The sequence below is a fragment of the Centroberyx affinis genome, unplaced genomic scaffold, assembly GCF_046629955.1.
Source record: "Centroberyx affinis isolate AG114_WGS23_722 - 3 ecotype Tasmania unplaced genomic scaffold, CSIRO-AGI_Caff_v1 ptg003958l_1, whole genome shotgun sequence".
Classification (NCBI taxonomy): domain Eukaryota; kingdom Metazoa; phylum Chordata; class Actinopteri; order Beryciformes; family Berycidae; genus Centroberyx; species Centroberyx affinis.
The window spans coordinates 114,948-175,895 of NW_027281780.1; the positions used below are offsets into that span (position 1 = coordinate 114,948).

Here is a 60,948-nt window from a genome sequence, read left to right on the forward strand (position 1 = left end):
ATTTGAGTCTGTGTGCATAAATGTGTGTGTGTGTGTGTGTGTATGTGTGTGTGTGTGCACCGCATTAATTTTCAGTTTCTGCCGCTGATAAATGTCAAGGCCACTTGAGCGACGGCAAGCAGCAGTTTATTCCCGCATACGCCCACGTGCAGAGAGAAGAAACACAAAAAAAACCGCACACATGATGCAAAGCCCACCGGGTCGTGAAGCGCCGCACATCTGTGTAGTCGGCGTTGAATAGCTATTGGAAAGCGAATAGCGTTTGACTGTGGGTGATGTAATGCTGAAAACATGTGCTATCAAGTGAGAGAGTATGTGTTTATCCATGAGTGAGCAGCTGAATGTCTAGCATGATCTCAGTCTCAGGTGTAATGGATGCCTGACAGAGAATCTCTCCTCTCTAAATCACATGGCTGCTCTCTTATTTCCTGGATGACTGGACAGTTTCCGCCCTCCTCCAGGTACAGAACAAGCGACCTTAAGAGGGAATATCACCGTCACTCAATGGTGAATCTGTCGCCGTATCATGCCATGCGATATTTAGCTTGAGCAAACCCATTACAGAATAGCACTTCACAATAAAGCTATGTAATGTAATTGTGGTGATACTGAGGCCATAGAGCGCGCTTGTATGGGCTGTAAGGATCTACAATCCCTCACAATGGCAAGTTAACTTGGATAAAGGATAATGAATTCCTGTAAAAACAAAAAGCAGTCGTCTGTGAGAGAATGTGTACATGTGCGTGCATGTGTGTCTGTGTGTGTGTGTGTGTGTGTGTGTGCGCGTGCAGCATTCCAACAACATCAGTGTTACCTTGGTTACTAATCCTATTTACCAAGGATTGGATCCATTATTCAGATTCTTCGTCTCAAAGCTGAATAGTTGTTATCACCGTGTGTCAGGGACGGAGACGCATAGACAAATATTGAATATTCAGTGTTTTCTTCACAATATTCCACAGTGTTTAATGCACTAAGTGTAATCCATTTTGGAATATAAACTATAATGAAAACCTGGAACTCTACACCTATAACAATGAAATGATGTGCTTGCAGATTTTTTTTTATCAATGGGAAAATATGTGAGGATCCTTCTCTACATCTGCCTTTTAAACGACTATCTCAGGAAAAAAAAAAAAAGGTTTAGGAATTAACTATACCACACGGTCTGTTTGCCAATAGTAACACATACACCCTTATCAGAAAGAGAAAGATTATACTCAATTTAAAATTAAACACTCAATTTAAAATTCACAGAAGGATCAGTTATCGTGAAGTAGTAGTGAAGCATCCATCCATCCATCTATCCATCTATCCATCTATCTATCTATCCAATTGATGATATCACTACAATCACATACAAATTACATATGCCAAAACTTGTATTATTCTATCGTACGCCTCTGTCTGCGCCAAACATCATTTCCCTGATCCTGCAGCCAATCATCTTTCACAACAGATAAGATTTAGGGTAGGAAAAGGTCACTTAGAAATGATTGCAGAGGAAGCATACAAAAGCTGAGGCTAATTTACACTGATATCTTGACAACACAAAAAGTCTGAATAAACTGTAACATGAATTACAGCCTACGAATTCTGTGATCAGTGAAATGGCACACAAAGCATTAGGGATGCAACAATATGGCTATTGAGATAGCAAAGCTTCTCCGTCACATGCTGACAGCTACTGTATTTAGTTGCTCACAAAAGCAGAGGAGGCGGCTGCAAAAATTACATAGCTCTCTCCAGTCCTGCCAGTGAGCCATCCAGTGGTAGCATGTCACCCGTGCCAAATTGTGGCTTGGATAAGCCTATGGATGTAATGGCCACTTGACCGTGGCAGATAAGTTAAAACCTCCAAACTTTAATATGCGTCAGTGAAAGCCCAAATGTGTAATCGCATTTTAAATGGATGTTTTTAGACTTACAATCCTATCCCAAAAGCAAACTAAGGTACTAACCCTGTATTTCCTCTAGGAGCAGAATTAGCTGGAGTTGGCCTGGCCAAAGACTCTAAAGCCCTGTACCCACCCACCCCTCCGCCCCCCCACCCACCCCCTCCATCCCTCCCTCCCTCCCTCCCCTCTGTCTGTGTCCCAGGAGGGCAACTGGTGGAGAATGACTGGTAAGACTCAGACCAGCAACGTGACCAACAAGAATGACCCGCGCTCCCTCAACTCCAGAGTCTTTATCGGCAACCTCAACACAGCCATCGTCAAGAAGACCGACATAGAGGTCATCTTCGCCAAGTACGGGAAGATAGTGGGTTGCTCCGTGCACAAGGGTTACGCCTTCGTACAGTACATCAGCGAGAGGAACGCCCGCGCCGCTGTGGCGGGAGAGAACGCACGCGTCATCGCCGGACAGCCTCTAGGTGAGTCTTCCTCTTTCTTTTCTTTCTCTTGTGTTGTGTGAGGCGTTTCAATTACTTGCACTCCAGATGTCATTAAGATCTCATGAGGGGCCAGTGTGGTGCTGTAGCAGAGATACAGTCATACTTTAACCTCTGTACTTCAAAAACTTTCCACTTGAAATATAGAATGTTTTGTTCAAGCCTGTTCTTTGCTAGAGGAATGGATTGTCTCTCTTGGGAACATATCATGCCCTGGGCATCTCTCAGACTTTTAGTTTAGAGCCTCCCTTGGCTCTTAAATGCTGAAGTGTCTGTGTTTGTTGTCATGCTGTTTGGGAAAAATTCCCCGCTGAATCCATTAACTGATCCACTACTGAATGTAAGCACAGTTTGATTTTAACATTTACCAGACAGCAACTTGCTAAAGTATGTCAAAGTTCTTGTAACGCGCTACTCTGTGTAACAGCAAAGCAGAATATGTTAATGGTAGCATGGGATGCGGCTACAGTATGCTGTGCAAGGGCTTATTTTATACTGTGCATTCGCTTTGTAATGGATGTTTTTGTGAATGTTGAATGCGCAATGTGTTCTTCACATTTATTTTTTGCCCATTGCTGGGATGGAAAATATTTATAGACCATCTGGAGATATGATTCACAAGGTACCTGCCTGGATAATTTCAGGAAATTTAGAAAAGTACTGTACAGTTTTCATAAGAATATCTTGAGAAAATCACCTGCTTTTAGGAGGTTTTAGGAGCGGTAGAGCAGAATACAAATCTGCCCTTCCTCTGACCCTTGAATTTTGAATGTACAATTAGTTGTGTTTGTGAATAGCATCATTTTGAGCCTCACCTTGTTAAGACATCGTCACGCCTCCATCGGAAATTGCATCTGTACAGCAGAGATTCACATTCTAACTCGCTATCCTCTAGACATCACTGCTTTAATAAGTAGGTACTTAGCCTTAAAATGATCATGTCTTCATGTTTAATGAAGGCGTACTACTGAGTATAGGCAAGAGGCTTTGATTCAAACCAGGCTTTGAATTTTGTTTGGTGTTTCAGGGCTAAGAAACATGAGTGTGAGCCAGAGAGCGGAGTGTGCAGACATCTCCGGGTTGCAGTATAAAAAAAAATCAATGTGCGATGATCAAAGGGAGTGCTTCATGATGAAAATATTATAATGCGATACTTTATTGATCCCTGTCTTTTAACGCAGGGCCTTTGTACCCAGGTCCTCCAGTTGAAAGACGGTCTGCAAGATGGTCTTTCTAACCATTAGGCCACTCTGCCACTCCATTATGTCTTCAGATGTGTCCAATGGTGAAACAAAGAAAATGTTATATAAGATAATCAATGGGGATGGGACGATACGCTTATCTCACGATACGATTCGATGCGTGGCATGGGGTTCACGGTTCAATACAACTACGATATGATGACAACAAAGTCTGACTGTGCAGAATTTTGTTTATTTCTGAGCCACAAATCCTTCTAGCAATGGCACTGGCTTGCTAGAATGTAAACAACAATTTAGAAATGTCATTACAAAGTACAAATAATATAATTTCCATGGAGAGCTTGTGAAATTGTGATGGGCAAGCCGTCTCATTTGTGATTACTACAGCAGGATAAAATATAGCTAATATCACAATTCATCTTTCTGCCCCACAATACGTATTGTCACATTTTTGTAGTCCGATGTATTGAATTTCGATGTATCATCCTATCCCTAATAATCAACACACTTGCTGTAAATAATCTCAATTTAAAGGCAAATAATATTCTCCACACTGTTAACTCCAATGCTAATGAATTTCAGCTGTGAGTAACATCAGCTGTGTGCAGTATGAAAAAGGAATACTTAATGACAGCAGGTACAGAGCAAAAGAAACGATTTTCCTGTCTCCTCTGCGTCAACAAGGCAGGTTATCTGTGTTCCCTGTTTCTAGACTGCATTTATCACCTGTAACATCAAACCAATAGTCTTACTCGACTGTTCCAACCTCTTCCAAAATCCATCTGGTCCCTGAGTGGCCCGAGTGGTTTCTTCATTTGTTTTCCTGTTGTTCAGCTGATGCTGTGAGTGTTTATGAGGGCCTTTCTGTCTGGACAGGTGTTGAATGTGAGCGCTGCACACAGATAACACAGGACTTTTTCTATTGTAGCTACTGAAACCTGAGATGAAAATTTTGCTGTCCCAGTATTTTAAAAAAGTATGTAGATAGTAATATACACTACCAGTCAAAGGCTGGGACACACCTGATTGAATGTACTATGTTTTTCATTATCTCAAAGTCATTTTGATCTAAAGGCTTATGCTGAAATGCTTAAAATTGTTTTTTTTAGACAAATATAAATAGTGAAGTTGATGTCTATGTATGAATTTCTTTCCAAAGCCTTTGGCTTTCGATTAAGGCAAAGGGCGGCTACTTTAAATAATCTAAAATATAAGATAGTTTTGATTTGTTTAACACTTTTTTTGGTCACTGCATAATTCCTTTTGTGGCATTTCATAGCTTTGATGTATTTACTGTTATTCTAAAATGTGAAAAATAGTAAAAAAAAATAAAGACAAATGTGTGTGTCCAAACTTTTGACTGGCAGTGAATAACAAGCCTATTTTATAATAGTAATGACTAGATGATGTTATTCTAGTACTTGATTTTTGCTCATCACAACTTGCACCTCTATCTTGCGACAAATAGGTCAAGACAGAGAAAGCGTAAAGCAAGCAGTGATGAACTCTAATTGCTGATTAATGATGGTTAAGGTGTTTTAGCGCTTTAAGTCTTCCATTAATATGGTATTCTGCATCATGCATGCTTTAATCAGTGAAAGAGACAAACACACCAGCTGATAAAATCCGGTCAGAACCATGACCATCTCCACTCAGAGCCAACACCATCACCAAGCACTCCACCATATCCATAATGATAGTTATAGTGATTTATTTGCGAGTTCCCTGCAAATCATCCGACGCTCTTCTTGCGCACGCCGTGTGTGATTGCTTGTTTTTGGTTGAGAAAGCAAACATAATCGAAAGTATTTTCATTACTCCAGAGTTCATTTCAAACCAACCTTGCTGCGAGGCAATTCTGTTCTCGCGGTTATCACTCAATCTACAAGTCATGTGGCGGGAGCATTACTGGGAAATACATCCTTAATTGGCAATTAAGGGGCACCCTCTATCTCATCCTCACAAGCTGATATTTTTTTTTTATTTTTTATGAAGATGGTGAAGAAACGATTCAGGCACATAATGATTTGGAGTTGAGGAATGACCTCCACAAAGGATCTGTCTTCCTGTTCTATAAACTTTCATTAAACTGTTATTACCTGCAAGTTGTTTATGCCTCAAGCCCTCAGATGACACCTGTAGGTGAGCTAATACTGCCTTGTTATTGAAGAAATTGCATTCAAATGTGCCAATTCTCCAGCCGCTATTGACCATGTTTGTGGAGATTATCCACCACTCACATAAAGGGAAACAGAAAATGTGGAGAAGCTTTTCCTGATGCCAGTGGACAGTGGAATAATCACATCACACTGCGACTGCACAGACCCACTACTACTCCAACCAACTGGTGATGACTAATCTCTGCACTCGATGATACGTAAAAGTGTCAAAGGTCATAGCCTGTCACCACTGCAGAAGATGAGTCTCTCACTTAGTGTGTGTGTGTGTGTGTGTGTGTGTGTGATGTGCATGCATATGGATGAAATACAGCTGATGAATGAGGGCATAAATACTGTAAAAACACAGCTGGCATGTACACAGAGGCGTCCCACCCTTCTCTGCTGAGTGAAAAATGGATGCTCCATTACTCTATCAAACATGAATAGGAGTTCATGAGATCACATCTAGGATTCGTGAACGGGCGTGCGCCGCCCCGGTTATTAAATAGCGGTACATGCAATGCCATTCTGAATGGGGCAAGAGCTGTATCTCCGCGCAATTCAGAGTTGTGAGCGTGCTCTCAAAGAAAAATTATTCTAAAAGCGCTTCACATGAACACGCCTGTCAAATATTGAGGCTTGCAGAGCAAACATGAAGAATCTTTTCTTTTTTCTCCTTTTTTTTTGGATCTTTTGTGTGCAGAGTACAAGAAGTACAGTTGAAGTTCATTTGAAGTTTATTTGAAGTTTATGTGAAGTTCATTTGAAGTTTATTTGAAGTTTATTTGAAGTCTGCATGATTACTGCTTCAAACACGTCTCTCCTTATCAGCATTTACAAGGCCTTCATTTGTTTCTGATTGAGAAAAATGCATAAAAACTGACCACCCAAGTTTAGTTTTCTAAAAAAAAAAATCACAATAAATCAAATAAATGGCATAGGAGAGTATTATGGCTATCTGAGGTCAGTTACTCTGTGCTGGCAGAAGGTACATTAGGTGCAAATGTCTCACTCATGTCACTGAGTGTTTCCTTCCCTCTGGCTAAGAGCTGACTGGGGAAATTCCCCACTGGTGACATGATGATGGCTGGTGTCCATGACACTCAGATGCATCTGAGCAGTTGCCTTAGCTCACCCACAGAGATCTATCTGCTGCATCTCTATGCTCTCACCCTTCACTGGGCTCAGTGGGCTGCCATGGAGACAAAGAGCAACAGACTTTTTGCCCTGAGCCGTCCCAGCATGCATTGAGCCTCCACATCATGTTGGTGCTAAGATGACGGTCCAAATCCGTTTAGCACACCAAGAGAATAGTTTATGATTGTTTAATAATCAAGCATTTCCTGAATGGTTTGATGTATTTGAACTAGAGGCTTTGTGATACATATTACTCTTGCCCTGCATGTGGTAAGGTGCATATCTATTTTTCTTGTTTTTCTTGTGTTTGTTTCAACTGTGTCCTGATGGGGCTCAGTGTGCTGGTGTGTGTCTGCCTGGAGGCAGGAGACATGTGTGATTGGCAGGTGGCGATTGAAGCTCTGATGGAAAGGCCACTGAAAAAAAAAAATAACACAACATGTTTTTGTTAGAGAGGCCATATATGAAGAAAGCCTCTGTGCTGCTTGAGAGAGACATTGAGAGAAGTGGAGAGGCAGAGAGAGAGAAGTAGGAAGGCAGAGAAAGAGGTTAAGAGAGAGAGAGAGCTAGAGAGAGAGAGAGAAGCAGCAACATCTCTGGAGAGTCCGTCCGGTAGCAAACATGTCTGATAATCTCCCCTCTGTTGACTCCTGTTGTGAGTTACCCGACCCTCCCAGAAGACATCTGCATTGCCTTCCACCTGGAAGTTTCATGGTGAAGGTCCATCACATTACAATATTAATGACCACAGTGAAGGATAATGTGTGATGGATCACCAATCATACTGCCTCCAAATGGCATTGGCAAGAGTTAGGCACATAAATAACAAAGTGATTTAGATGCAAAATCCATCCTAAGCGGATTACAAAGGCAGCGGCACTGCAATCAATCGTCATTTTGGGCCAACATGATGCATAGCAAGCAGCACAGGACACAGAAAATAAACTATACCGTGAAGAAGGAGAGGGATCAAGTAGAGAGGTAGAAACAGAGAGGGAATGGATAGGGGGTGCTACTTATAGTGTGTCCATAATTATACTCATATTCTTAAAGGAAAAATCCACCCTAAAATACTTTAACACTGTTTAAGAAACAGCTATTGGCGATGTACCGTGCATTTATGTGCCCATTTTGTTGTTTGGTGGTGTATTTTTCGCATTTCCGTCAATAACTGGCCAAATGTAGATGATGTCATGTCATGTCGAGATATTTTGAGCGCAGCTACAATGGAGATTAAGAGCAGAAAAATGTATATTGCTCTCCAGCGACATGTATAACCCACAGCTGAATGATAAGAAGTTGACGCCTGTTCTCTGGGGGTTGTTGAAGGGCATTCTGGGAAATGTAGTAAGTCACTAACTGAGGTAGAAGTAGCTGAGGCAGGTTGGGGGAAAGTGAGCACACCAAAAAAAGTAAAAATTACAATTCTTCATCACAAAATATCTCCTGGAACACATTGAACACCACAGATTAACGATATCTAGTGTAATAGAATCTCAGGATGGACTTTCCTTTAATGTCAGCCCAAACCAATTCTCTACCATCTTCCGCCTGGCTGCTGACTTTCTAATTCTCCCTATCATAGTCATCATTAGTATTCAGAGGCTCGTTTTTCACATTTGAATTTGCATAGATAATTCAAGCTATACAATAACTGTAGCTCGGTAACTTTCTTCTGAATGCCAGGTTCATGAGCGTGAAACAACCGTGAGCGAGAGAGGCCTTATGGGTATTGCAGTATGGAACTAGAGGAACTAGATGGGCCAATCCTTCCTGATCCACTGGACTGAGCTTTGCCAGGACTAACCCCATAAGGCCCCCTCTGTGTCTTTCATGTCCCCGTCTTTGGTTCTGAGGCTTTGACACTGCTCAGTGTGTCGGAGCATGTGTGTGTGTGTGTGTGTGTGTGTGTGTGTGTGTGTAAGTGGGGTGTTTGGGTGTGTGTGTGTGCTATGTGTGTTTGCAGATGGCAACGTGTGTATGGGAAGTGTGGAAGCAGGGAGGGGGCGGGGGCGGGGTGAGAAAACATAAAAGAGGAATCAGGGGCTTCTGCTCTGCTCAGAAAAAGAGGATTTTAAAGAGAGTGAAGACACTTCACATGAATGGTAATGTCAAAACAATCTCTCTCTCTCTCACTCTCTCTCTCTCCCCCTCTCTCTCTCTCTCCCCCTCTCCTCTCTGTGTCTCCTTCTCTTTCTCCTCTTCTCCATATCTCTCCTTGTCCTTGTGGGTGATTAGAATGCACCCTGGTTGTCCGTCTCCTCCCTCATTAATCACACTCTGAGAGACTGGGCTGGACGTTGAATGCACAGTTGGCCTGACCCAGCACTCAACAAAAGCATCTGTAACACCAGGTACAGACGCAGCACACAGCCTCACAGTCACACAATAACAGAGAGAATGTATCCAAGACAAGGATTCATCTTGGCTGTAATGTGTATGGGAATATAAGAATGCGTTTCTTTTGTGGAAACAAGAAGCTGCAAGTTTAAAGATTGTGAGTGTGCACTTAATATGACATTAATGAAACCACCCAGGAAAGCAAGGGAAGATCATTTCTCTGTCTCTCTCTCTGTCTCTCTGTCTCCCTCTCTTTCACACACACACACACACACACTCACAAAAGCCTCAGTGGGGCAGGAGCCATAGTGTGGACAAAGTGAGATGGATTACTGTGTGGATTTTGGCAGGGAAAACTGCAGCTAATTCTGTGATTAGAAACCCGGGTTCAGGAGGCAGAGAAACACTGAGCTGTGAATCAGAGTCGGAGCACAGGGCTCAGTGGGCTTCGCCAAGCTGCGTGTGTGTGTGTGTGTGTGACGTAAGTGTGTGTGTGTGGGTGTGTGGACGGATGGGTGGACGTGTGGGTACATATGCCCATGTGTGCAAGACTGAACGCGTGCTCATTTGAGTGCATGCGCATGCAGTGTCTGCGGCTGTGTATACTTGTGTTCAATTATCTCTGTGTCATTATTAATATGACCTATGTAATTCATTCTCATGCAAAGTTTGGTTTTCCATCACCTTCCCCCAAGAGATGAGCAGCCCAGCTAATATATAGTTTATTACAACAATCACAATCATGGTGCATGGTGGGCAGGCTGGAGGGTCACAGGTTTGATCCCAACAACAGCCACTGTGTCAAAACAAAACACTGAAACCCTTCCTGCTCCCTCATTAGAAGTGGCTCCGCAGCACCTGCTACATGCCTAAAATAAAAAATGTAAATGGGTTATCCAGTTGAAAACAGAGTTAACATGTAGTAGGCTGAAAGATTACTATAATGAATCAATCATAAGCAGCGTTGTGGGCTATACTGTGTTGTTTGTAATGCGTTAGAGTAATCAGATTACTTGATGTGGTAACTACTAACTTAATGTATTAGTTTTTCAATCTACTAAAAGACTACTAATGTATTAGTAGTCTTTGTATAAGTAGTTTTTCAATCTGTTATTGGTTTCTTTCATATTGGTTCATTATTATTTGCAAATGTAAACAAAACAGTAGAAAAAAAGTTAAAATCCCACAGAATCTTGTGCAGACAACAAGCTGCTAATTAAAAATGTGATCTAAGTATGCTTGATGTAAATGAGATTGGCCTACTGTTTTAAAAATAGAGTGATAGTCTTACCTTTTTAAGGAGCCCGGGGGTGGCCATTGGGAGAAAAATAATTTATGTCGTGGTCACAATTTACGGTAACGTGCGCACGAGATACAATTCGTTCCTTCGATCTGAGCCCTCGTTTTGGTTTATTTGTGCGCATGAGATACAATTTGTTCCCTCGATTTCCTCTTTACGTGAGCACAAATTGCCAAAACGTGTCCTCGAAATAGTGATATCATGCTCTCGATATATAATACATGCGCTCTTCACAAGCTTATAAAGAGTCAGTGCACATATTGGTGGTTATGTTTAAATGTGGTGCTGTCCTGGGTGTGTTGCAGCCACTTGATTGTGTTTACATGGCCTGAAGGTTAAGTGGCTAAATATGTTGCAATATTTGGGGGATATGCCTATTCAGTGTAAACAGACAATGGATATAAATATACCAAATCCTTACTAGGCCTATCTGCAATAACTAAAAGGTTCCTTTTAAGTTGCATTTTTTCCTAAACTACACAGTTTAACGAAATCGAGGGAACAAATTGTATCTTGTGCGCACAAATGAATTAAAACGTGCACGTTACAGTAAATCATGGACTCAATATAACTTTTTTTCTCTCCCAATAGCCACTCCCGGGCTCTGTACATTTTAAAACAACGATCGACAACACACTTGGCAGCACAAGTCATATTGCTACAGCATGTTTTTGAGGTGGGTAAGTTTCCTAACTTCCCATAACTTTGTAATGAAACTAATTACTCAAGATAAGTAATGAAGTGCTTTTAAAAGGACCTTTCCCCAACACTGGTCATAAGAGGTATTGAAGCATATAACCTCAGTGCTGACATGATTCAGGCCATTATACAGGAAGAATCTTCACGTCTTCCTATCTTCCAGCTGACCAGCCAGCCACCACAAAATCTGAAGCTACAGTTCTTCCCTTCAGCTGGCCGAGGATCTCTAAAGCTCTAGTTCTTTCCTCTAGCTGACAGCAGTAAGTAAACAGAGCGATGGAAGCCCACTCAGAGATGAGCGGTGGCGACAGTGAGAAACACAGGATTAGCTTCAAGCCTAACAAGGCCATCCTGCTTAAGATGTGTTCATTAATATTACATCCATCTGGAGAGAAAGGCAGAGAGAGAGACAGAGACAGAGGGAGAGTGGCCATGGACCACGCAAGAATGGAGCTGCCATAGTTGTTTCCCATACATAATCAAAGATGCGTGTTTACCATTGAGAGCTAGAGTTCACATTTGGGTCACGTTGTTTACATGTTAAATATTAGAGATGGAAACAGGTTTGAATGAATGCAACATTACAGCGGACATATATAATGAATGTCCAGACCCATTTTGTTGAAGTCTTTGTTGGTGTTCGACTCAAAATCTGAACTTTTATAAAAATGTAAAAATACTTACCAGCAGTGGACAGGAATGGAAACTGATACTGTATACTGTGTGTGTATGTTGGTGCAGTGCTTGTTACGAGGAGACAACATACTTGGAACAGGCACATTAACTAAAGAGGCTTGTTTTCCCACTCACTTAAACTGTAGGAGTCTTGGAGATGTGTATCAGGAGTAATGAGCCTTTTCCCTAGGATTAGTGTTCTTACAGATGCTCTACTGTTGGTGCACATACTGAGAGATAATTCTTCAACAGAGAATTGTGTGTGTGTGTGTGTGTGTGTGTGTGTGTGTGTGTGTGTGTGTGTGCGTGCGTGTGTGTGTGTGTGTGTGTGTGTGTGTTTGAGTATGCTTGAAAGAGTGTGTGTGTGCACACTGCAAAAAATTACAAGATGTCCATTGATTTTAACTTGTTTCCAGACCTATCAAGCGCATTTTGTGATAGTTTTAGTCAAATTATCTCACTGCACTGACAGATAATCATGCTGGTTTTCAATACATCTCACTTGATACATGCCAATAATATGACTTCTTTCAAGAAATCATCATAAAATAATGAAGATGAGTAGTTTATATTCTGGTTTTCATGGCAGTCATGTGCCGAATAACTCCCATGTTAAAACTAAGCGGAATATGGCTTTAATATTGTCAGTTTTTCACAGTGCATCCATTGCTTGTGCCAGGCGTGCAGCCGAGCGACAATGGCATAGCAGAGACCCACTGCAGTGTGACCTTTAAACGGAGCATCAGCTAACAGCTGAACAGACAGACCTTCATAACAGACCTGATATAGACCCCTGGAATGGAAAAGCTGCCCTTTAACACTCCATAATAATTGATCCGCCCAGCCGCGTCCGTCGCTTAATCCGCGCCGTAATCGTCGATACGAGCCTCAGACTGTACGACAAAGACGTATCCGGGCGGTAAAGGTGACATATTGTGTGAGTAATGGTTCGTGACTTGTGATTACACATGCAGTGATAATTGCTGTGACCCTGGAGGGTTTCTGTGTACCCGCGCTCAGAGGTTCTCTGCAGCATAACCCCTCTGACTCCCCCGCTTAGTGGCTGAATTAAGAATCACTTTGACAGTCTCTCTGGGGACTTCACCCCCAGAATGAAGATGGACACTATAAACAAAATAACATTAAAAAAAACAGCCCATAAGCTCGCCCCGAGCAATCTCTTGTTCTCTCATGTGTTTACTTTTTCTCTCGCGTTTCCTTATTTGACTTCTCTCTCTCACTCTCTCTCTCTCTCTCTTACACACATGTTTTTTTTTCTCTCCCCTCTGTCTCCTTCCTCTCTCTCACGCTAGTTTGGGCTCTGTATACCCACCCTTCCTCATTCCTCTTACTCATATGGCCTTCCTCGCCAAACACAATTAGTTGTAAAAGCTAAGGGGTTGTGAATCACCGCGTCCAGTTGTTAGCGTTGAATCCTGACTCACATCTGGAGGAACAGCAACCCAGCCTTGGGCTCCACTGTCCAGGGAAAGGTCGCGCGAAGCATGATGGCGGTTAACTACCTCGAGTTTATTGTAGTCAACACTTCACATAAGGCGCAGCCCCCGCGTAACCTCTCTGACACCATCCAGACACAGTTTACAGTCGGGCCCTAACCGTCCCAAGGTACTCTGAGGCTGTTTAGAGCACTGGTGCATGACAAAACTAGCTGCTTGGCCTTGCTAGACCTCGAGCCTGTGGTGTGTTTCCAGTGTATGCATGGTGCGGCAGAGTGGAAGAGTGGTTAAAGGGATCATCCCGTAATTGAGCAGGCACATGTGTGTTGCTAGCAAAGGATTTATCACCAACCATGTGTCTTGTTGAATATACACTGAACAATCAAAACATGGGGTTTCTTCCTGATATTGAGTTGCAGCAACTTTTGCACAATCCACATCTCAATTGTCTCCTTCTGTAGCTCGTCTGCTTCCATTCATCTGCATATCCTTCTTTGTGACTGGTGTAGATATAATGAGGAAAATCAATAAGGGATAATGGTTTTTACATGGAGTCACCTCATCAGTGTACTTCATGAATTATATATAAGTGTAATATAAGTGTCCCTAATATTTTGTACCTTCAGTTTATATTTGACACTTAACTAGCTGCTCACTGACTGAAATTCACTTTGGATAAGAGTCAAAGAGAAATGTTTAAACAAAAGGCACACGCCAAACTGACAGCATGAAAGACCGAAAGTTTATTACAACTGGAAGACGAGAGGAAACAAAACACACAGGTGTCTGCTCAGTGTCTCATAGGGTAAAGTGAGCTGAGACAGCCGAGCTTCATACACACAGGAAGGGGTCGCCCTCAATAGAGAACAGCTGGTTTGAGGCGCCTTCCTAACCTTGGCCACTCCTTGTGGGTTTTTCACACACATCCGCATCAGCCTATAAACCTTGGTTCAAAAGTAAGAAGTGGTAAACAAAAAAACTAATGATTATGGAAGGTAATATAAATAAAGAAAGATCATTGGTACACAAGAATAGCTAAGAATGAATACAAGAAATTTCCATATGCTCACACAAAATGACTAAAATGTAAATGTAATGCATGTGGTGGAGGATGGACAAGTTTGTTTTGGTTGTGGTTGTCATGACGAGCATTAGATTCAATTTGCTGTTCATATTGTTTTGGGTTTTTCATAATACAATATGATTCAAAACAGGGTATTTGTGTACTAATCTAGTCCTTGATATGTAGGCATGCTGCATAGCAATAATACACATGTAATATTAGTACCCTGGAGTTAATACACTGTACGCCGTCTTAGTTTGCAGGTTACAGTATGTGGATACGCCTAAGTGGGCCATTGCAACTGATGAGTACTAGGAACTAGAGTGCTTGAGTTGTAAAGTGTGTCACCGTTTCTCTGCAGCCTACCTGTGTGACAGAATTATTAATGAGCTGTGTCTGTATTTATGCTCCTCATCTAACAGGGGAAGATGGGCTGCCTTTATTACTTTGAGATGTGGGAGCCGCCCTGTCAGATGAAATTTGGGCCTCGGCTCAGACGGGCACTTGTTACAACAAAAGGGGAAATTCATCAAATGTTAATTTGGTTTGAAATGATGGGTCAAGACAGTGTCAGTCACATCTTCTCATATATGGAGTAAATGGGGATCATGAAATCGGAACTGCGTGTCAGAGAGATCCTTCAGTCTGCGGTCACTGAGCTCCCCACTGTGGTGCTTGGTGGTTATTACCGCTTGTGGCTGACATTACCAAAATGCATTAAATTGCAATTATATGTCATGCATTCACGTCGACTCTAACATTGTGCCTGTGTTTCGTGCCTTTCCGTAAAAAACACCATTATTGTCATTTCCAGGTCTTATTGTAATTGATTTCAGTTCCTCAAAAGGCCTGCTGGCTGTTGAGAGGAAAAAAAGACGTGTGAATGTGCTCATGTGTGATCCTCTCAAACCGTGGGCAGGTCTGGATTTTGGTGCAATAGGATTTGACACACATAACAACACACAGGGCTTGGAGCCAGAAGGGGCATAATTGGCATTTTGGGCAAAAAAGAGATCTATACATCAAGTAAAAGCTCTTGGGGTGATATACTGTATATAGTAGTGTAAATATCTCTTTATATGTGCATTTATATGATGTCATTATCATTATCAAAAGATATTTACGGCAGTTGATCGAAGTTAGATCCACTTGAAAAGCTTTCGATGTAGTGTTTCTGTGAGTCGTTCTACCTTCACAATCTCTAAATGTAAAAACTTGTACAGTATGTGTGCATGTGTGTATATGTGTATGGAATGTGTGTATGTACCCATTTGTGTATTTGTATGTGTATATGTATTTCTATGTCTATGTCTGTATCAATGTATGTCTGTGTTCATCTGTGTGTATCTATGCATTTGTGCATGTACATGTGTGTGTGTTTATATAGTAATACTACTAGTACTCCTACTACTAGTAATAACAGCAATACTATATACAAAAGAATAACTAATTTGTATAAATATTTCATTATCTCTTATTATTACAGTATTATTATTGCAACTTTATTAATATAGCACTTTAAAAAAAATAAAAAGTGCTTTAACAATATAAACAAACATAGTCATAACTCACTTCATGTCTATGTATATGTCTATGTCTATGTGTGGGTGTGTTTGCGTGCGTGCGTGCTTGCGTATGTGTGTGTGTGTGTGTGTGTGTGTGTGTGTTTGTATATGCGTATAGGTGCCTAGGATGTGTGTTTAGAGTGTGTTTTGTGGCTGTTCTCATACAGTATTTGCTATTCCTCTAATGTAGGTTTTATGTGAGCCTATTAACTCTGTATATGAACCCATCAAAATGTATTGCACATATACAATAATAATGTCTTAGTACTTAATGAAAAGTTCCCTAATAATCTAATTACAAAGTATAGAAACATCAAATCAGTACTTAGATAACACAGACTTCTGTAGCTGTGATGTCATTATTTTCATAGCTGTGTTGTGTGCAGCTGCAATGTGACTCTCAGTTGGATCCCTATTACTTTAATTCAAATAATAATAGTGGGGATGCGCATGAGAAATGTCAGAAAGATTTTTGAACTAAACCCAGCAGGATGGCAGCTCAGCAGTGAGAGCAGATGTTTTGGCAACAGCGCCACCACTCAATCCCCCGGACTATAACTCACAGTCACAGAACCAGAGCATCTCTTAGACGACTCTCCATTTTTAATCTGCCAGTCGGAGCCTCAGTAGTATCCCTTGTCTTATCTAGTCCTTCATTTACAAATGAAGCTGACAATCTGCCATTTATCATCCTCGGTGCATTAATCACACACTGGTACACTGCAAAAAATCTCCATCTTACAGTAACAAGCCATTTGGTCTACTATTGAGTCCTAAAATCTGCCAGTGGGGTTTGATCATCTCACTTGTTTCCAATGCAAATCAAGATGTTTCAAGAATTTTGTAGCATCATTTTCTTGATACCAGTGCAGGGGTCTGTCTTATTCTGATTTGTTTCAAGATACTGACACTCATTTCTGGAAAATTCCTGAAACAAGTGAAGCTGCATTGGAAACAAGTGGAGTTATCTCACCTCACTGGCAGAATTTTTCTCTTGGTTTAACAAACATAAGATTTGAAGGCCGAATATGAGACTGAATGACTCGTTAAGATGGATGTTTTTGTTTTTTTTGCAGTGTAACTAATTCTTTGAGAATGCCACTTTCCAGCAAATGGCAGCCTTGTTATCCTTAGATACAGTGGAGAAGATGAATGGAAGTTTGATCACGTTTCATAGGGGAAACAGAGTTAGAAATGAAGTGAAATGTATCGCCCTTGCCTCTTTTTTCGCTCAGTTAAAATCGTTTCATGGGTGATGCCTCGGCCATTTGTGGCTCCATTACATCCAGGAGACATTATGGTGTGTATCAGGTTTTTCTAACCCCTGCTGCCCTGTGTGGTTTGTATTATCTCTGCTGGCTGGATGAATGACTGTGGCACTGATGGCGTCTGAGCCGAGATTCGACAGTCTTTAATGCCCGTATGAATAGCAATTGTGAATATTTCGACATTTGAATATTTCTTAATGTGATTCTTTGCACTCTACTGACCCGACAGATGGAGAGAGAGGAGGAAGAGAGTGAAAGAGACACAGACAAAGGAGAGAGAGAGAGATTTGTAGTGAGAAAAAGAGGAGAGACTAAGTGAGTAGGAGAGGAGAAGAGAGAGAGAGAGAGAGAAAAGGAAATGAAGGGAAAGGCGGGAAGCAAGAGAGAGGGATTAAAATAAATTAAAATAAATAAACTTGAGTGAAAGTAGGCTGGATAAATGTAAATCATGTGTACTGTATGAACAGATTAATCTATGTACGATTAAATGAACGTACATTAGAAGATGGGTGAAAAGTCTTTTGTTGCAGGGACTGGGGAATAATCCCTCAAGTTAGTAAAACAGATGAAGTAAAACGAAGTGTGCGTGTGTGTGTGTGGTGCATGCGTGTGTGTGTGTGTGTGTGTGCGTGCGTGTATTTGTTTGTTTGTTTGTTTGATGGGGATTTGTTGAGCTAGAGGGGATGATCAAGGATTTTTCCAATATTTTTTTTCCCAGATTTGCTTCAGTTGCCAGTAATTGAAGAGTTTCTTTCCAAAATGTGATTTCTGCTACTTCAAAAAGTGATGTTTACCTTGAAATAAACAACTGTTGGCATGAAAATCAAATTCACTATAGAGTGTCACTACAGAAGTTATTAGCAAACTAAAGACCTTTGCTTCCAAAATAAGAATCACATCAAACTTATATAGTCAGTTGCATTTTTGAAATATTGAACACTGAGCCTAATGAACCTTTTTTTAGTTCCAAAATGAATATGTTGCATTTTCAAATCAAACTCTTCAACTGGAAGCAGCCATTGCTGTCATGCTGTTTACTCTCCACTAGAGTGTGCAATTCGCCTTCTCAGGTCTGGGTTGCAAATCAACTCTGATTGCATTTGAACCAGAAAAAAAAAATGCTGTTTTTGAAAACCTATTGAGAACTATCCTTCAGTCGTCCCTCTCTGAGGAAATACTCGTGTGTTATTAGCTGTGTCTACGTGGGATGGGAATGTCTTTACTGTTCTAGATCCTGTTAGTTTTGAAGTATTCTCAGATGCTCACAGCACTTTTGTTGTTCATCCTCACAGTATAAAGTCCCCTTTTGAGTAGAGTGTCTCTTTTAGTGTTCAAGGCTAATCTGCATGTGTAAACTTGAGGAATGAAAATGGGAAATACATGAAATTAAGCGTGCATATTATATACACTGCAAAAAACGTACATTTTAACAAGTCATTTAGTCTCATATTCAGCCTTCGAATCGTATTTTTCTTAAACCAAGAGAAAAATTCTGCCAGCGGGGTGAGATAACTCCACCTGTTTCCAATGCAGTTTCACTTGTGTCAGCAATCTTCTAGAAATGAGGGTCAATATCTTGAAGCAAGTCAGAATAAGGCAGATCACTGCACTACTATCAAGAAAATGACACTTGATTCTACAAAATTCTTGAAACAAGTTGATTTGCAGGGGAAACAAGTGAAATTATCTAACGCCATTGGCAGATTTGTTCAGTTATTTATTTATTTTTTTTAAATGATGGTGTTAGGACTCAGTAACAGACTAAATGACTTGTTAAGATGGATTTGTTTGTAGTGTATGTGTGTGGTTTGTAGCATGGTGTGTGTGTATGGTGGGGTGCATTAGAGATGATTTTGGCAGTGTTGAGAAACCGACGCATTTAAACGTACATCTAGTGTGGAAATAGAGTTCAGAATAGACCAACCTTGGAGTCTGAGGTGGTCATTTTCATCTCTACCATGTTTTATGTTGTTTCAAGTCCTTGAACTTGACAACGGTTTTCCTGAATTGGATTGAATCAGAGCGAATGGGTCTTGCAGGGCCTTGTATGTGCAGTGTAAGCAATGAGGGATGATTTGCTGTCACAGACTACTAAGCAGTGTGGGAGTTGACACGCTAGATACGTTTGCAATTACTCAGTGCCAAAAGCGGTGCCTGTCTAATGAGCTAAGAGAGGCTGTAAGTCATAGGCCAATGAGATTTGATGGCTTGAGCAGATTTAAATCCATCATGTAGAAAATCTACCCCCCGGGCATCTACTGCATCCTTCCATCTCAGCTACAAATGAGGGTCATTTGTTAACAGGCAGTGTATTTCAAATGCCAGCAAAGATTGTCTGAGAATGCCAAGCACTTTGGATTAGGTTGATGCATGTACATCTTCTGGGTGCAGTCTGACTGCGCTCCATTTCTTAAAGAGGTAATGATGTGCTTAGTGCTTTAAAGACTTCAAAAGGTTCATAGGGAGCTAGAGTATTTTTTTTTTCCAGGAAATCACTACATCCAAGTTAACAGTGGCTGTGAATGTCACATCAATCTTCGACCTGTATTGGAGTGAATTCCATCCATCTACCCGGTAATGATATTAATTTGACTTGATCTGACTGGTTCAGTGGTGCAGTGTAAGGCAACTGATACTGGCTGCTGAAGTGACAAAGCTTCAGAGGTGGAAAGTAACTGAGTACAAGTGCTGTACTTAAGTACAATTTTGAAGTACTTGCAGATTTCCATTTTGTGAGACTTTATACTTTTACTCCACTACATTTCAGAGGGAAATATTGTACTTTTTACTCCACTACATTTATCTGACGGCTGGAGTTACTAGTTACTTTGCAGAATAAGGTTTTACATGCAAAACATACGATAAGCTCATAAAATATGTTACGTTGTTAGAGTCTAAACTCCCCAACAGTATATGGAGCAGTTATACTGACAACGTTAGACAACAACTTTTTCTGCTAATACTTCTATACTTTTACTTAAGTAAACTTTTGAATGGAGGACTTTTGCTTTTAATGAAGTATTTTTCCATTATGGTATTGCTGCTTTTACTTATGTAAAGGATTTGAATACTTTGTCCACCACTGCAAAGCGTATCGTGCTATCAGTGATGGACGAGCAGTGTGAAAATATGAAAGCGATAAGATGCTCCCATTGGCAAGGATTTTACCATCTCTAAAATATATTTTAAAATACACAGGGGAAGTAAACCATGTAATGCTGTTTGGACTAAAACACATGTAATGGCAGCATGGACACCAAGACACCTACCAGCAAAATAGGGTGCTGTTTTGTAGCTGACCCTGACTTTTGACCTTCCTGTAGAGGAAGGTATGCAATAAAAGAATTTTCCCTATGGCAATTAATGAAGTATTTGAAGAAAAGTAAAGGCCAACTGGACTCAACAAACTTCGTCGCCCGCACACTAGCTCTGATAGATTTTGTAAAACATCATCTTAAACCAAGGTTTCAGCAGTCTTCATCAGGGTCTTAAGTTAAGATTTAACCCTGATGAATCTATGCAGCGGAGGTACAAGTGTATTAACTCTATTTTGTTCAAGTTTAATAAAGTATAGCATTACTAAAATCAGTAAAAAGTTAGGATTCAAGGTCTTGTTTTGCATTTTACTGTAAAACATTGTCATCTAGACTTGTATCCTGAGCAATGGCTCAATGGCTCAGACTTGATCCTCGACATCTTTTGAGATATTTAACAACCTTCTCTTGTCCAACATGACTGTAGCATTTTGAAATTTCACTTCTAAACTGAAACTTCATGACGAGCGGCTCTGTCTCTTTCTCTTACCACAAGGCCAGCAATCCTGTTCCACAAAGCAGCATTTAATTAAAACATTTTGAAATTCTTAATATATTTTCTTCCTTGAATGATACATTTCTGTTCTGTGGGTAACATAATAAGTCCAAATGAAGAATTTAGTAGCTTTTGTGCAGAGATTTTTCTGTCTGGCTCTCATTAAAAAGGTCTTAGGTAAGTACTAAAGACCTCATGACCTTATGTCAAGTCATCTTTGAGTGAAATAATTTGCAAAAGAATGGAGGGAAGAAGAGTATTGATTAGGATGATTTCACATTTCCTTAATTTATGTTATATTGGCAACCTGTCACCTACTGTAATCTGCCAGGCTATTTGTTGTATTAATCCTTCATGGACAGTAGATGTCCCTACTATACCTTTAACTACAGATGGATATTTTTCTCATGTTGCTGTTAACTCTTATATGATTAGATGTTCTTTTTGCTTTCCTCATTAAACATTCCTCATAAAACATTGTTTCAAATGTGTGGGGAAAACAGCTTCACAGTGTTCAAAGGGCTTTGTCTCAACAATGACTTAAAGCCTATACAGCACAAAGCAATTTTCCAATAATCAATTCTGCTTTGTGGTTTGGGTTGTTCCATTGAATTCAGGCATTTTCACAAAAAATTCATCTTTCCTGTGTTTAAGTAAAAAAAAATCACGAAAAAGGCCATTAGTCATTCTGGAGAATCTGTAAGCAGCAGTTCCAAGGGAGAAGCAATATTGATTGGATTCCTGCTATTTTCATACAATCGGATTCTGAGTTGTTTGCTTCCACCGCGCAATTCATCTTTGGCCCAAAAAAAAAAAAAAAAGTGTTGTTATTCAACCCACAGCCTGATAATGTAATGTACTGGAATGAATCACACAATATCAACATCCAGGCCCCTTCCTTGTCCTTGTCTCCTTAGCAACCCAATCCCCTTTGCAAGTAAGATGAGATGCACCTTTTCCTCAAGTATGCCCAGAGGTTGTAGAGTGGAATATTGTTATGCCAATGTCACTGCACACACACACACACACACACACACATGTGGAGAGAGATAATCAGGCCATGACAGAATATAAAAGTGGAGAGTGGTTAAGTGGTTAGCTACTGTGTGGCTCGTCTACCTTACCTCACTTCTCTAATTCAATCCCACAATACCGTGCAAAAAGTGCCTGAAAACCACACACAGTAAATGGAGGAGGATGTATCATTGCTTCGTGGTGAGAACTAGGCAGAGATAGTGGAGGCTTGAATGTTAAATGTTACATTCCTTGCTTTTGGGGTTTGGTTGTAGTTTTGGTTGCTCATTCAAAGCTGGGAATGGAGGATAAAGATTTTGTATTATACATCTGATGAAACATCTATCTATAAGTCTATCTATCATACATCTATCTAAAACTACCCATACTGCAAAACTAGAACAAATTGTTTCATTTTTAAAGGATAGTAAGACCTTGGAGGACAAAATGATAACACTTATTTAACATTTTAGGGTTGTTTTAAGCCGCCATCCCTATCCAGAGTGACTTACAATGAGTCAGACTTGATCCTCTATATGTTAGAGATATGGAAATGATTTCTTTCCAGTATGGCGTTTTGGAAAAAGCATAAAACACTACAACTCTCATTTGTACACAAGGTATTTCCACAGTGTAGTGCAATATTGTAATTTAAATAGTACAATATTGATACTTTACCTTTTGTCTTTATCTAACTATCATTCATTTGTAATTCCACACTAGCCTATAACATTCCTATAATATTCCACTATAGGGACTTAATGGAATATAATCATTTTGTGGTGATATTTCTATAGTATCCTTATAAAATTTATCATAGAATGAGTAGGCTATAGCTCTTTTTCATAAGGAATGGACGCATTCACAATTCCTCATATATGAAGGTCGTCTCAAATATATTTATGTTTACGTCGTAATTTTGCTGCTATCTGGACTCTGGCTGGGGGATGAGATGCACTGTATAGTCCGACCCCCCTCTCTTGTCGCTGAGCATGGTATGATCCTCGCTCAAGAAGTGCCTCCAATTCTCCCTCTGAAGGGCTAATTTATTTCCAGGCATAAAGTATAGCAGCACGCCGAAGGCAGACACCCCGTGTTTCCCTTCTATCTGAAAGAGGTTTGAAAGAGCGCAAAGCTGGATCCGTACAGGATGACCATGTATAAGGGGAAGCGTCGCAATCATCGATGTAAGTTGCACAGCATCATTATTAAGGCTTTATGATAATCCGATGACTGATTTTTTTTTTTTTTTTTTTTTTTGGGAGGATGATGTCTTTGTCTCTGTTCTTTGCAATACTGAGATAAGTTTCACATGTTTGGCCGTGATTAATAAACACCGACATGCGTGTTTAACCGGAGTGCAGGCCTATTTAAGTTGTTAATTCGACTGAAATATGGTTTTACGCAGCCACAGTTTCGGGCCGTCGTGGCAAAGTTAAGGGTAAAACCGCGACCGTCTGCTGGGCTGCCTGTAAAAGTGCATTATTAGTGATCTAGCATTTTGTAGTTCTGTGTTTTTAGTGCTGGCTTCGTGTCAGTGGGGGGTCTTCTCTCTGTAGAGCGAAGTAAACTGCTGCGCACTGCCTGATTATTTTTGCATTGGGCTGTTATTTTGAAAAGCCATCCTTGCACCTGTTCTGTTGTCTGTTGAAATGTGTTCCTTCTGGTTCAGTGTGCATACATTATAATGATGCTTCAAATGTGTTGGTTTGTTGAGGCTATGTAGCAGCTAATAATACTTAATATGGCCATGTATTACCTCTTCATTTGGATTACATTTAATTGTAATCTATTGCATTAGAATCCATCGAGATTTACATTTTAACAAATGTTTTATTACTACTAGTGCTTTGAAGTGCCATTTTGTGTATGTCTACATGTACAACTTTATCTACTTGTGATTTCAACATAAACAGACTCTGGTTTCCTCTATAGTCAATGTCTGAACTCCATTCAAATTCCCATGTATGAGGTGTATGAGGAGTATGAATCCTACTGATGGAGCATGTTTAATCTCTTAAACATTGGAGATAGAGACATTCTGTTGTTACACTTTGGTGTTAAATTGAACACCATAACTGAAAAGAACACATAGGTATTATATGGATGGTATTCTGCAGCTTGGAGTGTCTTGTCTAATGATATGTTTTGAAGACCTTCAGAGCAGCAAACGCTAGTCTGTCACCACTGGATGGGCCAGCATATGTTCTTAAAGCATCAATGCTATACACTATAATTATGCCACAGAGTGGCACTGTTATACTATTTTGGTTTCCTCAAGAAAAAAAAAGATTTGATCTGGAAATTGTAAAGATAGGAGATCACAATGGACAATAAGGTAATAAATGCAGTGAATCGCTGGGTTACTAATCAATTTGCTAACTAGCTATTTTCAAAATATCCCAAAACACACAGTAAGGAAATTTTACAAGACTTTGTTTAGCAAATGGTGAAGCTGCAAGAATGAACATTTCACAATCACAGGTATCCACTGATCTCACTCCCTGTCTCCTAAGATGACGCAAAACATACTGTTTGCAGAAGTACACTGCACAAGCTACAAATAGATGGTACTGCATAGTCTTCGCAGTTTTCTGGATGCATTCATTGTACATAGACTAGGTGGGAGGAAACCCAGATTTGGACTCTGGGCACAGAAGAGTGTCAAGAGACAGAGCAGGCAAAGAAATCCAAGAGCTTGCAAGCAAAATAACAAGGGAGACAGTGGAAAAGCCAATGCATCCGTGCTTGGACTCAAATTGGTGAAGAGGTTGAGCTTGTTTTAGAGGTTGTTCTGCACTAAATCTGCCGGCTATTAAGCAAGAAAGACTGCCAGCGTCCCTGGACTGGAGCTTAGCACCATGAACTTGAACACAGAGTCTTGAAGGCTCAAGCTCATATCTTGCAGAGATGGAAGAAGCAGGTGGTGGGAAAGATGCAATTATAGAAAAAGCATGAAGCCTCTATGAATATCACCACAGCTTATTACAAAGAGTATGGAATACCATTTTTTGTGTGTCGTGCAGTATTTGAATGTGGTGCGTGTGGAGGGGAGGGGGCAATCAACACAGTGACAGTGATGTCTTAGTGATGTATTACAAGCTTTAATACTTTAATATATGGTTTTCAATGTATATTTAAAGTTCAGCAATTCTAGAATGATGGATGTGTGAGTGACATATTTATAAGAGATTTATAAAGGTGTAACTTTAGGTCTGAGACATTTTTTTCATGGTGTAAGGGGGCTTTTATTTTGAAATCTGCTATGTAACCAGATATGTGACACATAAAAAGCTTTTAGAAATATTGTTTGTTCATGCAAGACTAGTGAAAATATCACTTATGTCATGTGCTTGTTATGACTGTATTGTATGTAAATATATGTATATATGTAAACCTCATTCAAATGTAGTAATACCTATTTGGGAAGTTGTGTTCATGCTATTCACTCTGCTCTTTATCACAGGATGAACATACACTGTGTGCACTGTGTGAGCATGTTTGCAGTGTTGCCTATTGTGATTAATGTAATCAGGAAAGGAAAACCTCTCAGCCTGTTTCATGTGAGGCTGAGTGTGAGCAAGGGTATTTGAGTTGTAGACCATAAATATTTAAGATTTTGCAGCTCAGGAATCTTTTGAGATCAAATCGGCTTCCAGCCCTCTGCACCATAGGGATTTTTTCTGTCTTTGTGTGTGCGTATGTGTGTGTGTTTGTCTGAGTCTGTGTCTGTGTCTGTGCACTTGTGCGCATGTGTGCTTGCTTGCTCATCTTCAGGCTAGGAGTACTTTGAAGCGTCAGACTTTCTAATGGAAATTGATGGGGGAAAAAAAGAAAGTTGATCAAAATAAACTTCCTCTTTCGACTCACTCTCGAGACTTTCTCCTTGCGCCGCAGCCTTCCATATGTCTGGTCCTGAGCTCTTGTTGTTTCAATTGAGCAATTTCTGTCATGAATCAGGGGCTGCAGTGCATGACAAATGAATGGCAGTGTCTCTTTCGAAGTGCTGCAGATGTTAGCTCTTGCCTGTATGTCTGCTGTGCTGCTGATGGTGTGTGTGTGTGTGTGTGTGTGTCTGTGTGTGTGTGTGTGTGTGTGGTGGGGGGGCACAAGAGGCAGGCTGTTGCATCTTCTGTCAGATGTCCCCCGCATACTCCGAGCCATGTGTCAAGGACAGTTGTGAGAGTGTGTGTGTGTGTGTGTGTGTGTGTTTGTGTCTTGCTTACTGCCTTTAAGCTTGCCTCCATTTCACCCAAACTTTCTGTTTGCTTGTCCATGGCGAGGAATACAAATTATGCACAACACAATCCTCACCGGAGCTGTTAAAGTTGACCGTTGTGGTCCTCTTGAATAAATCACAAGCAATTACAGAGTATAATCCATTCCACATACTTCAATTTGTCACCTAGGATGCAATGTCCACTCCTAGAAATTCACCAGGCCGTACACACAGGGACTTGAGCGTTTTGGCTCTACGCTCGGAGCATCCTGATTTTTTTTGACCGGGATAAGTAACAGCATCATACTCCACTCTGTCCTGGAAATGTGATTTTTATCTGTCAGAAAAGACCTAATGAGTCGCCTCTATCGATGATGAAATAATGTGACACAGTAAACAAGATGTCGCTCCCCCAGAGTCCTCATCTCTCCTCTCACCATCGCCGCTCGCTTTCACTGTAGCAAAGGCTGGTTGGACTGTCGCCAGGAGAAGCACCAATCAGTGTGACACAAACACAGGCAAACAGTGACACACATACACACACACACACACACACACTCACACCTGCTCACATACAAGCACTGATGCATGCATATACGGTAAGGACAAAACACCAACACAGTGTACGACAGTAAATGACAGCTTATTATTCACATTCCTTTGTCTAATAAGGTCTGGGGGAAAGAAAATGTGCAAAATGTCACATTTTAAGTCCCACTGGGAAGCTGCAGAATAATTAGAGCAACAGGCTTTGGTGAATGACATGTATTAATATTGGATCTAATGGGACTGGTTGACAGATATGACTGTACCAGTATAGCAGTCTGAAGAACAGTGAAATGAGTGTCTGTCAAACGGTATGGCGCGTAAACGGAAATAATTAGACATCTTGCTCGCTCCCTCCCTATCACGGCGCTCCTCTCTCACATACACACTCGCACACATGCATATGCAGACGCCCATGACACGGATTTTGAAAGACAAGTACATAGTTACATCACATTTTCATGCATATGGGCCCGCGATGTGCGCTGTCGAATTCCTCTCTATCAGTAATTCTCTTTATTTCCCGGGTTGAAATGAAATATAAATGTCTTAGTGGGAATTCTTAAGCAGTATGATGTCAGAACCACTCAAAGGGATTTCTGTTGTAGGTTCAACACCAAAGACTGAGGAAGGGCCTATTTTTAGACCCTGCACCAAGCAGCGAGGAAGTTGTCAGCGATAAACACGCCGGATAACCTGATTATCAACGGTTGTCATGACTATTTCTTACCACGGAGTATCAGAGGAAACACTCGCTCTAAATGCTCATGTTTGTTTTTCGCTGCACACTTCATTCCCCGCCACTATGCTATTTTACAGGTTAGCCCAGTTGTGGCTTCCGCTCCTTGCCATATTTATCCGTCCAATGGCCTGAATTTTTTCGCTTTTTGACAAAGTGCCGTCATTGTTTACACGAGAGACGCAGCTCGCCGGGTTTTACAGATCACACGACGGAGAGATGTGATCTCAAACCGATGCCTGGCCTTTATCTGTTCTGCTGGTGCCTGAAGGGGCTGGGGATTATGAACTGATCCCTTTGGACTGCGGTCCACACCGCCTCAGAGAGCCACTGAGGCAGGGCGACAGATTGAAAGTCACGCCTCTGTGTTTACAGAGGGAGAGATATCCCAGTAGCGTAATGGGATGTTCACAGAGATGTTCCAGTCGTGTAATGAAATGGATGTTTGCTGAAATTGGGTCTGTATTATAGAGCGAAGTGGAAGCGTATGCTGAACATTTTGAGACACAGGTCATCTGTCTCTCTCTAGCCAGCGGATCCCATTAACGTATCGGGTGACAGGAAACACAATCTGCAGGGGAAATGGTTGGGAAGAGGATGGCTTGAAGTAAGAAGTGTGCAAAATCAGCATCGCTGTTAAAGTCACAAAGAAATGGTATTTCGAAGGTGTCTTGCTTACGTAATTTGGCGTATTTCCGGTTGAAAGAGGATGTTGGGTTGCAACGTAACGCGGGGAGGGGCTGTTCAGAAGTGGGCGGGTTGGACCATAACAGACAAAGGCAGTGAAGCCCAGTGCGTGCTCAGTGTAGCTGGTGAAGCAATCCACTGTGAAATGCTTTGTGCATAATCTTGAGCTGTCACAAATGATGGATTCTTCAAAATTCAAGCCACCGGGAAAAGGAAGCAGGGTTTTTTGGGGGTGAACGTCCAAAAATGCGTTGATGCATTTTTGGCACTCGTGTTGCCACTCATGCCACTTTGAAAGTTGAGAAGCTGCAGGTTTTATTCATTCATTTATTTAATCTGTGGTTGGAATTTTAATTTTTAAGTAAACACTAAAAATATGCAGTTTTCCAGGAAGTACAAGTAATGGGATTTTGACATAAAAATAGGAGATTTTTTCATAATTTTTTTGGCATCTATCGTTCAGTACAGTATGATATGTAGAATTAGCTGACAAGGTGAAAAAGTCATTTTTCATTTCATTATGACTTTAAGTATGTAGTAATAACAAATGGGAGTCAGTGGCCCATATAATTAATTTCAAAATTTTGTCCAAACTGCAGAGGAATCGTGTTTGTAAACCCCAGTTGTGAATTGAAACAGAAAGATGTAAAGAGCCACATTACCTCACCTTGAACTTTATTTATGAACAGCGCTGCTCTGTTTGATGTCTGATGTTCAAAGGTCTCAACGACAACACCTTTGATATGCAGATTGTTTCCCTGTCTGAAACCATTCTTTTGCCATGTAATTAGTCAACAACCATCCAGAGCCTTTCCCTGCTGTGACCCTTCTGTTGTCGAGAGGTATCAGTAAACAAGCTGTTTTTCTGCAGGGGTTGAAAATGTCCCAGACGATCATACAGGAAAAGGTAAATGGTTATTTTTGTGCGAATGGCGACCACGGCGCCTGCGACCTTGATTGAAGGCTCTGCAGGCGGCGTAAAGTAAGAATACGGGTAACGTCTCAAAAGTGAAGTGAATGAAATGTGATGTCTGAATGCAGCAGGGAGCAGGAAGGCTTTTTCTGAGAATGAAAGCCTGTCAGCACACGGTGGGGATCCGGTGTGATTGACATATTTGACTGTAATTCAGGCTAAATTTGTTGGGAAATCTGCCAATTAGGTAGCCAACCTTCCTCCACAGAATAGTCTATATCCGTCTTTGGAAATATATCAAATGAAGCCGAGATAAGAGGCATACCTGGACTTTTATGAGGCTCTCGGCAGCTGGTGTCTTGCTGGCAGGTCATGATGAACGGTATTGGTTATTAGTTGTGGCAATTCCTTCATCTCAGATCTTGTGGCTTCCTCGCAGGCCGGCCCAGCTTCATGTCTCAGTGAGGAGTCTTATCAAACACAGCCAAGCCATAGTGTGCAGACTAATTTCCTCCATTCCTACCTGTCCCGCCGTACGTCCATCACCGGCTTGTTTCAACTCCCCTACTCTGTTGTCGTCGCTCTTCTTACGACGCTCCCGCTGAGGAACAATTTGCATAATTAGTTACTTCGTTCAATTAATTAAGACATTGGGGAGATTGGTGCCAGAGTTTTTGTTCCGTGAGGAGATGATCGGCAGCTCCCTCTGTTTCTGTTTCTCTCTCCCTTTTTCTCTCTCTCTATGTGCGTCTCTCTCTCTCTCTCATTCTTTCTCGTTCTCTCTCTTGCCTTTAATGTTTATCTCATCAAATAGACAGTCGGCTATTGGGAGGAGAGGAGACTGAAAGAACATGCAAGGGAAAAAGTGACAAATGTGTTGTAGAGCCGTCAGCGCCGGTCTGCGGGGAATTTTCCTCTGTTTTTTGGAAAGGAACACATTTCTCATTCCTTGAAGGTCCTTGCTGATATGTCTGAAAAGGAGTTTATTGCAGTCAATCACCTGGCCGGCACGCTGTAGGCCTGCGATATGATTAAACCATTTCAGTTAATCAAGAGGAGGACAGACATTTGCACCTTGCCGGCAGCTTGGTTAAGACCCTCCCATAAATGAAATGTCACAGGTTTGATCCCTGAAACAGCTAATAAGTGTTCATCAAGAGCCATGTCTCCTGAAGAGATTGAATCCCTATCTGCTAATTTTAAGTCATTCTGTACAAGAGCATCAGCTACATTTCTGCTCTAAATCTTTTCTAAAATGATATTGTGTTTTTGGTTTTTTATTAGTAAGACCTGTTAAAATGCAATTTAGATGTTGGTTAATCCTGATTCTAACTACGGATGGGACGATACGATTCAATACGACCACGATACGATGTAATAAATAAAATTTCAGTCACAACAAAGTCTGACTGTGCAGAGTTATGTTTATTTCTGAGCCACAAATCTTTCTAGCGTTGGCATTGGCTTGCTAGAATGTAAACAACAATTTAAAAATGTCATCACAAAGTGCAAATAATATAATTTGGATGGAGAGCTTGTGAAATTGTGATGGGCAAGCCGTCTCATTTGTGATTACTACAGCAGAATAAAGTGGAGCTAATATCACCATTCATTTTTCTGTCCCACCATACGTATTGTCACTTTTTGAATGTTGATATATTTAATTTCAATATATCATCCCATGCCTAATTAGAATGCATCTGGAACAAGAGCTGAAGACTATATTACTGGAGGTGACAGGCAGCATTCATTAAACACAGTCTTCTTTATCGTCACATTTTAAAGAGATGCATGTGTATACTGAGCTAATGGAAGCAGAGCGATTTAATCTTCATTATCCTAACAGAATAATGGACGATGGCAGCGCAGAATCTTGCATTTTGGAACAGGTATTCAAGAATCTACCTGATGCTACGAAGTGTCCGTCTCCCAGCTCTCTGCCCACACTAATACAAAGATGTTCTTTGGCTCACCAGTGAGACACTCTCTGTCTGTCTCTCCCTCTCTCTGACCTTGTGATGATCCCTGCTACCCATGCCTGTTAGCTTGGCTCTGAAGCCTCGGGCTATGAGCTGGTATGAGAGAGAGAGAGATGGAGAGAGAGAGAGAGAGAGAGAGAAGAAGGCAGAGAAATGAAGAGAAGAGAAAGAGAAGAGGGGGACGGATGACCTATCCAAGAACTGAGAGGGTGAGAGGAGAAACTACACTTTCTCTCTCAGAAAGAAAACAGGGAGAGACAGAGATGAGAAAGGAAAGATTGCAGTCTGATTTGTTCTGGCTTCAGCAGGACCAGGAGCAACACCGGCCTTTTATGTCCGCTCCAGTAGTTCAGGTGGAAGCCCTTCCAGCAATATGAGAGTCTCTCTCCTGCACCACATCCTCAGAAGAATCACCCTTGCCGTATGTTTTCTGGTCCTGTTGATTTTCATGGGAGTAATTCCTCTCATCCCAGTGCTACCACTGCAATATGTTGCCATATGGCTCGGTTTCTAGCCATGATTTATTCAAAGCCTCCACTTGTATTGCTTTGGTGTTATTCATTCCATGGCTAATGAAAGGAAGGGAGAAATAAGACATGCAAAGCTGTCGTTGCGGCACAGGTGTCAAATAGAAAGGCCCCACAGGTGATGCTCTGCTCTGAAATGTCTCATAATGAGCTTCCTCTCTGCTGTGAGAAACAGGAAGGAATATGGGGTGAGAGAGAGAGAGAGTGACGGATGGAGAGGTAGTGTAGAGCTATCGTATTCGTGTGTGTGTGTATGTGTGAAGGAGGAAGTGATGGAGGCAAAATGAAGATAGAGAAAGAGACATTGAGGGATAGGGTGAGGCCGAGAGCAGAACAGGAAGCATGAACAAGAGTAGACTGAGGGAGACAGAGGATGTAAGGGAACAAATGAGTCCAATAAAACGCAGAGCTAGGTTCCTTTGGGGAGTCACGGATCTCTGTTCTCTTGTCAGAGGAACACGGGTCCGGCTCAGATGATTACTTATGCTTCCTGCCTCTGTCTTTCCACTGCAGTTCACCTCCAGAACCATCTTCTTTATTAATTCTTCAGCCAGTAATACAGTGTTCCCTTCATTGTTTATCCACACCTGGGTTACATTTGCTTCTGTGGTTATATGATCTGTCTAGAGATAGATAGATAGATAGAGAGATAGATAAATAGATAGACTCCCTTTCTGTGAGATATAGTATAGAAGTTAAGGTCAAATATTCCCCTAAATAATTTAAATTATGCAGAATTCAAATTGCAAGGCCGAGGTCTTTCTCATGCCGCCCAGCCTCAGTAACGCAATGGACCCATATGATCCTTTGTAAGTTGTTCAGCACCATGAAGAGCTCCGCCCCGCCCCGCTCTGACCGAGCCGCAGATGGCACAAACAGATAAATGAATGATAAACAGATGGATAACTGATAAACAGCAAACAAACTACGCAGTTTTGGTCCATGACCCGAGGTGCATCGCATTCATACCAACACACACTTTGTACAAATATGCTGCTAAAAGCTGCATATCAGGGACCTTAGTAATGTGTTCTGTAGTCAGTCCCCTTTCATTTAGATGAATACCAAGAGGTGAGACGTTAATAAGTATGAAAAACATGCCACTAGTCCCTACACACACTTTTTCCCCTCCAAAGTAGTGTGTGAGTTTTGAAGGTCGATACCAAAACCATTTTTGTATAGAAGCTGCTGATAACCGATATTGTGTGTGAATTCAATATCTTTGAATTTGACCATTTTTATGCACCAAAAATCACAAATATTCAGTATTTCCCCCAGAATTGTAATTGTCGTCCAGCTGGAAAAGCCTCTGAAACAGCCTTTAGACCATCATGGAACATTTAAAACTCTCCATTGAAACCCAGATTCATTGAAACCCAAAATTCTTTAAGGATTAGCAGTTATTTAAGTCAGGGGGACCCACCCACCAATTCAGTGGTAGAGAAACTCTGGGATACATAACTGCCTTTACAGTAAAAAAAAAACCCATTATACAGTAATTAAATAAAATATACAAAGAAAATAACATTTCATTGCAGGTTTTTACATGGTTTTATGTAGCTGTGGTCAAAGAAGAACCTTCATGATATCAGCAGTAGACAACATTGACTGGCTGATATCTGATATTTAATAAAAGGCCAATATCCGCCCCATAGAGTACATTGACAAACTGATATATCAGTCTAACCCTAATCCTAACCACACATCTTAAGACTGACAGTGAACCATATGGGAGATGGCATATAACCAAATTAGTTTTTTAGCCTGTCATAGCTGTTTGCCATGTTTAATCCTTCATATCTGAATTTCAGTAGACTATAAAACAGTCTACTGAGAACATGCGAGACTGGTAGCAATGCTTCACACACTTCGGCACCACACAAGAACCTGGATGGCACCTATGCATCTATAGGCGTAACTTTGACCGTGATGAAACTGCGGTATTGATGGGTCTTGCTGCTCCAGCGGACTTCACTCTTGACTCGGACTTATCCTGACAGCCCCAGTCAAAGTGGGCTAAAGCTCTGCGCTGGCGGAGTAGAAGATTGCCAGGTTTAGCCAATGCCAGCGGACAGTCTGGCAGGGTGTTGGCTGCTATACTGCAGAGAGTAGAGGAACCATTGCAGCAGCACTGTCTGTGGTCCAGAAGGAAAGTCTATGCGGGATTTCATGATTCTTTACTGTGTTAAAACAGATCCGCTTTTGAATTCAAGTTCTATTTAGTGAGGATTGTTGTAAGTTAATTAAAAAAAAAACTGGTCGCAATATCTCCTTCTGTGTAAATGTGCAGGTTAATGAGCAAATCATAATTATCTCCAAAGTCAACATCACAGTCAATCACAACATGCTCTGCCAAGTATGGACACACACACATGAGCAAACACACAATACGCACATATATATACACACACACGCATACACACATTTGGCCATAAAGCACTCCATAAAAAAGGCAGTGTTTTAGCATGTCTAAGTAGGTGGTATACAAACAGCCGAGGGTTTAATCCTATTTCTTGTGTGAGCAGCCGCTGGGAGAAGGAGGCAGGAGTTTGCCAGAAGCTTATTTTCGCCCCACTGCTATTCCACTCCCGGGGTTGGGGTGCTTCCACTTGTTGGGCGGGGCTAAGGCTGACGCATAAATTATTTAAGCTAAGTTATCTTTGCTGGATGGGACAGACTGATAGTGAGCAAGAACACAATGCTATGGGATATCTGTCAGAAAATGCCACTAAAATGCTGCACATACATACATACATAAAAGGCTGATGCCCGTATCCAGAGTGACTTACAAACAGTGAACAGTGTTTCAAGGACATTTTGTATAGTTTTGTGGGTCTTAAGCTTTTATTCTTGCAGGTATGAGACGGCCTTTCTAACCACCTTGCCGCTTCTAAGTATGCAAAAGGTTGTGTGATATTAAAGACAATATAAAAAAAACAGATGATGGGATTCCAGTGCCTTTGGTCAGACTAGGCAGAAACTATTTAAGTTTTCTCTCACTTTGTTTTCTCCCTGAAGTGATCCATTTTCTCCTCTCTGCTCTGTATCGTCTATTCATCTTATTTGAGAATAATATTTGTATTGCCCCATACCTGAACTTAGATAAGAGAGGAGAATGCTACTCAAATTCTAAAGCTCAGCCAAAGGTGTTATTCCTTTTTCAGGGATGCTGTATGTCCTCATGTCTGCATCGGTAAAGTCTCCGACCCATTGTTTTTTTCCCCGGGTTTTCAAAGTGTTTCGCTTTTGGGCCGTGAGCTTATTTTGACCCGCTGGCTCCGTTCCCAAAAGCCACTCAGGCTGTTTCGCAAAATATGAGGACCTTGCAACACCCTTGGCAGTACACAGATAGCGATTTGAAGATTCTGCACCACCAACCGGCTCGGTCACAAAAACCTGTGCACCTGATAACATTTTTACACAAAGAACGAACGGCTGTAAATCAAAGCTCCTCCAACATCCCGCTTTTGTTAAGATTAATTTTTTATATGCTTATTCATTTCCATTGTTTTTCATGTTTTCAAGGATTCTCTCATGTTTTCAAAAGGACATTTATTTTGTAATCTTTCCAGTGTACAGTAGCAAGGTCTCCTGTCCTTTTTTAAAGAAGATGAAAAGAAGTGGCTCTCACAATACACTAAACCATTATTGAATGTTTCATGTTGCGCCGTTGTGTGTTGTGTCTTTTAAACCTTGCCTTAAAATGCTTTCAATTTTACAGTAGAGGTGGCGCAAAGCTGGAGCTTCCTTTATATTTTACCATCTTCATTATAAAGTAGCACTTTTCTCTTCCCTTGAGTTGCGGCGCTGCTTTTAGCTGCTACACCATCGCTGCCATCCTGAATGCCATCTTTTTGTGCGAGGGTTCACAAAGACATTTTGCTTTTCATTTACACAGCACTCAAGTATTAAATTAGGTCAGACTGTGGCGTGATTGTGTGGAGGAAGCACTGGTCTTGATGTGCATTGACAGAAATACTGTGAGATCGCTCCCATACAGTAGGGATCGAATATGCAATAGTGAATATTCATGAATTAACATTAATTTATGTATGATTCAAACAAGGACTGTTCCCTGTTGAGGACGAATGACTGACAAGCGGTTTGTCTTTGTGTGTTTTTGCAGACATAAACATGGCAGGCGAGCCCAAGCCATACAGGCCCAAGGCAGGATCCAAACGGCCGCTCTCAGCTGTTTACAGGTAACATTTGCTCTGCTTACAAGATGCTGTTGCACGCCTACATCATGCTGAGGTGCAACGCCTGTCATAAATATTCACCATCCTTCACATCCCTCTGCTCGCACTGATGTAAATGTAGAGTAATATTTGGAATACCAGGATTTCTATTTGTTTTTCCTTCTTCTTTTGAACCTTGAATTTCTAATTGAGTTTTTAATACTTTCCACATTTTTCAGCCTTGATTTGAGTTTATTCGGCACGGCCCTATAATGCTCAAAGGAAATGTTGTTGTATAAGCTTCATTAAGCATGACCCTGATTTTCTGCCCTGTACACATCTCCTGGTCACAGACAGATCAAAGCAGAGCTTGTTTACTCCAGTCTAATATGACAGAAGGGCAGACATATTTTTCCATTCACTGGGACTCTTCTCTGTGTACTGTGAGTAGGTTGTCCATTGGCACAGATTATATTCCCAGCTATTCACCCAATTCCGAATTGTTGGTTTCTTGCATTACACCTCTTAGTTTACTAATTTATTAGTTTGCGCATTGTGTCATTATAAAACCTCATTTGCATTTTATAACTACAGCTGAAAACAGCCAAGATGTAATATGGTAATTATGGAACAGGAACAGGAGAGGCAAAAACCAACACTGCGCTACTCTAAATTGAAATAGTAATACATTAATCCTAATTAAAATTCCTGTGAGAATAGGAAGGTTGATTCAAAAAGGCTTTTTCTTTCTTCCCCTCTCACTCGACTTCATTTCTTTCCGAACTCTAAATTAGTTGCCATTCTGAACATCTACTTAACATTGATTCTTTCATTCAGGGTTTAAGAAAAGGTCTAGATTTTCTTTTTTTTATAATTCTGTCACTGTATTTCCCTTCTGAAACCATTTCTTGCGGCTGCCGGTCTGTGGTCTTTGCATGGCAGGGTGGCTAAAGCTCGCTGCTCAACCTGTGGGGAGCTTTAGGTGTAAACTGGAGCGTGTCCATTTGAGTCAAAACAGCTTGGTCTTGATCCACCTACTTTTGACTGATCCAAGATGGCAAACAGTCCCGCTTAACAGAACCCCATCTCTCTCTCTCTCTCTCTCTCTCTCTCTCTCTCTCTCTCTCTCTCTCTGTCGCTCTCTCTCTGTCTCTCTCTCTCTCTCTCTCTCTCTCTCTCTCTCTCTCTCTCTCTGTGTCTCTCTCTCTCTGTCACTCTCTCTCTGTCTCTCTCTCTCTCTGCCTCTCTCTGTCGCTCTCTCTGTTTCTCTCTCTCTCTCTGTGTGTCTCTCTCTCTCCGTCTCTCTCTCTGTCTCTCTGTCTCTCTCTCTCTCTCTCTCTCTCTGTGTGTCTCTCTCTCTCTGTCACTCTCTCTCTGTCTCTCTCTCTCTCTCTCTCTCTGTTTCTCTCTCTCTCTCTCTCTGTGTGTGTCTCTCTCTCTCCGCCTCTCTCTCTGTCTCTCTGTCGCTCTCTCTCTCTCTGTCTCTCTCTCTCTCTGTCGCTCTCTCTGTCTCTCTCTGTCTCTCTCTGTTGCTCTCTCTCTCTGTCTCTCTCTCTCTCTCTCTCTCTCTCTCTATCTCTTTCTCTCTCATACAGCGGTTATGAATTTGATTATGAATACTACAGAGATGATTTCTACAGCAGGTATGTATCATTCACACTATAATATGTATTTAATATTGAATTTAACAAGAACACAAAGCATCTGCACAAAATACTAACACAATCGTCTAATGGGAATGTAAACTCATTCCCATTAGAAGCCTCAGTCACCTTCCAATAGACGAATAAAGATCAGCTGAAGAGGGTTTCCAGTCAAAATGGCTGAACAGATGAAGCACACAGCTTGAGCATGCTGATGAAAGAACTCTTGTTTTCCCTCTCATTTATTTGCTTCTGATCAGAGCGTTTATCCGGGGAGACATTTTCTAAATGTCAAACTTGTTGAGAGCAGTGACAGAAGTCTACTGTCGCCCAGAACAGTCAACGCTGATACCTTCATTTGACATTTAGCACTCCTTCTTTTCATCCCATCCTCATTTTCAAGGATGTGCCGAGGGATTATTTGGATTGTTTGTTTTTTGCATGCAGTGGTTTGGCTAGCCGTATGGAGAGAGGGATACTGTAACATTTGAAAGACAATTTTTGATTTTTGTTTCATGTGTGCCGAGAAAGCGAGAACCCAAGAGAAATCCATAGAAATTGTATCTTGAGATACAATATAGGGAAGAGATAATAGGTTTTGGAATGGGATGCTGTGCCTGTGAAATAGATGGAGACCTTTTAGGTTTACCTAGGGGTAGCAGATGGATATTTTTTGTTTGAGCATGTAATAGATGTATTTGGCCTGCTATAGGCCCTCTAATGCAAGACACTGGTTGTACTGTGTGCTACAGTGTAGAAGGTGAAGTGTAATATTATAGGTGTTCCTTCTCTTGAGGCTTTTTGACTACCACGGCCGAGTGGCCCCCCCACCCAGGGCCGTGATCCCTCTGAAACGCTCCAGGGTGCTGGCTCCCTCCTCCCGCCGCGGGAAGACCACCTTCCCCATCAAAACGTCCTCTTCCTCCTCCTCGTCTTCCTCCAGACCTCCCACCTCTTCGTCCTCTTCCGGCCTCAAACGTACGTACACCAAGGTGCTTTCTTCTTCTTTCTGCTTACACTAGACTAGCCAGCTTTTTTTTTTTTTATTATTAGTATTTCAAGAGAACATGGCACAATTACGCTAATGGTATTCTGTCCTTTTTAAAATTGAAGGCTTAATGCAAAACTCAAACCATGGCTCTGTGAAAAAAGGGGGTGGCATGATTCAGCTGTGCTACTTTGGCTGCAGCAATATAAAAAGCTATTTAATTCACTCCAACAACGTGGAACAAGCCACATTGCAATGTAGAGCACAAACACTAAATCACAAACACAAATATAATCCAAGCTTTCCCCCCAACACCCATTCAGCAAACAGTGCTATTCCTGTCACCCAGCATCCATCTGTATCTGGCTCTCGTTTGGTCTTCTGATTAACTGGTGATGCGTAGTAACACTACCTTCTAAATGTAATTAATGTGAGATTGGGGCCGTCCCTGTGGAGCTATGGTCAGCTGTGTTTTCCTTAACATTAGCCTTTATCCATAGACTGTATAATTGGCTACAGTGTGTGCTCTGTTTGTTTCATTGTTGCCTGTCTAGGCCAGCGTTATCAGCCCAAACAGCTTGGTAAGGTCTGTCAGGAGGACCCAGTCGCACTGGTTTCATAGAGAATGAAAAAAGCCCATTTCACACCCTCTTTTTGGACAGAGTCAATGAATTCTCTCCTCTGTCTCGGCAGTGCTGCTGTATGTTTAGGAGAGTAATTTTGCCCCTGCCAGTACCATGAAAAATGGCTGTTTGTATTGACTTTGGCCCAGATAGATTGGATAGCAAAATAAGGTTAGCATGTCCAGCCAATTGGGTGAGATAGTGTGGGTAGTTTGAACCACTTGCTTATACACCAGAAACTAACAACTGTCCAAGAATGGATAGATTTATATTTTCCATACTGGCACCTTCTTCCTCCTGTGTGAATTTGTGAAGACAGACTTTGGCTCTGGTCGCATTCATTCAATTAAGGAGAAGGCTGTGACTGTCAAATTAACCTGTGAGCCTTATTCAATGGCTTTCTTTAAAGCTTGGCCCAAAAAATCACAGATTTTTTCAAACGTTCATAGGGCCAAACCGGTGACTTTTCAAGTACTCGTAAACTATTTAGAGTCTGAAATGACATCAGCGTCACCAGCCCCAAAACTCTTTGCCCGCTTTAATCTTCATAGACCAGTGATTCAAGACATCCTCACCATCCCAAAGATAATATTCCTGTGGTCATCATGAGGCCCTAAAATTAGACTCATCCCTCATTTTCCAAATCTCTCCTAATGCTTATTAAATAATGATATTTTTCTCCTTTCTTTTCCTTTAGCCAGAGCTATCTAAAGATGCTCTGTTGATGAAAGGATGTCGGATTAGGATGTGTATGTTTTCTCTCTCTGCAGCTTATGTGACTGATAGCACAAAAGGAAAAAGGCCTGGAGCCACTGATAAATTAGAAACTGTTCCACACTTTCTTATCATCAAAGGACAACTAGTAAGCTGCCCAGAGCGAGCTCAGATGATGTTGAAATAAGAAAGCGAGTGTGTGTGTGTGGGGGTATATGTGTGTGCGTGCATGTGCGCCCTCATGCGTGTGTGTTTGTGTGTGTGCATGCTAGCAGGTGATACCGGGCAGGAGATAGAGACACTTCGGTGTGTCCCACCATCGAGATATCATTCTGTTGGCCCGCTATTTTCAATTTTTTTTCCTTTTTGTCAAGAAACATCGTTTCTCTGCTCCTCTGTAGCTTCAGGGTTGATGGCGGCTTCACAAAACAACAGGAGGCTCATTCCTTTGATTTTCACGCACATATCACGTATATATTGCCTCTGGTGGGCCGTTAACCCCCCCCCCCACCCCCGCCCCCTCTCTCTCATGCACACATTAATAATTCTGCTCCGTTTTGAGGAAGCAACACACTGACGAATACCTTTCAATGTCCTCTGGATCTTGAGCTGAGCAGCGGTCGCGTTGTTTTTCAGCATGAATTTCGCTGAAAGATTAAAATGTCCTGTTGTGGAGAAACCGGGTTTAAGAAGAGCTAATGGGATGTAAAAAAAATTTATCATACTCTGACATCTTCTCTATCCTTAGAAGGTTATGTATTATGCATCGGTTTAGCTCATGCATAGTGTTGGGAGGGGCTTGGCATTGTGAAGTGTGTGGGTGTAAATACTGTATACATCAAAGAGCCTAACCTAAAGAGCCAAACACAGACAGAAACCAGTGAGGAATATTTTCTTTCTGTCTTAAGTCTCTTTACGGGAAATTGTGGGGTTGTTTACCGTCTGCTCATCCATCCTCTCTCCAGCGCTGACACAATCTGATAGGTGTCAAAGAGAATTTTATGTTTTCTCCTCAACTTCTGCTGTCTGTTTTCCCCTCCTCTCAAAAGATGACACATTTCGACTGCCGAGGGTTAAGGAATGAGATTATCTTATTACGTTATAGTGTAAATTCTTTAATCAGCTCAGTTCAAGCCGCTAAGGAGTACAGCCTCATTTCAGCATCCGTGAAGACGGGCCAGCTTGAATTAACGGCGACGTCCTTCAAATTCAGCATTATCTTTCTTATTTTTAGTAGATATTATTTGACATATCAACGTTAATTCCCAAACTTTTAAGGCATTTCCATGACACAATAACAGTTGCGCTTCATTTATCCAAAACGTAGACACTGACTGTATAGTGAACACTGAACGTTAAACTGAAATCAAAGCAGGAAAAGGAGAGTAATTATTCATAAGGCAGTAAACAGAAACAGCGGGAAGACAAATTGTACCTCCCTATCTCTCATGTGGTTCCGCTGCTGAGGAAATGTGTCAGGCAAAGGTGCAATGAGTGAACGAAATGCGAAAATTAATCGCAGATATGAATATTATGTTAGTCACCCAGCAAGAATGTTGATCATCAAATTCTCTTTTCCGTCTGACTCTAACTTTAACCGGAATAATAAGCAAAAATACTCTTTAGCATTGCAAAAACAAAACACTGATTATGTGCAATCACATAGATTCCATTTAATTAAAGACATTTCAACTGCAAATTCCTCCTTAGAAAGGTTTTTAGGACATATGTTTAAATGAGCTATTTCAGTGAATTTCAATCGTTTGAACATTGCACTTATCCATTCCTTGGAGATTTGGAGTAGTAAGAAATATGAAATAAATGTGAAATATTTTTTAGACACAGTGTTAAGGATGTTTCAGTTCATTTTGCTACACTCCATGGATTACACTTCTTGGGATGGCATAGAGGGTAGAGAAGTGGGCTTATTACTTTGCTTGTTTAAATCCCAGAGCAACTTAGCAAGTCTTGGCAGGGAAAGTGAATGAGAGATGCTTGTTTGCAAGTTGCCCTTGAGCAAGGCACACACATCCCCAAATGCCCTAGTGGAGCTGCATATGAAGCTGGAGGTGTTGCTGCATATTACTGTTAAGTGAAAACCTTGTAACTTCAATTTTGGTGATTTCATGTTTTCACGTCAGTTGAAGGATTACATGGTCCTCTTCTACGTGTTGAGGGAATTCTCAGACCTTTTCGGATTATGAAACCCTTTCCCATTGGATAACCTCAAAAATGCACTAAAAGCAAGGCTGTTTTTCTTAAATCCTGTTGACATTTTAGAGATACAAGACTTTCACCCGACAGCGATGATATGTGCTCAGTCAGGCTTCCTGGATAATTAAAACTATTCTAAAGCGTTCCTCAACAATATAAAAATTCTTTTGACTTAAAGCGTCCTCATCATGCTCGATATACACATCAAACATCTATTGAAAGATTATGTGTATATAGCTATTGGCACTAGTGAGCTGAAATTTAGCAGCATTGCACAGCATGGTGGATGTAAGCCATGCACTAATCTTCAAATTGAAAGCAGCATGTTCACATTTTTAGCAGGGCAACTTTGCAGTTGGCCAGACTGAGACGGGGCCCCCGAGGAAAATGTACCTCGGGGTGATGAAATGATGGTATTAACAGACGATAACATGGGGTCTGTGATAAACTGTGTATGAAATGGCATCATTAAAATGAATCTTCACACTGAGTTCAAATGAAATTAGGAGGGAAAACAAACCCGACTTAAAGTAGCAACAAATCGATTCATATCTGTTTGTGTATTTCTGTGTCTCAGCAGTGAAGACGGACCAGCTTCAGACCATTAAACGGGAGCTGACTCAGATCAAGATGAAGATCGACTCTCTGCTGGGACGCCTGGAGAAGATCGAGAAGCAACAGAGAGCCGAGTCCGGTGAGCGGCAGACAGGGGAACTGGAGCTACAGCTAGAGCTAAAGAAAGAGAGAGGACACCCACTGCTGAGGGAAGGAAATTAAGAGCGCACACTGGCCATCAGTCTTCCTGACATTGTGGGAGATAAGAGAAGCAGCGCTCTCTGTCATAACAGCTGACAGGTGTCAACACCACGCTGACTCGGTTTATATGAGCGGTCTTTATAGACGCCCTACACTAAGGGACAGTCTCATGGAGCAGTGAAGGCCTGTGAAGGTCATTCAGACATTTACACCTAACTCAGTAGTGTAGACAGGCTACAGAGGGTAGTACTGTGTGTCAAAATTGTTCACGTTCTTTAGGAATTTAGGAAGTTTTGTCCTGTTTTATTCAGATTTCATTTATTTTGCCTTTTACAGGAATCTGCCTTGCATGTAAGAGCATTGAGTCAGACATTTAGAGACATTTAACAAAGATAACATTGAAGACATCAAAGAACATTCATAAACACACACACAGGGATGACCGTGTAACATTTCAACATACAGGTAAGCTAGGTGCTACTGCAGGTTAGCGTCATGATCATGTGATCAACAATGCCATTCGAACACCAAATAGCCGCACCAAGATCACCAGAAAATGTGAGTCTCAGTCTTCTTCCAAGCAAACTGCACTGCGGTTTCTTAGTAGTGAGACATATTCCAAACCAATTACAGGAAATGACCCCAAAACACAAGGTTTTATGGGTATAAGGAGACGGATGTTGACATCTAATAGCCTGCAGTTCCTCGTGCTTGGAAAGCCGAGTGTAGCAAAATGAACCGAGGGCAAACCGCAGTCTGGACTGAGGTAAATTACGGCAAAGAGTACAGACAAGTCCATCATGCTTAGCTAAAGTTACAGGGACTGGAATTGGATTTGTTTTGACTCTTCCCACCACCAAAATCTCTGTCCAATAAACAAGCTACTTGTGTCTTTTGTCTACAAGCCTTGGTTCGCTTGTAATTGGGCAGTGAGAACCTAAAATACAAAAATCCAACAAAATAAACTGCTATGGTTCAAGCCAAATAAACCAAACTATAACTGTTCTCACCTCCTCCATTCCTTTCCTCTGCCCTTCTCTCTCTCATTCAGAAGCTCAGAGAAAGTACGAGGACAACTGCGACTCCCTGCATGAGGAGTCTGTGTCAGAGACAGCGGAAAACTCTGGGGAGGAGGCAGGCGAGGGGGCGCTGGACGTGGAGGCAGGAGAGATGACCGACGGAGGCGAGGACGACTACGGCGAGGAGGGCAGCCACCATCTGGTAAAAGAAACGGTTGACAGGGCTGATGGGGAGGGAGAGCGGGAGAGAGGCACTTTGGGAGATCTCAAGTGGGCAGACAGTCCTCCCCTTCTGAAAGTTAATTTTCCAGAATTATTCATGGCCTCAGATCTGAGAGAGTGGGGTTTCACATGAGTGAATGGTGAGGGCGCCCGGACTGACAGTTTCTCCCTGTTGACCCTGGTTGAAGGAGTGGAGGCAGGTCTCTCCCACACAAAGGCACAAGCACACACACGTTCATGCTTACACACACACACACACACACACACACACACACTCTTACAAGCTGCAATTAAAGCAGAGAGCTCAAGAGACATGGAAGAGAGTGTGAGGCCAGACCTGTATGAACCAGTGTGGATGTGACAGTGCAGAGTGTTAGAGATGACATTGGCTGGCTGAGGAATAAGCCAGTTTTCTTTCACAAGGTCACATTAGAAGTAGGAGAAGAATTAGAAAAGCCAAGAAATGTTGGATGAGCTGAAGAGGAGATTCACTCTTGTCACAATTGCTTGGTGCTGTCACATGGTATTCATGTTAGAATGATATTTAAAGAAGAATTTTCAATCTTGGTAAAAAATGTCTCGGGGATAAGAATGATGATGAAATCACAGAGAGCGAGTAATGTCACAATCCCCGATTTTCAAGATTTATTCACACCAGTATACAGCACAAATGCTTCATAACCACTGAGAAAGCTGGGAAATGGAACTTGAAAACTGTGAAAGCCTGTTTAAAAATGTTACGTTTTTTTTTTTTTTTATTATGCTACACGGGAAATAAATCGGGCTGCTGCAACAAAAGCAGAGGTGAAACCACAAAATAGTCTAGAAGTATAAAATGGATTGACGTTTGATGAAAGCCTTCTAGGCCAAAACGTCATGTTCCTATTTAAATAAACATTACTTTTAATGGAAAAAGTGCAGTGCTCACCCATTTTGTACTTGGAGTATAAAAAAATTAAATGTTAATCGAGCAGCTTAAACTAAAAAAAAATATATATATATAATTGCTGTCTTCTTTACACAGTTCTGGTCAAATATCTTATGGCCCCTTTAGCTCCATGAAATAACATTTTAGCTTAATAGCTGTTATCTGTGTGCTGGAGGTTTTAAACCCCATCAGTGCTACATTTGATGCTGTTGCACTTAAAGAATGTCTTTATGTTTTGGTATTTTCTTTTTCAAAAGCATTAATTGTACCATGCAAATATTTTATTTCATAGCAGTTTTTTCAAGTTCACGCAGTATAATCAAAGGAATTATCCTGTTTCATCTGGGTTCAGCTGCGGTTCAATGTGACCATGCTTGTGGCCATGCTTTCCCTATTATGTTATATTTATTAGCCATTAACCAGGTGAGCGTGAGCATGCCACCCTTGATGTAAGTTTTGTCTCCTCGCTAATGGAAGAGATTATTTTTCAGAGACAGTGTGGAAGAGATTTATTTGTTTCCTGAAGGTCATATTGATCAGAGATCGTGATAATGTACCACAAAGACTCTTCTGCAAGTCAGCGGGGCGGTTCTTGTTGAGCATATATCTGCAGTGACCTTTAAAAAACAAAAAAGATAAAACGTGTCGGAAAGACTATATCATATCCATAATTTAAACTCCTCTCTGTGCTCTCACTTTCAGATAGAGAACCACGTATCGGATATTGACAACTGAGATCAGGTAAGAGCTTCGGATCTGTATTTAATCAAAGTTACAGCGTCTGTGAGGTTGTTTCCGACATGGATCCTAAGGTCCTGGAAGGCTCTTACACTCGGCCCTCGTTAAAGGCACAACCGCTGAACCGCATCTGAAGTATCTCTAAACATTCGTTAATCATCTCCTAAGTCATAAGCTCGGTGACATTTGGAAGGCCAGCGCCACTGAAGGGCAGCTAATGCCGACTTTGACAGAGGGAGCAATAATGGCATTCCAATGGCCCAGAACTGCCCATAAACAACATTCATCTAATTGAATTGTGTGGAAGGGGGTGTGAATGGCAGGGCCTAAGGTAAAGAGTTCCCTGCCTCCCGCCTCTCGGGGTGCGGGTAATGAAGCGGCCACATCATCAGTTGGCTCGATGCCGGCTGGCTCTTCCTGGCGGGGAAGTGCTTAGCGGTGTTCGCGAGTCGCACGCTGTCGATGTAACATTTAGATAAGTTCTCTCGCAGTCTTCTTTGGGTTCCGGATGAGCGAAATGTATTAATCATACTCTCCAAAATAATGACTTTGTTCATTAGAGACGTGTAGAAGTTTTGTCCCGTCAAAATGTTCCTATGCTGTAGGGAGAGGATGAAATATCGAAATTAAATATATCGCGATACAAAGATGTGACAATACGTGAAAAATGAATCGCAATATTAGCTACATTTTATTCTGCTGTTGTAATGACAAATGAGACGGCTTGCCCATCACAATTTCACAAGCTCTCCATTGAAATTATATTATTTGCACTTTGTAATGACATTTTGAAATTGTTTACATTCTAGCAAGCCAGTGCTAGAAAGATTTGTGGCTCAGAAATAAACAGATTTCTGCACAGTCATTCTTTGGTGTCATTGATCTTTTATTTATTACATTGTATCGTGGTTTTATCAAATCGTGAACCGCATATCGAATTGTATCATAAGCATATCGTCCCATCCCTAGTTCTCTGCTAATACCCCTCCTCCTTCTGTCTTTGCCTGTCCAGGCATCTGGTGTCCCCAATTCCCAACTCTGCTCATCCATATATAAAGAGGCCACATGTTACACTTTGGTTTTCCATTTCCTTTCCATATGTCTGTCATTTTAAAATTCTGTCGGTAGCCAATTCATAAGAAGTGGAGCCTCCTCAGAGTTCATACTGTACGTTTAACAAACCTGAAAATCCCACTTGGGCTTGTGCAGAATATCTAAATGTTCCGCTTGCATGTTCCGCTTACTGAGGACAGAAAATCACAAGTGAGAAGAACCTCAGTAAGTCATGTCCACAAGGATTAGAGAACCGGCTCCGGCTACCAGCAAATATTTCTGCAGTTCCCGAGATATTTCCGAGGCCATTCAAAACGGACAAGCTTTAAGCTCTGTCTAATCCTCATCAGATTTACAGCATTATAAATAGCCACCATGTTTGAGGAGGGGATACAGTCCCAGAATGTGTTTTCATCAGTTTTCCCCTTATCACTGCAGGGTGAGGGAGCAGACACCCCAGTCTGTGGTATAAGAATTCATCATCACCTTCAAGAGACAGGAAAGGATCTCTGAGGGATCAAGATACCCATTCTGGACTGTAAGTTGTGTTCAAGAGACGTCGAAATCACATTTAGATGCCCAACTGTGCAGCACAAACTGAATGTGATGTGCTTTCTAAAGAAAATGTATTCAAGACTTATTTTAATGCATTGGCCTGAGTTTACCTCATGGATTTTTCTGTGCATCTTACATTTTATTGCAAGAGGCTGACAACATCATACACTATTCCTGTTGCTGTGGGAGAGAGAAAAAAAATAAAACAAATATGAGGAATAAATGTATTTTTTCTGATTTATAAGTCGAATTACGTTGAAGGAGAGGAGCGTTGATGTTGATGATCAATTGTTGCTGCTTTTTTTAAATGTGTTTGCTCTGTAATTTCACAAATTGTTTTCAATGAATTTTTTTGTTGTGACTCAAAAATCAAATGAATAAATGACAGTCTTATAATCTGCAATCTCAGTATGATATGAATGGAACATCGGTACCGGCTGCTTTGGACTTAACTCATACATAAGCCAATAGCTGTGAGCATAACTTTATCCAGCTTATCCATTTATCACACGAACACCCTGCGGGGCTGTTCCATCATATATTCCGACTCCTGCCAAGTTTCAAAAGCAGAAAGGGCTTCCTGTGGTAGCCAGCCAACACTGGCACAGGCCTCCTGCCAGGGAGCAGCGCCCTACGTCTCAATGCACTCTTCCCTGCTCCGCCTGTGCATCCCAACACGAACTGCTGCTGTTCAGGAGCCAACGCCCTCTCTCACTCTCCCCTTCCATATCTCCCTCTGCTTTCTGCACTGATTCCACCTCGTTTGGGCAAGGGAGCGAGATTATCTTTTTCGAAAAGGGGGCGGGAGGGGGGGGAAGCGGTATTATTTTAGGCCAGTGCACTAACAGGCTTTTAAATGATCCAGGTCCATGGTCCATGATCCAGATCTCTTAAATCCAGGAATAAAAATGGAACACTCTAACAGTTCACAATGGCTTATGTCGCCTTAAAGCTGCACTAGGCAAGATTTTTCTGTAAAAATACACCCGTCTTATCAGCCTAAAACACAAAATGGGGCTACAACAGAGAAGAGCATCCCATCCCCACTAACTGAGATGATGATTCACCATATTTGCCCAAATGAAATTCTGGTGTTGAGTATGTACATTTCTCTACTAACAAGAAGCGACAAATCAAAGTTAAGATTGAAATACAAACTGTCCAATAAACAGCAGCAAGAGAGAAAGCTAGATTCACCAACATTAGATATTTTTCCTCTCTCTTCCCTTTGGTATCCCTTGGTATATAAAGCATCACAGACCGGCTGGTTGGTAAACATGAGCGTGCTGTGTGCAGTTTACTGATGTCACATTATAGGATTTCTGGGTATTGAAGTTCAATTTCTTGAGTTACCTCTCGCTGCCATTTGCATTTGCTGCCAACGTGTGAAGTTTTCCGATTAACTGGATTATTAATGAATTGCTGCAAAATGAATTATGTCACTAGAGTGATTGGATGTCAGCATGCTCCATTGTTAATTAATTAATCATTCACATCATGTTTGCCCCAAGTTAGATCATTTTTGTTTCCTTTTGCTGATAATGTTTAAATAGAGACACACTCACATGTGGAGGAAAAGTCACCTTGCACAAATATTACACTTCAAAAAACATGAGAATCCACCCTGGCAGCACTGCCTCCACAAAAAAGCTGACTTTCCTGCAGCTCATTCAAAAATAAGTGTCTGGTTAATGATGATAATGTGTAATATTTAGCACTATTTTTGTATTCAAAAACATATTTGAGGAACTGGCTCTGCTACATGTTTATCTTTTTTGCTGGTAGCCTGTTATTTAATGAACAGTATGGTGATGTGTCAAATATTTTGCAAAAATAAAATCTCATTGCTTTTAACTGTTGTAATTTAATCGGGTTAACATTTCCAACCTCTCAACCCTGACTCACTCTTTGTTTGCCCTGTAAATAGACCTTGCCATATTTCAAATACCTAGTAGATTACCTAGAAAAACAGACAGTTTATTCATTTGAAGAAAATGTTCCAATAATAGAATGAGACAGTGTGTTGGATTTGTTGCAGATGATCCCATACGTTTGAACCAGAATCATGCTTGGGTCGGGATTCAACATGGGGCTTGTACTGTAGAGATGTGTAACTGACAACTGTTGTATAGAAATGTACATTTTTTGTAAAGATATTTTTATCAAAGGCATGTTTATTGTATCTTTGTATTTTCATTTAATGTACAATACAGTATATTCCAACTGTCGTAATAAGGCTATAGAACCCATTGCCTAAATCAGAGTACAATGACATGTCATTGTAGAAAACTATTTGTGTTCTTATCAGTCAATAAAATTGTTTGTGTCATATATTTAATCACAAGTTTTAATGATGAAGACTTTCTTTTACAAATAAATATAAACTGAAAGACAAAGACATCTTAATACTGCACTATTGTAAAATAACATGGAGATCCCTGCTATTGCTTAGACAACCCTCCCGAATTTCACATTGGTGCTTGGTGTTATATATGATAATTCTTTGCAAAGGGCTTACAGACATCTCTAAATCTTTGGTAGATCATTAAGGCCTACCTGTTTAAAATTCATTTTCTCCTTCATTCATTAACATACATGCTCGGCTCATTTAATCATGATTTATAGTTGATTATGCGACGTGTTACTGTTGCCATCAAAATTAAATTTCAACACAACAGCTATACTGGACCACAGTGTTTGGAATAAATCTGTCAAATTATCGTCAATCAACAGAAAACTGGACGCCACCATGGCAGATTGTCATCTAAAATTCCACTAATTCCATCAGTCTTGTTGGCCAAGCAGGCTGCCAGTTAGTATCTGTGTGTACCTTCAGCACACACAGATACCAACTGTGAGCCTTTTGCTATTACGGTCCGATCCTGCAACTGTTTACCTGTGGCGGGTCAGTCTACCCCCCCGACTAATAGCTTCTCAAAGTAGGTCACCGCAAGCACACACCAAACCCCGGTCCGAGTCCAAACACAATCAGCTTTGATCCAATTGATCCGTCGGCCCATCTGAAACATGGGGGGGAAAAAACAGTTAAGTTCAGAACTGAATCTGGGTTAGTTTAATTTCCTCTCCTGTCAGCTGAATTTGACGCAGATACTCAACAATGAAAGGGCATTTCGATCCACAACTTGACTTGGATGCAGACAGACATTGGAGTAAAGCTCCAATACAATACTTTATAGTCCACTTGGGACCAGCCAATTGGAAATTTGGTGATTGTATTGACACGGAAAGGCTGCTACAATTCAATAAACACACAGTGCATTTCCTTTAGTGGGCCAAGTTTCTTGTGCAAGTTGAAGAAGATGTTGTAGAATTTATGATATAAACTAAAAGGCACTCTGAGAATACACACCTCCACCAACGCTGAGCAATTCTCCAACTTGCTGCACCTTGCAACTTGTTACACCTGAAGGCATCATTACTATCGCTTAAATTTTAAGTTAAATTGATTTCTTGACCCTGCAAACATAGCCTTAGGATTTGGAATCAGGTCTCTATCTGTTAGTTTCATAGTAAAGGCTAGAAAATGATAATCATATACTGGTGGAAATCCCAGATCTGGATCACCACCCACAAGTTCCTTTGTTCAAGGCCGAGCTGTCCACCAAATATTGTAGAAATCCATTCATAAGTTTTTTAAGATATCCTGCTAAGCGAAAACATAACCTCCTTACACCATAAAAGCAAGGTAAGAAATGTGGAAGCAAGATGAGAATTATAAAAAGAGGGTCAAAAACTATCATAAAAATGCCATTACTTTAAAGCAAGACTTTTTTTTAGTTTTTAGAAGTGACTTGAAAGCCGATAAAAATCGAGCCAGCCTGAGCTCTTTGGGTTTTATGTGCGAGTTACTAGAGATTCCCTCCTTGTTAGAGTACAACATTAATGTCCTTGAAAGGTGTCGGCATGTCACTTCCACTCTATTAGAGACTCTGTAAAGGGAGCTGGGCAGCAACAGATGGCAGATTTAAAGCCCTCCATTTATCCACAGTAAAAGGTAATGCAGTAAGGTTAATGAGGGCCAACTTCAATGCCACACACAATTAGTCCGCTGTATCAAGTCCACACACCACTGCCTGGCATGATTGCCCACAGCTGTTCACATTTAACCTATATATGAGACATCTTTCACCCCTAATAACGCACTGCAGTTCACTCATTTATACAGGCATGATTGAGTAAGAGGCTTTTGAAGTGAAAATTTAAAAAATTAATAAACAAAAAAATACAGTATTCAGCCTTGACAGTGAGCCTTAAGAAGGAATCGACTGCATCATTGAAATTCCACAGGAGTTTCTGCAACATTGAAAACTTTTTCACAAGGTGCAGTTGATGCGAAAATGGCAAAATACATTATAATTGCTGGTGCTGTTGTTGTTTTGACCAGTTGCTCATTTCATTTGTTTGGAAGGGCAGCAGGCAGTGAAAATGGGCTTCATATATTCTTTCATTTAAAGAGATTTGTTATTCAGTCTGGCCCACAACCATCAACTCAGATGCATTTACAGCATCTGACAGATTCAATTCTCCAATATTAACTTGTTTGTCTACATTTGGAAAATAAATTAGCTTATCAGGTCAGTTTCAAACTCATTGTTGCAGTTTGCATCGAGATTTGCATTTTTAAATTACCTTAACAATAGCAAACGTGTGGATTACTGGGAGGGGAAAATTAAAAAAAAATGGGAACCAGGCCAAAATCGAATGTAAAAATGTTTAGAAGCAGAATTTGGGTTATAACAACTTTTTTTTTTTTCTCATGCTCCATTTTCCCTGTATATTTTCACCGTTCATCTATTCCCTCCTGTTTATTTATCTTTCCTGAAACCGACAACTATAAAAATATATATATATAGCTGTGTGTAAAAAAAAACCCTAATACAGTATCCAATTTCATATCCAAAACTTGGAGACTATTTGCTATATTGCAAATGTTCATTTCCCCAGCTCACTGCACAAATCTTCATTAACATTTATATTATATTAGCTCAGGGGTGCATGATGAGCATATTTTCAAGGTCTGATTTGAAAAATATTTAAATGAATCTGCATGTGTTGCCAATAATCTGAGTGTCAAGCTGCAGAGCAGAATGAAGTGTCCTGATTTTCATCTCTGTAGAGGGTTTAATGAAATCAGTGGAATTTATGACAGCAGTGAATGATAAGATACTGCAAAGTCATTAAGTTCAGTTTGGGGGTGAGAGGTTAACCCTGGCCCTTGGCTATTCATTGCAGATGATATCTGCCTTCTCTAATATTGTTAAGGAGTTTAATGTGAATCCTGAGATGTACAGTTGGTCCTCGCTTTCTGGATGATCTATCAATGTCGGACTAATCCATTTTTGGTGATTATAAAGTCAAATGATCACAATTCTACCAAGTTCCACTACCTTTAAGCAGAAATGCAGTGTGTATATATCGTGCCTTGGTGGGAAATGTAAACACTGAATACTACATCTTCCCAGATTGTTTTATTGCCTGAGCAATTTAGTCCCATTGGATGATAGACAGGAATATTACATTGATTTAGGAGTGAGGAAGAACAATCACTCCTCCTATTCAGGCTCTTCAGATGACATCCATCATGAGGTAATTTAACATTGAAAACACGTCACTGTGATGTATGGCGAAATGAGAATGGATGCAGGTATGTAAAGGTTAATTCTGTTAAATCCAAGTCAGACACAGACAGCCATCTATACAGAGCGGGGATGTTTGGATTTGCACATTCAGCAGAAAAGAGACGAGTACCCAAAACTGAAGAAAAAAAAAAGAATCATGAGATAAAATGAAAAGCTGAAACTTTATTGATCCCCATGGGGAAATTGGGTTGTTGCAGCAGCAACAGTAATAGAATTTAGCAGGGGAAAGAAAAGAGAATACAAGCACACATACAGAATATAAATAAGTAATGAAACAGTAAAAAATAATAAACAGTCAAACAATAAAGGCAATAAAACACAATGTAAACAACTGTGGCATTATATAAATGTATGCGGGTGACAAGACTGTGTTAGTGAGTAATATGGGAGTATGGATTACATATATGAATCGGTTCAGTTACAGTTATTACTGCAGTTACTTACATTTATTACATACTTTGGTTACTAGCAGTTACTAGTCAGATTCCTTACTTAAGTATTGGCTTACTAAGTTCGAAATATGTGCTATATATGTATAAAGTAAGTATGTATAGGTATGTATAATGAAAACATAAAATTAGTATGTATACAGTAGCCTATGAAATAGTGGAGTTATTATGGAAATATGATGAATAAATGCAAAAATATGCAAAAACAAAATCTAACACTGAGAGAGGTGTGAGAAAACTGAGGGAGAAAATAAATTAAAATGGAAAACTGCCAGCACAAAAAAGTCAAAAGAAGGAGATGAGACAGATCTCTCCAATCGAAGATCTGACTGAACACGCATGGCATGACTTAGATACAAGAATGGGAGTAATCCTCATTACCTATGCGGCTGTGTGGGCCCAGTTATCCCTCGAGTTCTGCACTAATTGCTCTGAATCAATAAAACCGTTTAATCCAGAAAGAAAAAGTTCTCACTCACATTCAGGGGGCCATCGTGACCTTGGGAGCCCCTTGTGTGGGACGAGACGAATTTATCTGTGTTTTTGTGCTCTGCAGAGGAATGCATGGCGAATCAGTGAGAGATGTGCTGGCTTGAGAGACACAGACAGACAGAAACAGAGAGAAAAAGACAGAGACAGAGGTGGATAGATACACCTAGAGTGATTTCTTTTGAAGCAGCAGGGTTTTGCAACAGGCCTCAAGGTGTCACTTCATAATTGAATCCCTGCCTTTGTGTTGCGGTCAGGCCGAGGGGGCTTGAGGACAGTCTGAGGAAGAGGATGTGAACAGCCTCGGGGCCCGAAGCCACAGTTTTTTGCCGCTGATAACGCCTGTCCATGAGCAGCATCGCCACCTGATAATTCTCAGCGGAGACAGGCTCCTAATGGAAACAACCTATTATGCATCTCAATGGGAAAATGATAACATGGTGCAGAGAATTGTCACATTATAATTATGGACAGTGAATGGGGAGAGAAAGGAACCCTCCAGGATTCGTGACCGAAGCCGCTCCTGCACCAATTACATTCTCAAGAGGCTGGTGTCCATTCACACACAGCCACAAATTATTTTCATTTTAGTCCAAACTGTCATAATTATCGTTCACATTGTGACAAAACTTTCAAAAATAAGGCGAGGACAGTGACGTCTTGTTTTAAAAGAGAGAAATGACTGTGGACTCAACACTTTAATTATAATGTGCTTGAATAAAGGTTAGGAAGTGTTGCCAGCGGTGGAGGAACGACCTTTCATGAGTGGAAAATGAAATGTACAGAGAATGGAATTCATATAGAAGCCAGAAGAAATTAGTTGTAACATATAATATTAGGGATGGGACGATCATATATCGCAATACAAAAATGTGGCAATACGCATCATGGGGCAGAAAAATGAATGGTGATATTAGCTCCACTTTATTCTGCTGTAGTAATCACAAATGAGACGGCTTGCCCATCACAATTTCAAAAGCTCTCCATCCAAATTATATTATTTGCGCTTTGTAATGACATTTTTAAATTACTGTTTACATTCTAGCAAGCCAATGCCATCGCTAGAAAGATGTGTGGCTCAGAAATAAACATAATTCTGCACAGTCACACTTTATTGTCATTGAACCTTTATTTATTACATCGTATTATGGTCGTATCGAATCATGAAACCCGTATCGGATCATATCATGATTCATTCATTCATTATTCATTGTATGCTTTTTAGTTTCTTCTCAGCACATACAGTACATACCAAGGTTAATCTGTAGAGGACAAAGAAATAATGTGATGTAGACTACAATAGGCCCCTATTTTATCCAAGCTGCCATATCCTGGCCGGTGAATGATTCTCTCTTTTACTGTACTCGTCATGAATGTTCATCATACTTTTCCTGAGCTGTCCAGGCTAAGAAGAGGAGAATAAAATGAATTTTCCTTGATCCATTCTAGCTTTCCAAGGCCAAATTGGCTATTGATCTCTTTCCCTTTGTCTATTAAGGGAGAGCCTTGCATGCCAAAATCGGTCACCGCGGTGACGGCTGCCCGTATCTCACTGCTGATTGATTCTGAGCGAGTTGAGACTGGCTGGGCCAAACCAAGGGTGATGGGAGACGAGAGATGGGAGACGGGATGAGGACGGTTGTCAGGGGTTGCTGACAGTCTGACGATCGATGCACATGATCACTAGAGCAGACATCCACATAGACTGGGCTTTCTACCCCATTTCTTTGGCTCGACATTATCAACAGCCTCTGTGTTTCTTCCATCAGTTGCAAAGGAAATGGATACTGAAAAGAAGGTTATTCCATTCATCTGTTTGAAGGGAGTTGGTGCAATCAATACTGGCAGAGTAAGGCAGGGCTAGGATCTAAACTATGGTATTGTATAAGGGAGGAGAAGAAAGGACAAATCCCCCCACTGTGGCTCAGCAGCAAGGGAACAACAGTCTCTCTGATTACTCCTTTCTGGGAAAGAGGTTTCAGCCGTGCCTTGTGGCTTTCACTGGCTTGAATCAAAGATGATTGATTTTTTCGAAAATCCCTCTGCATATGGGTTTTTAAGTGCTGGGTTTGGTGTATGTGCTTTTTCGGGTGGCAAAGTTGTCCATTGCGATTGGCTATCAACGGACCAACCAGAGCACATCTCCCCACTGCATGTCTCTCCGCTTCAAGTGGCAGAAAAAAACTAAACAGAGTATTGACGGTATTGACTGGAGCTTTTTTAGGCTACAAGTGAGCGGCTGTTTTCAGCTCATTGTAACTGTGTTGCAGTGAGAAATGATAGTTTATGTCCTTACTCAAATTCTCTATCTGTAAAATAAATCATTCTATAAATTAAAGTGTAATCAGCACAATGTGACTCTGGAATCGTATCTTGCTCCCACAACTTGAGTTTGCCTTAGAGCTCTCAGCGTATTGTGCGCATCTTCCTATAGGCTTGACATAACAGTGGAGAGACATTCAAGGGGAGCTCTGTGTGTGTGTGTGTGAGTGAGTGAGTGAGTGAGTGAGTGAGTGAGTGAGTGAGAGAGAGAGAGAGAGAGAGAGATACAGAGCGAGAGTTAGTTTATTGATGCTTTTTGGGGGGAGGGTGTGCAATGTGATTAAAGACCCAAGCCTTAGCAGGTTGCCTTGGGTTTGTTGATTTTTTGTGTGTGATGTCATCAGCTTAGCCTTGATGTTGGGAATTATTGGGCATTTTGAATGTACAATTGATATATTTGGGTTTGATGTTTAAGCTGCTATATTGGTCAGCTTCACTGAAATTAGCATTAAGCTAGTTTTGTTTCTTTATTTTTCTCTTTTCAAACACAATGTTCAGACTAATTTGGACATGCAGTAGATAGTTTTCAAAACTTTTTACACAAAACCTGTATGTTCTAAAGTAAAGTAGCTTCTGTATTTTTAGGTGAGGCAATAATCTTATTCCTCTAGGATTAGTTCTAGAGTTACAACAACAACCTGATACAAAAACAGTTTAACTCATCTTGGTTTAGATGTTGGAATTTACATTTCATTAATTTCCCAGATACAGAAGCGTGAAATTACATTAGATCGAGTGCTTATTTAGAGCATCATGCAATATTCTGTGAAACAAATATTCAATTTCTTCTGACAATATTCCACAACTATTACTGCAGTTCAATCTGAAACCTAATAATAACCTTACATTGGATAACAACATCAAATTCCAATTTCATTACACACTTAAAATGTAATGTGCAGCTGGGTGAGGCAGCATTACTCTGCACTTAGGAAGAATTGAGAGGAAAGTGCCTGGAGAGTACAGTACTGACATAATGGGCAATTTTTTGCAGATACCATATATACTGTAAGAGCACAAAGCAATTTAAGTCATCATAGCTATTGTGCATGGTCTTATGAGCCTATCTAGGGCTTTTGACGGTCTGGTGCTGACCATGTTATAAATTTTCAGTGCAACTATCATTGTTGTGTTCTGCTTAGACTGTAATGACTCCTCTACCTCCACAGCCACAGTCTTTTTTACAATAAATAAGTGGTGGAATATGTATATTTTGTCAAAACAAAACGCTTCTCCCCATCAACGAGACTGCTAAGCAGACTGTAGCCTACTTAACACTGCTTCACAATCAAACTTCACAATTCACAGTAATGCAATTTTAATATGTCTGTAAAGAGCTTTTATTGAAAACTGGTGCAAAGTTGGCAGAAGTAGTCAGGCTTGCAAAACAAACAGCAGGGCAAAGGCTGCTGAGATATCAAGTGATCACTAGCTTTTGGAGAAAAGGAAAAAAATGTGTCACTCAAGTTCTTGTTTTGTCACCTTGAGACAAAATATTCCTTGATTTACAGGCTGCTTTCAAGTATATTCTTGAACTATAATGGTATCTCATCATCATAAAGGAAGTTTATAACCAAATACCTTCAAAGAGGGTAACGCATTGAAAAAAATGACATCTGTCATGTGCCAACCCATGAAATGTTGGGATATTAATTTCTCTTGCTCTAGGTTTAGCATCATGTCTAAGAAATAAGTTATGTCACACGCCTGTTGAAGCAAATGGGCCATTTCTAAAATGTCAAATGAAAGGCTGTAACCTTTCAAAAGGTTAGGCATAACAGGAAGTGGCCTACTGTACTGTACAAACCCCACTGCTTGACAATCAATGTGGCCAACACATGATTAGCCTCCCAGCAAACTGCCAGTAAGATGATAAAGATGTAGTATCAGAGATGGAACGGGGATCGATCGTAAATTGAGTCAGACGAGTCTTAATCATAATGACAACGTTAATGTCCCCTCAAAGTATCAATAAATCATGCATTATGCCAAAGGGGGCTGCTAAATTTAAATTTTATCTTCATGCATAATTTGATTTTACTAAACAGCTGCACAGGGTAATGTGGAGGACTTTACGGGAAGGTGATGGAGTGAGCTGCAGAGAAACCAACATTGGGGTAAGGATAACCAGAGATCGCCTCAGCCACCACCATCAGTAACAGACCTATTTACCAGTGTTGGGGAAGCTACTTTGAAAGCATAGCTTTGCAAGCTACCAATTACTTCACACTGGAAGTAGTTGAACTACAGCAAAGCTACTCTAGGGAGAAATCTAGTTTGGTTAACTAAAGCTACTTAGAAAAATCTGTTCAAACTACTTTGTAAAAAATGATCAAATTGGCAATGTACATGTGATATGAAATTATAACAAAATATAATACAAAAAAAAGTCATATGCCAGCAAAAAATGAGTTTATTGCAAAAAGTGCCCACTTGTTCACAGGTCATACATAAACCAAAAAAAAAAATACCCCACTATTCATGGGAAAGTTCAAGGAACGTCAGCTTTGGTTTTGTAATGTCCATCAGTCAGACACCTGCCCTGGGCATGCCTTCACAGCGGTCAGGATGAAAGAAAAAGGGGGCGGGGCTGGTTAAAGGGGGTTCAATTACAGTAATGGTAAAATAAAAAAAAATCATTCCTTCCTTTTATGGCCCAAAAGTGTTTGTAGTTTGAGTAGTTAACTACACAAAAAATGGCAAAAAAAAGTAATTTAACTACTTGAATCACTATGCAAATATGAATGTAGTTGAACTACCAGCAAGCTACTGCAAAATGTATTTAAATTACTAGTTTAATTACATGTAGTTCACTACTCCCCAACACTGCTATTTGCAATATCAACAGCCAAGAAACCACTATCAAAATTATATAGATTTATCTCATCAACCAAAGATTCCACCACATCCGTCGCCACCACAGACTGGGAAAAAGATTTATCGATTAATATTAATGCAACCCTCTGGAAACAAATTTGCAATAACATCTTCTCGATGACCGGCAACCCCAGATTACAGCTCATTCAGTATAAGACCATACACAGAACACACACAACTCAACACAGGATGCACTTAATGGGTTTCACAGACACCGACATAATGTCCACAATGCACTCTCAACACCACAGATAACTACTTTCACTCAGTATGGCTTTGCACACCAACTCAGAATTTCTGGAACAACACAATAACTACCATCTCCCAAGTCTTGGGTCACAGCATTCCACTTTCCCCCTCCCTCTGCCTCTTGGGAGACCTCACACCCATCAGTCACCTACACAAATACCACAACGCCATACCTTGACCATTGCAAAAAAACAATATTGCTCAGCTGGAAATACAGACACAAAATAACAATGGCTCAATTTGTTAGCAGAACACCTCTCAATGGAACAAATCACTGCATCTAACAAAAATCAAACAGCTAAATTTCATTACACCTGGGCCTCCTTCCTGAAAACTCTGAATCTGCCAATGAACTAAGACCCTTTTTTTTTTTCTTCTTTAGATTAATTATAAACCTGTGGAGACTGTCTGTCATTTTATCCTCACTAACTCTATGTAGGGGCAGGTGGGGTGGGGCGAATGGGAGGAACTGGGGAACATAGTCTGTGTTCTTTTTTTTTTGTTTGTTTTTTATATATGCACTTCTTCTATCTTGGTTCTGGAGTGGTGACACCTTGTCTGTAAAAAAACAAAAAAAACAGATTGCCTGCAGCTTCATCACAGCCGCTGGAACACCAGTCTGATTTAATGACTTTTTTAATTAAGAGATGTGGTGCAATCGATTCGCGGCCGTCTACCTGTTGAATGGCTGCTGTTGTTTTGATGGGAAAGAGGATGTTTTAAATGAGATGGGATTATGTTGCCTTAGTTGAAATTACCGAATGCTGAAGGTCAAATGCTTGCATTACCCTTCCAATTTCAAAGCAAACATGCCTGAAATCACTTTCAAGTGTCATGGGGGATAATGAGGTTTGTTTTCCACTTCAGCACAGCGGTGCTATGTTTGTAAAATGCCTCATGAATTCATCTTGTGAAAAATCAATTGAAGAGTTTTAATCAAAAAGGAGACATCCACCATTTGAGAAATATGACACCTGCTCTTATAAAATGAGTAAAACTTGTTTTTGAATAACTTTTCGCTAGTAATCAGCAATTTTAAGACTTTTTTTCTACCAACTATACATTTTGAGTCTGTAAACACCTACAGTATATCTTTGAAGTATTATCCAAAATTGAATATATTACATAAACTATATTATGCAGCATTTTGGAGTGAAACTATTCAATTATCCAAAAATGTATTCAGCAAATATAATCCATTTCAAATCAGACAATTTACCCAATAAATATAATCAGAGCCCTGTGATTCACCTGGGATAAACTAATCTTGATTATGATATTATTTTGTAGCAGGGCAACATGAAGAATTGATTTTCTGCCATCATTAAAGATCAAGTTTAACAGCAATCACCTCACTTTCTCCTGCCGGACACAACCAGATCAATCTTCCAGACGAGTGTCAAGGGGTCGACTTTGACTTATTTGCAACAGACAGTCTCAATTTGGCTGATTAAACAAAAAAAAACAGTCCAAGTCCTTTGCCAGCATCAGTGCCACCACTCTGACCTGGTGAGTCACATGGAGGCTTAGGGGGAAGACAAGTGACAGGGAAGGTTAACGCAGGGTTGGAGGAAAATATG

General features: G+C 40.7%; 1 protein-coding gene across 1 annotated transcript; it reads left to right on the forward strand.

Annotated features, from left to right (window-relative positions):
- Nucleotides 1–2,118: 2,118 nt before the first annotated feature.
- Nucleotides 2,119–45,718, forward strand: LOC139663223 (RNA-binding Raly-like protein). Its single transcript, XM_071541838.1, has 7 exons — nucleotides 2,119–2,374; nucleotides 35,818–35,893; nucleotides 37,465–37,512; nucleotides 38,309–38,490; nucleotides 42,632–42,745; nucleotides 43,859–44,028; nucleotides 45,679–45,718. The coding sequence occupies exons 1-7, from the start codon at nucleotides 2,119–2,121 to the stop codon at nucleotides 45,709–45,711; spliced, it is 879 nt and encodes a 292-aa protein (XP_071397939.1). The 3' UTR covers nucleotides 45,712–45,718.
- The last annotated feature ends 15,230 nt before the right edge of the window (nucleotides 45,719–60,948 follow it).

Excerpts from the sequence above, each read along its gene's own strand:
- LOC139663223 (XM_071541838.1), top strand. The coding sequence starts at position 2,119 with ATGACTGGTAAGACTCAGACCAGCAACGTGACCAACAAGAATGACCCG. Across the intron at positions 37,513-38,308 it reads AGAGATGATTTCTACAGCAG|GCTTTTTGACTACCACGGCC; the intron begins GTATGTATCATT and ends CCTTCTCTTGAG. Across the intron at positions 38,491-42,631 it reads GTCCTCTTCCGGCCTCAAAC|TGAAGACGGACCAGCTTCAG; the intron begins GTACGTACACCA and ends GTGTCTCAGCAG.